The sequence below is a fragment of the Mus musculus genome, chromosome 5 (assembly GCF_000001635.26).
Source record: "Mus musculus strain C57BL/6J chromosome 5, GRCm38.p6 C57BL/6J".
Taxonomy (NCBI): Eukaryota; Metazoa; Chordata; class Mammalia; order Rodentia; family Muridae; genus Mus; species Mus musculus.
The window spans coordinates 146,173,368-146,230,217 of NC_000071.6; the positions used below are offsets into that span (position 1 = coordinate 146,173,368).

Genomic DNA, 56,850 nt, shown 5'->3' on the forward strand with positions numbered 1-56,850 from the left:
CAAGGACACTCAAGTCCTTGTATATTTTGGGTGGCCCTGCATGTCACACCTTTCCAAACTGTGTTGACATAGAGACCATGTTCACTTACACAGTTTGGGACTGTGACAGCAGCTCCATCTTGTCTGGCTCCTCCTCTTTGCCCAGGGGAGTCAGGGGAGCCTTGGTGAGCATCCCATGGACAGTGTAGGGGCTGCTCTGAACCAGGAAGCCACCAGCCAAATATGCTTGTGTCCTGACACCCCAGCTCCTCAAAGTTCAGCTGCAGTCCCTTGACATCCACCTGAGGGTATATAGGCAGCCAAGCCTTTAAGGGTTGTTAGTGTCATAGCCTGAGTCCTGGCAGCCAGACAACACAGGTTTTGGCCACCCATTTCCCATGGACCTGTTAGACAGAAGGTAGAAATAGAGAAAGCCTGGGTACTGTGATGAGTGCCTTTTGCCCAGGACTCAGGAAGCTGACACAGTTGGATACTTGTGAGTTTTACACAATGAATTCTGGGAAAGTCAGGCTACATAAGGGAAAGACTCTCTCAAGATCAAGCTAAAACAAACAAGCAAACAAAAAGTAACAGAGAAAGGAGATATAATTCAAGTCAGCACACTGGAAAGAGGAACAAATAATGGGGTGCAAAGCCACCTCACCCCAACTTAGGGTCCTTGAATGAGTGTTCCTTTGCAATAGAAAACAAGAAGTGTGCAAAACTAAGCAGTCCTGATTGATGGGATGTTGGGCTCACACTGAGCGACCCAGCCTCTGCACCTGTGCATTGTGTGAGGTGATCTGAGCAGTGACCAGAACTCTGTGAGGCTTTTGTGGGAGCCAAGTTTCTCCTACTGCCAGTGCCAGGCTTCATCCTCAGCCCTCTGTCTACAGAAAATTCCAGAAGTGATTCCAATTGTTTCAGGTGTGTTTGCTTCTCTTTCCTGGTATCTGACAGAAGGGGTGCAGTGTCTTCACATTTTTCAGGACAGTTATATTTCCCCAGTCTTTCTTTGTACAGCTAATTTAATGAAGATGCCCATGTCCACAGCTAACAACATAAATGGAATAGAAGTGGTATCCCGAGCTTTTGTCCCCACCGGCAAGAACACGCTCAGGACAACTGGAATCTTCTGCGGCAAAAGCTTTATTGCTTACTTCTTCAGGAGCAAGAGGAGAAGAAGAATGAATGGCAAAATCCCGTCCCTTTTATGGAGAATTGTCCTCCGCCTCGGACGTGTCGCTCCCTGATTGGCTGCAGCCCATCGACCGAGTTGTCGTCAAGGGGAAGGAAGGCAAAGCACATGGAATGGAAAACTACCCTGGCACATGCGCAGATTATTTGTTTACTACTTAGAACACAGGATGTCGGCGCCATCTTGTAATGGCGAATGTGAGTGCGGCTCCTCACATCTCCCCCTTTTCTTTTATTTAAGAGCAATAGGCCACCCATTCTAATGAGAGTGGAGATAGAGGTCAAATCCCCAGTGTGCAGGTAAAGGAGCCGTACACAAAACCACCTCCCAGGCTCATCACCTGGAGGGGTCCTGGTCTGGTCCCATGTCGTTTTTCCTGGGGGAAGGACACTTGGACACTCAACCTTCTTGAAAGATGACATGTCTCCCTAGAATAGGCTCATATATGCCACAGAGCCCTTCTACTGCAATGCTTAGCCGTGCAACTTTCTCGGGCTGCTGAAGCACACTCACTCTATCCCGTGCAATGAGACCAATCTCGTGGGAAGCAAGAGCTGAGCGGCCAGCGACCTATTGCTTGAGCATAGATAACCATATATCAGGGGAAGCACCATGTTCTAGTGCTGCAAGCGCCTGGGCAATAACCACCTTGTCTCTCCTAGTTTGGGCCTTAATCTTACAGACCACCCAGAGAAGAAACACTAATCCACAACAAAGTGTAGCTCCAAATAATCCCACCCCCACCCATTCTTTAAAGAAGGAAAATGTTGAGGAGATCCAATTGGGTAATCCTTTGGTGAGGGACAGGTCCAAGTGCGTGGAATTGACCTGAATGATGGCAAGTCTCAATTTTCGAAGGGTCTGTTCAAATTTAGCCATCCAATTTTGTATCTCCCAACGCTGCTCTCCCTTTGTTGTTGTCGCCCTGGACATCACCAAAATGAGGGACATCAGTATTTCCTTGGTCAATCTGGATTTTTCGGGTGAGTCTTTCTGTTATCCAAAATGGGTTGTCTTCATTCTGTGGAAAAACACAAACAGCTCCCCTGGATCTTATTAAAATAGGATCCGGTCCTTTCCATTTGTTACTTAAAACATCTTTCCATTTAACCATCTCTTTGGGCCTATCTGGCTCTGAACAATGACGTTCAGCCGCAGTATGGCCATGAGCATCAAGATTTTAAAAATTGAGTGTAAAGAGTGCCATAGACACAGACACTCTTGGTACTCAGGGTAGACTCTCCTCGACTCCCCCTTTCTGTTTTATTACATAGGATTTGAGGGTGCAATGCGCACGCTCAACAGTACCCTGTCCTTGAGGGTTGTATGGAAGTCCAGTCAGGTGGGTCATGTCCATCTGACGGCAGAACTGCTGGAATTTTTGAGATGTATAAGCTGGTCCATTATCAGTCTTAAGGAGTTTGGGTTTCCCCCAAGCACTCCATGCCTCAAGGCAATGTTGAATCACATGTGAGGCCTTTTCTCCAGTTAAAGGAGAGGCAAACATGATGCCAGAGCATGTGTCAATGGACACATGAAGATATTGAAGTTTTCCAAAGGAAGAAACATGTAACATCCATTTGCCAGACCTGTAGAGGTCGAATACCGCGTGGGTTAATTCCCACATGAGGAACTGGCAAGAACTCACAGCAGCTTTGACATTGAGTAACAATGTCACGGGCTTCTTTTCTGGTCAAGGAGAAACAACGGTTTAATGTTTCAACCGTCACATGAAAATTGTTATGAAAATTTCTTGCAGCCTCTACCGGGGATGATAGGGCAGCAGCCACCACTTTAGTGGCCTTATCTGCCAATTCATTTCCCAGAGCCATGGGGCCAGGTAGGCCTGAATGGGCTCTAACATGAGTAATATAAACAGGAAATCTTCTAGATAACAAAACTAATTGTATCTGCTGAAAAATATTGGCAACTTTACTGGAAGGCTTAATCACTCCAGCCACTTCTAAAAGATTTACTGCATTAACCACATAACAGGAATCTGATACAATATTAAGGGGTTCTAAAAAGGTTTTTAAAACTTCTAAAACCACTAAACATTCTACCACTTGATGTGAATTTTCATTATATTGTTTGGATACTACTTTACCATTAGCCACATACATAGGCACCTATGCCAGTTTTTGATCCATCAGTATATACCACAACCCCATTTTTAAGTGGGTTTCTTACTGTTATTTGTGGAAACACAACAGATTGATTTGGGGCAAACTGTAAAATTGGATGTTTTGGATAATGGTTATCTATTTGTCCTGAAAAGGAGGTAACTAAAACTGCCCAATCATTAGATGTGGCTGCCAAGGTTTGAACCTGTGCAGTGGTATAAGGTACGATTATACCAAATTTGTCCAAAATGGGTGATTGCTGCTTTTAGGCCTTTAAGGGCAAGCTGTGCAATTGCATCAGGATACCAATCTATTATTTTAGCTGGGGATACATTTGGATGGATCCACAACAATGGCCCATTCTGCCACAAAACTGCATTCTGTAAGGCATTTTCCACCTTTTGTAAGACCTGGTTAGCAGCTAGAGTAAGAGCCCTAGGGGAGGAGATATGAGAATCTCCTTCTAAAATATCAAACAAAGGCCTTAACTCAGCGGAAGGAATCTTCAAAAAAGGTCTGAGCCAATTAATATCTCCCAACAGCTTCTGAAAATCATTTAAGGTATGGAGGTGATCTCTTCTTATCTCTAACTTTTTGGGGCACAATCTTATTTGGAGACACCACAGAGCCCAAAAATTGTCCTCTATCAGAAATTTGGAACTTTTCTGTGGCTATCTGTAAACCCCACTGACTTAAAGTTTTAAGTAGAAAAAGATATGCCTTTTGTAGCATGGTAAGGTTTTTATGGCACAGGAGGATGTCATCCATGTAATGGAGCAAAATTAAAGAGGGGAATTGTTCCCTCACTGGCAAAAGAGCTTCTTGCACATAAAGTTGGCACATTGTAGGACTATTGGACATTCCCTGTGGTAAGACCTTCCATTGATACCTCTCATCAGGTTCCATGTGATTAATAGAGGGGATGGTAAAGGCAAATCTGGGCCTATCCCTTGGACACAAAGGTATAGAAAAGAAACAATCTTTAATATCTATAATAATTAAATTCCAGCCACGTGGTAAGGTGGAAAGTACAGGGAGACCCCTCTGTACCGGGCCAAATAAGTTCATTTGCTCATTAATGGCTCTGAGGTCATGGAGCAGTCTCCACTTTCCTGACTTTTTCTTAATTACAAAAATTGGAGTATTCCAAGGTGAGGTAGATGCTTCAATATGGCCTAGTTTTAATTGTTCCTTTACCAGTTGAGTCACAGCTTCCAGTTTTTCAGAGGATAGGGGCCACTGAGGAACCCATACCGGATCCCCTATTTTCCATGATATGGGTCGTGCTGCCCCAATGGCCCCTAGAAAAAAACCCAGACCCTGTCTGTCTTGGTTTCCATTAGGTGAGATGGGCTCTATCCTTCCTTGCTCTTGACGTCCTAACCCTTCTTCTTTATAACCCATCTTTGCCATGATATTTTTTGCTTTAGCTGAATACCCTCTCGATGGGGCATTCTCATTGGACAAAATAAGGCCCAAATGCTGCATAATATCCCTTCCCCAGAGGTTAACTGGGAGTGGGAGCACATAAGGTATGAATTTCCCTTGCTGTCCCTCGGAGGATTCCCATGTCAAGGCAACGGAGCTTATAGTGGGACATGATTGATATCCTAGGCCCTGTAATGAATGAGATGACTCTGTGGTGGGCCATGCTTTGGGCCATCAATGTGTAGAGATTATACTTTTATCTGCTCCGGTATCAAGGATGCCTTCAAACTCTTTTCCGTTGATCTTAAGGCAGAGCTTAGGTCTATCATTCAAAGATACAACCAAATAGGCAGAATCATTTCCGGAGGAGCCCATTTTCTTTATCTCAGGTCCTGCAAATTTCTCCCTGGTATTATCAGGGAGGAGCAGCAGCTGAGCTATCCTATCTCCTTTGCTAATAGAAAAAACGCCCTTAGGGCTTGAGCACAGGACCTGTATTTCAGGGGAATGTTGACAATCCATAACTCCAGGGTGGACTACTAAGCCCTGCAAGGTGAGTAAACACCGGCCGAGAATAAGGCCCATGGTTCCAGGGGGCAAGGATGGTATAGGCTCCACTGGCACCGGCTGAATACTCATTTGAGGCATTAGTAGGAAGTCGGAGGCGGCACGCAGGTCCACCCTTGTGGGTCTTCCTGGGTCGCCTCTCTGACTGCTTCCTGGGTCCTGACAAACCGATTCCCATATCTTTGAGGGCCCTGGGACCGAGGGCCCGATGGCCTGTTTTTTTGACACATCAGCTGGTTGGTTATCAGGCGGGAAAAGGAGTCTGCCCTTTATATCCCTCACAGAGTGACACTGGTCGGCTCTATGATAGCCCTTGCCATACTTAGAGCAAAGAGTGAGGGTCCCCCACCCCCTTTTGTCTGGAGCTCTGCAATCTTTCTTAAGATGCCCAAGCTTCCCGCAGTTAAAACATGTCCTCCGATCATTTCTGCCCATGGAGTGTTTTTGGGATTGGAGGATGGCGGCCGCTAAGCCTGCATTGGTGAGAGGTCCCCCGAGCTCCCGACAAACCCTGAGCCAGTCTTGTAAGCCTTTGTTATTGCTTGGGGGTATGGCCGCTCGGCACTCCTGTGTGGCTTGCTCATAAATGAGCTGTTCTACCAGAGGTGCGGCTTGCTCCGAATCTCCAAAAATATGCCCTGCTGCCTCTGTCATTCTGGCCACAAAATCTGAGAAGGACTCCTGTGCACCTTGAGTAATCTTGGTCAAATGCCCACTTGCCTCTCCCTTCTTAGGTAGTGCTTTCCACGCCTTAACAGCAGCAGCTGAGATCTGAGCATATGCTCCCCAATGATAATTTGTCTGGTTAGCAGCGTGTTGTCCCTGACCTGTAAGTAATTCAAAAGTCCACATTCTTTGATCCCCTTCCATGGTGGCATTGGCCCTTGCCTGCATCTGGCAGGAGTCCTGCCACAAGGCTTTCCACTCAAGATACATTCCCAAACTGGGGGCTGCAGCTTTTACTACAGTCTGCCAATCACCAGGAGTCATAGCGTGATTCGCAAGCCTTTCGACTTGTGCTATAGTGAAATTAGCACTGACTCCATAGTTACAGACCTCGGCAAGCTCTTTAATCTGTATATAATCTACCGGAGCATGAACACGCCCTCCCTCGGATCCTTCAAAAACCGGAAATGCCTGTTGTATTTTCCTTTGTTCCTCCTTTAGAATGAACGAGTCTGTGCTTTGCCTCTCTGCCCATTGCCTCTCTGCACAGGGCTGACGCACTACGCAGGGCGGGGCTCCGCATAGGGCGGAGGTGCACTATGACCTTGAAGCCGACTGCCCAGAGCAGCAAGCTGGCCTTCGCCAGCCGCTTTTGGCTTTTTTCTTGACAGATTAGCTCGCATTTTATCTGGCTGGTACTTTTCTCTCTCATAACAAGCTGCTTCCTCCTCCAAGTCTGTTTCCTCAGAGGGGCTAAGTTCATCTGATTCAGAGCTACTAAGAGCTAGCTCCTTAAACTCATCTTTTTTCTCCTCTTTCCTTCCAATCTCTCCCCAGGTATTCTTCCCTGACTTTAACTTTTCCTCGGGTTCAAGACCCATGGAAAGGCCTGTATACTTATTTGGTGCACCATGTTTCCTCTTTGCTCCTACTCTCTCTCCCCGCTTTACTTATGATAGACTGTCATGAATTTTGTCCAGAATTCTCCGCCCTGCCTTAACCACTTGTTGACATGTGAAAAGGAACAAAAGGGCTTCTACCACTAGAGAAAGTTCAAGGCCAGACATACCTCGTAAAGCTTGTAATGTGTCCCGCAGTTCTGGTTCCGCCTCGCGAACGAGAGATCTCTCTTGTACCAGTGTGATGGTAGTTCCCGGATTTCGGCACCACTTATCCCGAGCTTTTGTCCCCACCGGCAAGAACACGCTCAGGACAACTGGAATCTTCTGCAGCAAAAGCTTTATTGCTTACTTTTTCAGGAGCAAGAGAAGAAGAACGAATGGCAAAACCCAGTCCCTTTTATGGAGGACTGTCCTCCGCCTCGGACATGTCGCTCCCTGATTGGCTGCAGCCCATCGGCCGAGTTGTCGTCACGGGGAAGGCAGAGCACATGGAGTGGAAAACTACCCTGGCACATGCGCAGATTATTTGTTTACTACTTAGAACACAGGACAGGATGTCTGCGCCATCTTGTAATGGCGAATGTGAGGGCGGCTCCTCACAAAGTGGGAGACAGGGCTAGTGTAAAATTAATTAATTTTAATGTAAATCTAGGTAAAAAATTAATCTGGCAGCTGTATTTCTTTACCTTCTGTAGTCCCTACAACCACACAGAAAAGACAGATTTATTAAAATAACCTTGAAACGAATATTGAGCAAATCTTACTTCATTTTAACCTGCATGATCATGAGGATTCCTCCCAGAAAAATCTCCTCATTACTTGCAATTTTTGTCTTTTCTTGATCCACCTCTCTCTCCTCAAGCTTCGTGAACCTTTCCTCATGGCTCCATTCCTTCCCTTCCTGTCTCTTTCCCCATTACTCCTAGAATAGGAAGTCCCACCTTATCCTCTCTAAAGCTCTGCATTGGCTCATTGGCTTTTATTGGCAAGGCAGAGAAGGAATGAGGAGCAGTGTTTACACAAACTGGAGACAGGACTTTCTAAGAATAAATAGAACAGAGCTATGTCTGGATAGAACCCAGATAGTGGGATAGAGGAAACAGTGCTTGAAATAACATACAAGGGTAAACTTTACACAGTATACAGAAACATTATGGCTACGGGTAAGAGACCGTTCATGGTCTTGCAGGGCAACCCTACACAAATATCTTTGCTCTAGACTCTGGGTTTTAGCTATAGTTGAAAGGGCTGGCACTGTTGTCTTCATTTTGTTGTTGGCTGGGATACACATCAAGCCATGAAGCACATGCTGGTTTCAAAACTTTAGCTTCCTCTACTCCAGCTTCTCAATACCAAGTCAAGTCTATGCTGCCTACTTTCTTGTCAACCTGATACAGACAGCATCTGGGAAGTTAGACTTGACAGTCATCGGGAAGAAGGAAGCTCAACTGAGGAAATGTTTCCACCAGGGTGGCTTTCAGGCAAGTCTGTGCTTCTTTCTTGATTAATGATTGACATGGGAGGGCCAGATGACTGTAGGAGGTGTCTTCCCTGGTCACATGGTTTGGGGGCTAGATGAAGTGTACAGCTAGATTCTTGCTGAGACAGGGACTAGACTGGAATATATAAAATTTTCCAGAGCCAAATACCTAAGTAGACAGTGATGTGGTGTGTGTGGGTCCTTCATCATCAGAGTCCATGTGAGAGGCCCTACTCCATGGAAGGGTCAAATATACCACTCAGTGTCCTCTAAACAGTAGATGGCATCTCACATGCCCAGGATGAAGATTGAGTGAGCAGTTTTTGGTGATGACTTCTGGGTTTGTCAAATGAAGGATTCCCTAGACATAGTGAACAGTGAGACTACATGAAACCCATTCCCCACAGAATAAATGTGTAAAATTTCCATGGGCTCAGACTTGTCATTATGATTACCCCTAAAATTGTGGGGGACCCTGGCAATTCTTTGTGATAACCACCTGTTTAAACAAGGTGCAGTGTGTATGCACAGCTTTGGACCCCGGGATGGAGAGAATGGTGAGCACCAATACAGTTAGGCTGACTTTATCCTTGTCTGCATGCTTCCCCTGTCAGTGTGACAGAAGAGAAGCCCAGAAAGTAGAGACTTCTACCCACAAGCCCCAATATGGGGCTCTGTGTCACTAACTGTTAGGGACACTGCTGAGCCCAAAAATGTCATGACACAGTCACACAGTTTAGGCACATAGTTTATATTGTTCACCACAACTGGTATTTGCTCACTCTGTCACACCAGCTGCTTGCTTTTCTGCTTCCATGGTGGACTATGAGGGTCCCATTTCCGAGATCAACCTGTTTGTCTCAAAGATGCAGTCCATGGGTAAAACATAAGTAGATTGTACCACTGGGAAAAGAACATATATTTTAAGAAGAGTAAACAACTCATTTTTGTTAATATCCAAACATAATTAAAAACCCAACAATGAAAACAACAATATAAAAAACAGAACCCAGCATAACAATAAGATATTTTCTATAAAGACATGAGATAAGCTTAGGTGGGGAACCTCAGCTGGGTAGAACTCTGCACATCATTCTCCTAACTATATGTCAACCTCAGGCAGAGGGAAAACGAAATCTGGTGTCCCTAACTACACAGTGTAAGACATAAATAAATGCCTGTCAGTTGAAACATCTGCAGCAACATCTGCAGCCTCATTTGCAGCCTCATCTGCAGCCACATCTGCAGCCACATCTACAGGTGAGTGTGTATCAGCTGATATGGGCAGAGCTTGATCTAAAGTCAGATGCAGCTCTATTGTGGCTTTTGGTTCAAAGGGATCCAGAACTGCTCTTTTCACAAGCTCAGGATCCTCTCAGGGTTGCTCATCTCCCTGTGGCTCTGCCATAGAAGCTGACCTCAGAGCCAGCGTCTCCTGCCTCCTAGAGGCATCCTGCTCTGAGGGATCTGGAGCTGTGGCAAAATCTAAAAGTAGAAGAAGACATGCTTTTAGTGGAGACAGCCTAGGATGGGGTGATCTTCCCCAAGATGCCCTTGATGGCCACACAAGGCCTTTTCATGCCAGAGGATCCCGAGTCCTCTCCTCACAGTGGGACATCTTACCTGACTGCTGTCCAGCCCTGGCTTCAGGCCAAAGCTCTGGAGAATACCCTGCTGGAATCCATCACCGAAACCCCCTCCTACCTTGCCAGGCAGCCCACCCCAGACCTCCTCACCTTCCTCAGTGTTTAGCGCGATGGCCTCCTGCTCCTCCAGCACGGAGAGCAGCTCCCTGGCTTGGGTATCTTCATCTGCAGAAGGCACATTGCGCCTCACGTAGTCAATGAACTGCCTTACAACATCCAGGTCTGGGGACTCACAAAAATCCTTGGGGAATTTCTTAAACCAGTGGAACAGAAAGCTGAATACGTCACTGGGGGAAGAGAAGGTTAAAGGGAAGTTGAGTCCGAAGCCTGGCCTTGCTTGTCCAGAGGAGCCATGGGCCCCATTAGAAGAGACAATGACTGCCAGCCTGTGTACTGATGAGCATTGTGGTCAGGAGTGTGCGGCTTTGTGCTGAGGACTCCAGACACTTTCTGTCCCTTGGAGGACAAACAGGGCTAACTGAGCTGGGCTGTAGTGGGGATGGATTCTCCCAGGATCCTTCAGCTCCCATCCCTCCTTCTGCTCCTCAGAACCAAGGAGCGCATTGGAGCCCTCCATGTTTCTCCACCTGCATGTGAAGTCTTAGCTACCATCACTCGAGGGGGAATCCCCAAAGCAGGGCACCTGGCAAGTGTTTAGTCCTCAGCAATATCCCTACCCTGCTGTACAGATAGACCATTACCTCCCACTTCCCCTTCCAACTCCATAGATGGGCTCTTAACTCTGTCTCCCCCAACCCATCCTATTGCACCCATGGGCTCCTAACTCCCTTTCCCCTGAGGCCCACTCACCTCTTGGTTTGCTGGTCTTCTACACAGTCAGGCCGGAAGGATGCATACCTGTGGCATTCCAAGAGGGTGTCACCCTAAGGCCTTGTGTCCCCAACCTAATGATAGATCTACAGGGAGCTACTTGAGTCTGAACACTGGACAAAGGAAACACAGATCCTGGGGTCTCTCTGCACTGTTCTGACTTCCGTGCTGAGGTCACAGGTCTCCAGGGATTAACACACAAAGTGGGGAAGCTTTGCTGTTCCCTGCCAGAGCTCTTGGTGGGTTCCTGGCTTCTTGCCCCCCACCACCACGGACCCTTGCCCAGTTCCATAATCCCGTGAAAGTCAGATAGGGCCTAGAGCCTTTTATACAAATGGGAAAAGAGCTCTTTCTAAGATACAAGAAAGGGTGGTGTTTGACACTCCCTGGGAACAGTGAAAGACACAAACTAGAGCCCCCCAAACCTGGATGTGACCATGTCACTTTGCAGGTTCAGACCCAGGACCAACACTGCCAGGGTCCAATCACCCTTGTTCTATGGAACAACAGAGTCCTGGAGAAGAGCAGAACTCTCCTAACACCTATGTTGGATGCAGCCACTCACGTTGTCATCAGCAGGTCCAGCACCTTCCAAGTGCTAGCGTACGATGGGTACATGGCAAGAAAAATGCGGATACAGACATGGTCATTATGCTGAACAGCAGCTGGTATGTAGTGGATCATTTGTACCACGTATTCTGGGCTGTTATAGTTGAATCGGGGGCGCCTGGGCATACAGTCTGGCTCCTGTTCATTTTGAGAACAGACCTAGGAAGGCAGGAGGAGCTAAATGTGGAAACTCTGAGAGACATCAGCAACCCATTACCATAGAGTGATCAGCAATCATCAAGAATGCTCCTCAGTGTCTCACAGGATCACACACCCAGGCAGGGACCTCGGGGGAGCACGGAGACTAACAACAACTTTCTTGCTAAGGCTGGCCTGTGTTACCTTGGGCTCACTGTGGGAAGCATGCCTGAAGTGTGACAGAGGGCGAATCAAACGTCTCCAAAAGCGAACAAGGAAACCGCTCTTGGCTTTTTTGTGGCTGGAGCCTCTGGAACCCTGGAAACAGGAGAACATCTTGCTCCCTCTAGGTCCTCCAGACAAGTAAGTCGGGTAAGGCTACTGCTGGCCTCTGGTTACCTGGTAACCAGCATTCTGAGTTCCATCTGGAATGTTAAGCAAGTAAGGTCACTTTCTGAGGTCCTCCAGCCTGAGCCCCTCCTCATATGCTCTATCTAGTGAAAGAGCCCTTTCCCCTTTTGTATAAAAGGCTCTAGGCCCTATCTGACTTTCACGGGATTATGGAACTGGGCAAGGGTCCGTGGTGGGGGGGCCCAAGAAGCCAGTACTGCCCATTGTTGTCCTTCTGTCTTCCATGTGTACAATGGGACACAGTGGCATCCATAAGCTCAGGCCTCTACACTGTCCTGGGAAGCCTGGCTTCAGGGAGACCCTCAGTTGTAAGAAAGCAGGCAGAAGTTTCCAAGCCATCCCCTCTGTACCAGAAGGATCCCAGGAAGAAACGATTTCCTCTTAGGGTCTTCTCACTGTCCTGACCTGCTCCCTGCAGATCATTCTAGCATGGGTTTCCTAGTATGTCATCCTTTGTATATGATCACACGTGCCCTAGACCTGGCAAACCTCCTAATAGAGTTACCTGAGGATAAGGCAAACATAGGAACTTGTGCCATTCACACACATGTACACAAAAGCATATGCATACATACACACCCAAACACACATACACACAAGCCCAGGCCCAGTGGCACAGAGAGCATGCTTTTACACATGGCCAGGAGCATATCAGTGTAGAAAGGCCCCTCCTAGGTGAGCATTAGGGTTATTATGGAGGTTAGTGTGGGGATAACGAACTTTAGCAAAGTGTATGTGAGCATCTTTAATTGTGCCTTTCTCTTAGGGGAGTGGGCGGGGCTCCTCTGCTTTTCCATGTGTTCTAGTGTTTTCCCATTTGGGCTTCCACAGGCCTCAGTGTGATTCTTCTGTGTTCCCCAGACAATGACTGACTGGGTTCTGGTTTGCAGGCTGTTCCGTGCTGCTCACTATAACATTGCCTACCCTGAGGAAAAACTATGCACAAACATTAAGACTTTGGAAGAGTTTCCATATCCTACTTCTTTAATGAGTACTATAAAATAAATTCATAGGTCAATTTTTACTGTTGAAGAAAAAATGGGAAACGTAATCTGTCTATGCCAAAACAGATGAAGGGGGATGAAAAAAAGAGAGGTGTTTTTAGTTCCTAGATTTTAAGAAATATCAAAAAAAATCATATTGGTATACACAGCTTGAATCTCTCTTGGGAAGGACACAGGATCAATAGGGGTCAATGGGGGTAGAAGGATGTATGGGAGGCCTGCCAAGTGCAAATAAGTATTTATGACAATGGCCTCCTGTCCCACACTACCATGCACATGAACTTTTACATAGTTGAAAGTGTTTTGATTCTTTGAAAAAGTCTTATCATTTTACATGGATGAGTGCATGTGTTTCTATGACTGCATGTGTGCTGTGTGCACGGAAGCCAGAAGAGTGCACCGGATCTCCTGTCCCCTGGTTCTGCATGGTTGTGAGCCACCTTGTGGGTGCAGGGAAATGAACCCAGGTCCTCTGCAAGAGCAGCCAGTGCCCTTAACAGCTGAGCCATCACTCAGGACCAGTTCGGGTTTTTTGCTGGTCAGAGTAGCCCATTGTAGAAACCATATTGGTGTCCAGTGCTTCCCAGTAGAAAGTTTCCAGCTGGGTTGTAGGACACAACCTGGTAGTGAGTATCATTAATTTCTGATCCCTTAATTAAATTATTGTATCAAAACCATCAAGTATTAGCAACCTCAGATAATAGCCACACCTCTTCTAGATACAACTGTGCAATATCAGTGACAGCTCATTGGAGATTGGTGGAACTCTATCCCAGGACAGAGAGGGGCTACCCACCATATAAGGTATCAAGGGCCCAAAGTCTTCCTAATTCGGGCCTGTCAAGGGATGCTCTGCTGTCTGGCCACTGGGACAGCTGTGGTCTGGCTTCCCCACAGCAGGGTGGTGGAGACCCCACAGAAGGCCTCTAAGAGCCTGGCCTTAGAAGGCATTGATGTAGCGGGACACTAACAAAAGACCAACAGCCTCAACATGAGGGAAGCACCATGCACCTGGTCATAGGCAGTAGAAAGTTCTAGAAGAAATGATCTTGTCAAGCCTACTCTGGTTATACTAATAGAACCTGAAGTGCTTTGTCTGGAGAACATTTTTTTTAACTGAGGTTTGCTAAATTGTGCTCCTGAGAAACTGCACAAATTCTCTCCCAGGGATAACGTGAGGAGGAATATGTACCTTTAACAACAGGTTAATTGACATAAGCAGGTTGGGTGCCCCTGAACCTCTTCCCGAGAAGATGACGCTGCATCATGTGGCCACTAGAGGGTGGTGGTTGTCCATTGAGCACAAGAAGAACCTCCTGGACCTGTGTGCTGGCATCTCAGTGACATTTCAGATAGAGATGGGAGTGGGGGTGGCTACTGCAGTGATTTCAACAGAGCAGGATTAGGGGCAGGGGCTTCATTCCTATCGCGGGTCCCCTTGATAGGCTGTGAAAAAAAAAAAAAACATCAGATAGTTTAGTTTTCCAGTTATGTGATTCTCTTCAGTGCATGGGGCCACCATCTGTGAAAGGTGCCCCATCCCACCTCCTGCAGAAGCATGGGCCAATTCGGCCAAACCAACTGACAGAGTCCTTTTCTGGGACAGAGGCTGTAGAGTGTAATTAATGGGAGTTCTTCAGATGCTCATTTCCAGACAGCTTTAGCTTTACCTAGAAATGCTAGGGAAAAGTCTGTCCCGTGTTCAAGGACATCCAAGTCCCTTGTATTTCGGTGTGGCACTGGATGTCAGCCCCTTTCCAAACTGTGTTGACATAGAGACCATGTTCATTTACACAGTGTGGGACTGTGACAGCAGCTCCAGCTTGTCTGGGTCCTCCTCTTTACCCAGGGGAGCAAGGGGAGCCTGGGTTAGCATCCCAGGGACACTGTAGGGGCTGCTCTAAAGGAGGATGCCACTAGTCAAATATGCTTGTGTCCTGACACCCCAGCTGCTCAAAGTTCAGCTGCAGTCCCCCTGACATCCACCTGAGGGCATACAGGCAGCCAAGCCTTTATAAGGGTTGTTAGTGTCAGAGCCTGGGTCCTGGCAGCTGGACAACCTACACTGTGGCCACCCATTTCCCATGGACCTGTTAGACAGAAGTAAGAAGCAGACAAAGCCTGGGTATGGTGGTCAGTGCCTTTTTTCCAATACTCGGGAAGCTGAGACAGTTGGATACCTTTGAGTTCTACATAATGAGTTGCGAGAGAGTCAAGCTACATAAGAGAAAGACTCTTTAAGATCAAACAAATAAAAGAAACAAAAAGTAGCAGAAAAAGAAGATATAATTTAAGTCAGCACTTTGGGAAGAGGAACAAATAATTAGGTCCAAGGTCAACCCACTCCAACTTAGGGTCCTCGAATGAGGGTTCCTTTGCAATAGAAAGCAAGAAGTGTGCAAAACTAAGCAGTCCTGATTGAGGCGAGGTTGGGCCCACACTGAGCCACCACAGCCTTTTCACCATTGTCTCCTGTGAGGTGATCTGACCAGTGACCAGAACTCTGTGAGGCTTTTGTGGGAGCCAAGTTTCTCCTCCTGCCAGTGCCAGGCTTCATCCTTGGCCCTCTGCCTGCAGAAAATTCCCAAAGGGATTCCAATTGTTTCCGGTGTTTCTGCTTCCGTTTCCCGGTATCTGACAGAAGGGGTGCAGTGTCTCTTTGGAGCGTCTTCACGTGTTCCAGGTCAGTTATATCTCCCCAGTCTTCCTTTGTACAGCCGTGTTGAGTGAAGATGCCCATGTCCAAAAATACCAACATAAATGGAATAGAAGTTGGAGCCAGGGTTAGTGTAAAATTAATTGTTTTTTAATGTAAATCTAAGTAAAACATGAATCCGGCAGCTGTATTTCTTTACCTTCTGTAGTCCTCAACAACCACACAGAGAAGTACAATTTATTAAAATACCCTTCAGCCGGGCGGTGGTGGCACATGCCTTTAATCCCAGCACTTGGGAGGCAGAGGCAGGTGGATTTCTGAGTTCGAGGCCAGTCTGGTCTACAAAGTGAGTTCCAGAACAGGTAGGGCTATACAGAGAAATCCTGTCACGAAAAACCAAAAAACAAAAAAACAAAAACAAAAAAACCCTTGAGGCGAATACTGAGCAATCTTACTCCATACTAAACCTGCAAGTTCATCAGGATTCCTCCCAGACAATATCTCCACATTACTTGCAATTTTTGCCCTTTCTTGATCCACCTCTCTCTCCTTAAGGTTCCAAGACCTGTCCTCATGGCTCCACTCCTTCCCTTCCTGTCTCTTTCCCCACCCCTCCTAGAATAGGAAGTCCCACCTTATCCTCTCTAAAGCTCTGGATTGGCTCATTGGCTTTTATTGGCAAGGCAGAGAATGAATAAGGAGCAGTGTTTACAGAAACTTGAGACAGGAGCTTCTAAGAATAAACAGAGCAGAGCTATGTCAGGATCAAACCCAGATAGTGGGATAGAGGAAACAGTGATTGAAATAACACAAGGCTAAACTTTACACAGGGTGCAAAAACATTACACCTACAGGTAAGAGCACATACAAGGTCTTGCCAGGCAACCCTACACAAGAATCTTTGCTCTAGACTCTTTTGGTTATATCTATAGTTGAAAGGGCTGGCACTATTGTCCTCATTTTGTTGTTGGCTTGGATACAGAACAAGCCATGAAGCACATGCTGACTTCAAAACTTTAGCTTCCTCTACCCTAACTTCTCAAGTACCATGTCACATCTATTCTGGCTAGTTTCTTGTCAACCTGATACAGACAGCATCTGCGAAGTTAGACTTGACAGTCATCAGGAAGAGGGAAGCTCAGCTGAGGAAATGTTTCCTCCACGGTGTCTTTCAGGCAAGTCTGTGCTTCGTTCTTGATTAATGATTGACATGAGAGAGCCCAGCTCACTGTAGGAGGTGTCTTCCCTGGTCACCTGGTTTGGGGTTGCATAAGGAATCAAGCTGAGAAGTCACATGGAGCAAGCAAGTAAGCAGACTCACTCATGGCCTCTCCCTCAGTTCCAGCACTGAGTTCCTGCCCTGGCATCCCTCAGTGATGGACTGTGTTTGGGAAATGGAAGTCAAATAAATCCTTTCCTCCCCAAATTGGCGTTGGCCAGTGTTTTATCACAGCTATAGAAACCTAAAGAACATAACAATGGACAAATATTTCTCTGCCCCTAGAAACCTAAGGAAGATAACTAATGGGCAAATGTTTCTCTACCCAGTAAGGCTCCCTGTGATTGGTCTTCTCTTGTCCTTGTACAATAGTCTCTGGACACATCACAGATTCATCATCTTGTTTGATCTTGTCCATCTGTCACCACTGGGAAGAGATCTGTTCCATCAGGTCTGATCCCACACTGGGGAAGAAAGGGCCAGGTGTCAAGGAGCCAGTGCCAGTAAAATTCTCCAGCCAGTTTTAAGCAGCCAAGAGCTATGGCAGGAATAGCTCTTAGGTCAGGCCTACCTGGAGTCTGTTCCTGGATTAGAGCCTGTCTGTGCTGTGGGTCGTGTGCTAGCATCTCAAATGCTGCTCAGCCTCCTTCTCTAGATGATGCCTTTCCTCATAATGGTAACAGACTTCATTTTAAAAGTTCTCAAACAAATGACAGCAGCTATATTTATTTCATTTCTTTTGATTCCTGTGGGTGGTGTTTTGAATGTGTGCCTGTGTTCTGTGTGCATTCAGTTCCTGTAGAGGCCAGTAAACGTATGGCATGCCCTGAACTGGATTATGTCACGTTGTAAGCCTTCATGTGTGTACTGGAAACTGATCTTGGGACCTTGGAAGAGCAGCCAGTGTTCCAAACCCCTGAGGCAACTCTCCAGCACCAAAGTGCAAAGACTCAGAGAAAACTGCAGGTGCCCTCCTTAGGTGTCCAGTAATTACTTAAAGGTCCTATGAAAGTGGACACTGTGAGGCCAGGATATGTTACCTCTCTTAGAGATTCATGGTACCTTTGGATACCTTACACACTTAGTGCTGCTGATAGGCAGACATTTAAACTGTAAATGTTCATACTGTATACATACTAGCATAGTACTACCTTGTCAAGGAGAGTAGGTATAGAGAGGACAACCTGATTGGCAGTTTTCTCTCTGAATGGCATTGAAGAAGAATAGCAGAAATGTTCAGAAATCTCCTGTATCCTCAGATTTTTCAAACCTTACTTCAATGAGGTTCTTAAATGCTTTAATATCCCTTCTCGGCCATCACCCACCAAAGGTCGTGAAAAGGAAAAGTCAGTAGGGCAAAGGGGAATATGGACCTGTTTAGTAAAGTTCTTTGTGGGCGATTCCAATCTTCCATATCTGGATATCAACAGTTGAGCTCACAAGAATCAGCAATGGTAGTTCGTGGAAGGGACTCACGGTTTCTTCTGGATCGATCAGCCAATCTGCCTAAGTTCTTGGAAGTGGCAAGAAGCCTCTGGAATATCAGGAGAAGTTCTTTGGTGCGTTTCTCTCTATGAAGTCATGACAAGAGATGATCAGGGAAGAAGGCAAGGTGAACCAAAGCCATAGCGTCCTCTACTGTCTGTTGGGGTTTATTTATCCCTTTCCAAACATCACGTGTTCTGTCAAGTATTTGCTCTAGTAAAACATCACATGCCCTTAGCCAGGCAGCCTCAGCTCAGTTGCCTGGCTACCTTCTGTGAAGCCCATTGGTCTTGCTGCCCAAGACACCTTTGGGCTGCCCTTCTGTGGGCTGCTTTTCTTTTCTGCCTACATTTTGGAAGATCTCCCCTACAGTTCTGAGTCTGCTCCAGCTCTCTCTCCCAAGTATCTTGATTCTTCCTCCCTCTCCACGCCTGTGGGAACCTGTTAGCCCCGCCTCTTTCTTTCCACCCAATCATTGGCCTCTTGCATCTTTATTGATAGATCAAAAACCAACTGGGGGCAAGGACCTTCGGGGTTAGTAAACACAGATACCTGATTAAATCAAAGCACCAGATCCACTCCTCTACATTTTGTGGTGCAGTCACACATGTTTTCTTTAAATAGATCAGCAGTGGTGTACACATCTAACATGTGCTGAATAAATCACTCACTTAAAATTGGTTATTTTTATGCAGGGTGTGGTGGCAAATACCTTTACTCCCAGCACTCGGGAGGCAGAAGCAGGAGGATGCCTGTGAGTTCAAGGTCAGCCTGGTCTTCATAGTGAGTTCTGAGACAATGGCTATGTAGTGAGATCCTGGCTCAAAAAAAAACTTAAAAAAAAAAAGTTAATTTTCTGTTGCAACTCTTTTTACTATAATATGTGATACTTTTAGTAATAATAGCATGGTATTCATAATAGATGTTCATACCTGTGTATATGGCAGTCTGTCCACACTGGTCACCCATGATCCTCTCTTCTCTCTCTTCCCCTCCACAGAGTTCATGTGCTTCCCAGCTGGTTTCCCTCCCACTCTCAAGCTTTTCTTGTGTGACCCGCTGAGTTTCACTAGGCTTCCTCCTAGGAAACTGGGTAAGAGCTTATGAAGCACCTGCTAAGGAGCAGGACACACATCATCACTGCTGCAGACCAAGGACATAGATGCTTCCAGGGGCTATACTAGCCTGATGTCTCTTGCTCACCAGTCCAGGATAGAGTCTCAATGACAGAACCATATGACCCATAGCCCAGTATACAACCTGACAGCTTTCTTATATGCAGGGGATTAAAAGCTGTCCAGACACCATTATTTGCAAAGCCATAAGTCCAATCACTCTGATTTAAAGACATGGCCTCAATTTTATGTGTTAGGTTAGAAACTTAGGTCTAAACGCAATGCAATGAACAGACAGAAACTTCGGAAAGGATGAAGCTGTGGTGGGTCTGTTTTAATGAAGTAGATTAAGGCTGTGTCTGCGGTCATGGGCCAGTTGCTGCTGGTTGGAGTTGTGAGGAAATGGTGAGTTTGGACTCTTCTTCTCCTTCATGCTCCACTGTCCTTCATGCACTCACTACTGGGGTTTCCATGTACATTTTCCTTACAAAATTATGAGGCTGTTTAGGTGTTATTCACCATTATATCACTAGGCCTTTGTTGAATATTTTCTATCTAGTAGACATCCTGATAGGTTAGTTGAACTGGACCTGTGCATTGCCTGGCCATTATAAAACTTCCTAAATTGCTAATTGCAAGAGAAGTTGGCTCTCTCATGGCCACCCTCACTGCAAACTCAGCATGATCGTACAGGATCCTCTTGACAGGAAAGAACACAGATGGACAGATGGGTATGGAAACTGATGGATTCGCTAAGCAGCACCTGGCAGTTTCTCGAAAGGCCTTGTCATAGGCTGCAGACTAGGCAGATCGTTGGCCAAGGTATCACTCTGCAAAACTATAGCTAAGAACAGTGGGTAAAGTGAGGGTAGCGTGTAGTTATAAAAAATAATCGTCTCCCCACCCCCTGGGGATCCCCAAGCGGTGGTCTGTCGAGGTTTCTGCAGTCAGCTGTTACAGAACTGCTCCGCGCTTTCCAAGTCATCTGCCCCTGTGGCTAGCCTATCAAAACTGGCTGTTGCTAGCGCTAATCTCCTAGCCCTGTAAAATGAAAACTCCAGAGGCATGTAATTTACCAGCCAGATTTATATTAGTAAATCCTCAACCCCCTCTCCCCCAAAACGCCCCCACAAAGAACTCAATTGATATAAGCGGTATACCTAGATTGGACAACTGTATCCCATGTTATTTAATCGTCTAAGAAATCCCCAGTTACTTATGGATCCTAAGGCCACGTGGTTCTGGCTCATCATCCTCTCCTACAGGTTCCACCTTTTTTCTCCCATCTCCAGTCTCTCTCTGTGCTTTCCCCTTCTTTTCCTGTTCTGCCCGGAAGACCCTGCCTCCATATCTTTGCCCAGTGATTGGCTTCCTGTCGTCTTTATCAGCCAATCAAATAGCTAGGAGAAATTTCCCCCCACAAGTGAGTCCACTTTTGCTTAGTTTATGTTGTTGTTTTTCTTCTTTTTTAACTGATAACATGTAGCTCCATATTTTAGATTTACATCTATGACCTGTCCGTATGGACTTGTTTTGGTTTTGGTATGACGGTCAGTTAAAGATTCCTGTAGTAACGTGCATGTTCAATTTTTCCAACACTATTTTGGGGAAAGCTGTTCCCTCCAAAACTTATTAGACCTATTACTCCTGTGGAGGACATTTTCTCATCTGTTTTATTCAGTTATCGCTTGTTTTTCCCTCTGTGGGGGACCATTCCCTCTTGATGAGTAGCATCATGTGGATAATTCTATTTTCTTTCTTTCTTCCTTTCTTTCTTTTTCTTTCTTTTTTTTTTTTCACAATTGTTTGGTCGGTTCTTGAACCTTTGCTTTTCTATCCAAATTATGAATGGCTTGAAATTTAAAGGCTCGGGGAGATTTCTGACAAAAATTGAAATAAGCATAGGGGAGGTCTTTTTATTGTGCTGTGTCTTCTGATCAGTGGCTACCATATGCCTCTCTGATCTTTAGTATGCCCTTCCTTATGCCCTAGACAATTTCAGGTCAAGGACCCAGGCATACTGTTCCACTCATGCTTTAAGCAATTAATTTCTAATTCTTGCTATGGCATCATTTTCTCACTACTTCCCCACTTATTGTCACCACTGTGTACAAAAGCAGCGGAATCCTGGGCTGTCAATGTGCCCTATGAGGTTTTCAAATTCACTTCTTTGTCTCACACATTCATTCCGTGCACACTTTGGTGTGCTCTGCATGGACATCATGATGAGGCCTCAAAACGAGTACCTTTCTACTCACTGCTTAGCCATCTGTATGGCTTCAGTCGAATGTTCTTTACGGCTCTAGCTGGCACTTCCAGGATGGGACTGAATGCCAGTAGCCAGAGAAGACTTCTTCTGAACTTGACCCCATTCAGGCTTTCCCCATCACGTGTGAAGCTAGCGGCAGAGGCAGAGGCATTTGTACAGATTTTTTTTTCATAGGGTAGAAGATGTTTGTGTTGTTCCTTTTCTTCCAAGATTTTATCATAAAGGAGCTTTAGAAGAATTCATTGTGGCCCAAACACAGTTTTGGAAGATAGAAGAAAATTCACAGCAAGGAAATAGAATTGTCTTATTTTTTTCTCTTGTGTCCCCATATATAAAATTAAATGGATTTCTTCATGAGGCTGGGAAGATGTCTCAGCAGTTAATCAAACCTACACTGAGGGGTTCACAAGCATCTCTAACTCCAATCCCATGTCATCTAATGCTTTCTTCTGGCCTTGGAAGTCACTGTGCACACATGGTACACAGATGTACATGGAGGCAGAACACTCATACACATAAAAATAAAAATAATTTTTTAAAAGCAAAATGGATAAAAGAAATTTCATGTTATTATATTAATTCTTTAAAAATAGCAGACATATCCTTAATCTTTATTACATTTTTAATTGTGTGTCTGTGGTGGGGTGTGTGCATGGGTGTGGAGGAGCCCTTGTGGGCCATAGTTGTCAGAACTCCCAGAGATGGAGTTCTGCTGGTTCTGAAGTGACATCCTGTGTACTGGGAACCATACTTGGGTCCTCTGCAAGGGGAGCAAGCCAATCTTAAGTGCTGAGCCATTTCTCCATCACCAACTCTTTTTTGCTTGTTTGCTTGTTTGTTTGTTTGTTTGTTTGTTTGTTTTGAGGCAGGGTCTCTCTGAGTAGCCCTGGTTGATCCAGAACTCAACTATGAAAAGCAGCTATTAACCTCGGCCTCCTGAGTGCTTGGGACTATCATTCCCAATTCTCATGCTTTTCTAATAGCCACAATTAAGAAAACAACAGGGCAGCTGGGCGTGGTGGTGCATGCCTTTAATCCCAGCACTCGGGAGGCAGAGGCAGGCGGATTTCTGAGTTCGAGGCCAGCCTGGTCTACAGAGTGAGTTCCAGGACAGCCAGGGATATACAGAGAAACCCTGTCTCGAAAAAACAAAAACAAACAAACAACAACAAAAAAAACCAAAAACAACAAAAAAGAGAAAACAACAGTGCTCAGTGGTTAAGAGCACTAACCAGTTAGTTCTTCTAGAGGTCCTGAGTTCAAGTCCCAGCACCCACATGGTGGCTCACAACCATCTGTAATGGGATTCACGCCCTCTTCTGATGTGTTCAGCCTGTCTTCTTATAGGTCCCAGGATTACTAGCCCAGGGATGGCACCACCCACAATGGGCTGGACTCTTCACACCTGATCACTAATTGAGAAAATATCTTACAGCTGGATTTCACTGAGGCAATTTCTCAACTGAGGCTCCTACCTCTCTGACGATGCTAGCTTGTGTCAAGTTGATTTAAAAAAAAAAATCAGCCAGTACAATGTGCATGAGTGTTTTGCCTGCATGTACATATTTATGCCATATGTATGTGTGAAGGTCAGAAGTGGGTGTCAGATATCATGGAATTATTGATGGCTGTGAATGGCCATGTGGGTGCTAGGAACGAAACACAGGTTGTCTGCAAGAGCAGCAAGTGCTCTTAGCCTCTGAGCTCTCTCTCTAGCCCTTAGTCCCAAGGACACTTAAATCCACTTTTACTCCACACAGCCTTGAAGGATGCTGTAGGACTCTTTTCTATTCCCCATGAAATAAGTTTTTCCCTGTGCATGAGGGGTTTTCATTTAAGAGGAGACTTTAAAGTAAAGATATGAAGCCATGCTATGTGGACAGGTGACACCTATGTTTATATGGGTTGTAAGGTAATCCCAATGAAAGTATGTTGAACACAAGCAAGGCCTGCCACTTAAGACCAGTAACTACTTGTTAAACAAGTGATAGTTGCTTGGTATACTTCCTGGGGCTATGAACATATACATAACTTCTGCGGGATAAACTGTCTTTCTGTTTGAACCCTAGTCTCTTGGGCCAACAGGATTTATGAAAAAAAGTCATTACCATATCTGAGGAGGATGAACGGAAGAGACTTTGAACACTCCTGTCTCCAACCTTCATCAGTGAAAACTCAAGCAGGTGATTATGGAGAGGGTGTTCACGTAAGGAACAAACTGAGACAGGTAGAAAACAAACCCAGAGTCCCTTTCCAAGGGTCGATCCTCTGAGTTACAATTCCTATAAGATGGTCTTTTGTCTTCATCCCCAGAGGACCCATCATAGAACCAACTGCAACTCATCATCTCGTGACTGGGTGACATGTATGACTGGATGACGTGTATGTCTTCCTGGGACCTGGATTTCCACACTTAGCCACAGCTATTGCATTTTGTGCTCAGATGTTCCCCATCATCGGGCAGTATGGAGAGACATTGGTGAAAAAAAGAGAAAGGGGGAGCCCATCAACATGAAAGAGTAAGTAAGTGGTGATGCAGTGATGGGACTGTAAGGACCTCAGTGTCCCCACAACCCTAGGAATCAGACATCTGCATACTGACACCAGGTAAAGGTTGAGGTGTGAGTGTGGTAGGAGCCTGGAGTCCACTGATGACCTTGAGGTTCTGACTCTGGCTCCTTTCCTCTGTAGCTCGGAAGTATGAGCTGCCTCAGATGCAAATGTTGATTCCCATGTCTCTCTCCACTCAGCATCTCCGGAGCTTATAAGCATGGATGTGGTAACTGGCACATTATTTGGAGTGAACGTCGATTCCCTCACCAACTCATCGGATCCCTGTGCAGAAAGCCAAGGAGATCTTAACAAATTTGAATTTTCTTGACCCACTTCTCTCGGTATGTAAGTAGCCACTTTCTATCTTGTTCTTCGTCCCTCAGATGCTCCCATCAAAATAACATCATTACTGAGAGACAATTCATATATAAAAACATAGCATACCTGCTTGAAATGTATAACTCAATTTTCGCTCATACAAGGCAATGTGCACCCATCACTGTTGTCAAGCCAGGGAATAATTTAATCAAGAAAATCTACACCTTTTCATTCTTGCCTTCCGCTCCCCCTTGCCATAAGAAACATCAGTTCACCATCTGTTCCTGTGGATATGCCTATTCTAGGAACACCATAAAAATTCAATAGAAATACGTCATAGAATTTAGCGAGTAGCTGCTTTCACTTAACATCATATATTCAACACCACCTGCTGAAGCTCCCATGTTCTGTAGACAACTCATATTCCATACCATCTGATGATCCAGTTGTTTCAAGATTGACGGTGTTGTGAGTAAGGCTGTCATGGACATGGGCACATCTGAGATCATGATTGAGCTTTTTTTTCATGTTTTTGGGAAGGCACTTGGGGTGGGTGGGGTTACTGAACTGTGTAAGGATTCTGCATTCAATTTATTGAGCAACTGAGAAGGGTTTTTTTTTTGGTTTTTTGTTTGTTTGTTTGTTTTCTTTGAGAGCTTCAGTGCTTTATTTTGACAGGAGTTCATGAGGGCTCCCATTCAAAACTTTGTGTTTTGATTCACGATGCTCATTCCTGCTTCCCTAGTAGACATTCAGTAGGATAGCACCATGAGTCTTGGATTGTGCTTCCTACGTTGTGATAATATTCTCCCACTTGGGAGACATTATTGTCTTTCCTAGATAAACATCTGTTCATGTGAAGCTGATTTCTTTAATGTGCTTGACACTGAGTTGTAAGATTGACATGTGTTTCATGAATCGTCACTTTCCAGACATATATTCTCCATTTTTAGATGTCTTTTCATGTCCTTGATGGCATCCTTTGAGGTACATATTTTTACACTTTTGAAATGTACAATTTTGCATGCTGTGATAAATCTCTAAGAACCCACTGTTAGGGCTGAGATTGCGAACATTTACTCTCTCCTCAGTTTCATGTTAACTGAGTACTATATGCCTTAGATCTTTTTTTTTTTTTTTTTAAGACAGGATCTATATAGCTCTGGTTCTCCTAGAACTTGCTGTAGATAGCAGGCTGGCCTTGAGTGCAGAATGCACCTGACCCTACTCCCAGAGTGCTGGGATTAAAGGTGTGTGCTCACCATGCCCAGTTTAGACTTAGAATCTTTGACCCACTTTTAGTTAATGTGTATGCACTGTTATAAAATCATTTCCTAACAGGCAGTAGTGGTGGCACATGCCATTAATTCCAGCACCTGGGAGGTAGAGGTAGGTAATCTCTGTGAGTTGAGGCCAGCCCAGCCTATAGAGTAAGTTTCAAGACAGCCAGAGCTACACAGAGAAACCTTGTCTCAAATAAAATAAAATAAAATAAAATAAAATAAAATAAAATAAAATAAAATAAAATAAAATAAAATAAAATGTGTTCCTATCTTGAGGGAGAAAGAGTGTAAAAGCTGGAAGCTGGGGAGTAACACCATCCTCTGGACATGGACAGCTGTCATGCTCTCAAACTCACAGGAGCTACACAAGATCAAGTCAACCAAAGTTCCCTCAAAGATATGGGAGTTGTCCTCCAGGTCCCACCCCTTCCTGAGGAACTGTTGGCAGTTGGTAGCTGCTAGGGAAGGAAGAGCCATTCTGCTGCTGTGCTGTGGCCACTGAGGAGTTTCCTGTTTCAGTGGATGGCTCTACACTGATACACACGAGGGCAGCACTGAGGGCTTAGGGTCTTATTAAACAGCACCAAGTTGTGCATGGATGTCTTGAGAGAGATTCTGGAGAAGGCGGTGAATATGTTATATCATTGCATGTAAGAAATGGTTAAATAATAGTAGTATTTCTTCCTATGTTGCTTAACACTTTGCAGTCTGGGCCCTTTATTTCTTTTTGTCCATTAGGCCATGAATTCATATGAAATGGGCTCCAGCAGCTCGGGCTCCTTTCCATTGGTCCTCACAAAGTGTGCTTCTCTGGGTGTGCAGGCTGGCGCTTCAGCTGCACCCAGGTGCCCTTCTCCTTGGCTTCCTTTTTCTTCTGGTCGTTCTCCTTCACCCGCTTCAGGAAGCTGTCTCTGCTCTGCGAGTGTTTGATGTGCTCAATCCGCACATTGATCCTCTTGCCAGAATTTTGCCCTTAACTTGCTTGTTTACAATGATGCCCACGGCATGCTGGGTGACACTGTAGACTCTTCCGGTTTTGCCGTTAAACACTTATGGGGCATTCTACTTTGAACAGTGCTCATTCTCTTGATGTCCACAATATCACCCTTCTTGTAGATTCACATGTATGAGGCCAAAGGAACAACTTCATGTTTCTTAAAAGGCCTAGAGAACATATACCGAGTGCCTCTCCTCTTTCCCTTTGTGTTGGTCTTTTTTTTTTTTTTTTTTTTTTTTTTTTGGTTTTTCGAAACAGGGTTTCTCTGTGTAGCCCTGGCTGTCCTAGAACTTACTCTGTAGACCAGGCTGGCCTCGAACTCAGAAATTCACCTGCCTCTGCCTCCCGAGTGCTGGGATTAAAGGCATGCGCCACCACGCCTGGCTTGTGTTGGTTATTTTTGGTGATTTACTGGAGGGTGGCTGCCACAGCAGAAAGCCTATATTATTTTTAAAATTTTTATTTTTAATTATGTGTGCATGCATATATGCACATGTGAGTGCAGTGCCTCTAGAGTCCAGTAGAGGGAGATGGGTCCCTTAGAGATGGAGTTGTAGTTATAAGCCAATCACTGCTGAGTACTGGGCACTGAACTTGTGTCTCCTGTAAGCAGCAAATGCTCTTAACCACTAAAGTCATCTCTCCAGCCCGTATTTCGATTGTTTGATATTCCGATGTATTATAAAGGTAACTATTTATTCAGATCACTTTGGCATCTTCCTTTGAGTGGAATAGAAATAAGTGGATCCTAGAATTTAGCTCAAGTTCAGTTGATTTCTAATAAGTGATAGCATTTAGTGAGGATTATTATTACACTTTGTCTTCTTTTCTGTGTAGCTATGCTTCCATTCCTTACTACAATATACAAGATACTAAGTATCTCTATTTTTCCAAACCTGGTGTCTTAGTTAAGGTTTCCATTGCTTTTAAGAGTCACAATGACCAAGGCAACTCTTATGAAGGACAACATTTAATTGGGTCTGGCTTACAGGTTCTGAGGTTTAGTCCATTATCATCATGTCAGGAAGGATGGCAGCATCCAGGCAGATGTGGGGTTGGAGGAGCCTCAAGTTCTATATCTTGACCCAAGAGCAGCCAAGAGATGACTGTCTTCCAGGCAGCTAGGAGGAGGGTCTCTTCCTCAATAGGTAGAGCCTGAGCATAGGAGGAGACCTCTAAAGCCCACCCCCACAATGACACACTTCCTCCAACAAGGCCACACCTCCTAACAGTACCACTTCTCTATTCAAACCACCAGAGCTGGTAATGGGATTTTCCCACAAATCTGTAAAAATACATGAAGCAAAGTCGCCTTGATACAAATCAAAAGGGTAAGATGTGGTGTTACTGTCAGAAAGCTCATGGTTAAGTATCATGTATTGATCAGTCATTGATCATGTATCAGGCTGTGAAAGTATCAATTGTGCCCTTTCCTATGGGTTTTGTTACTGGTGAACACAGAAGGCTGGGATTGAGGTAGATGGGTTTTTACATTTTCAGGGAGGACATAAGGTAGAAGCCTCATGGGTCAGTATAAGAAAGTTACTATGCCCTGGCATGAGAATTGGTAAACACATTGCCAGCATCCTTCCTTGAAAATTTGTCAACGAAAAAATTACTGATTATTAAATATGATGCTAGGATACTGCTTTCCAAGCTGGTATTGGTTTTTTTTGTTTGTTTGTTTGTTTTGGGTTTTTTTTTTTTTTTTTTTGAGACAGGGTTTCTCTGTATAGCCCTGGCTGTCCTGGAACTTACTTTGTAGACCAGGCTGGCCTCGAACTCAGAAATCCAGCTGCCTCTGCCTCCCAAGTGCTGGGGGATTAAAGGTGTGCGCCACTACTGCCTAGCTCAAGCTGGTATTGTTAAAGAATCACTTTAATTATGGGCATCTTATAGATACATTCTCCATTGTGTCCTGGCTTGGGGTGTTTTCCTTACAATGATGTTGTAGCTGCTGCCCTGGTGGGTCTGTGGGCTCTCTGTGCAGTGAGTTTGAAAGCTGCTAGCTTAGCTTGGCTATATATAGCTGGAGACCACAAGAGGCTTATTTGTAGATCTTGAAGATGAGCACCTGTGACATCACTTAAAATTTTGCAGTAGGATTAATCAAGGAGGCTGTCGGCTAATCACTGTGGGAAGACAACAGAGAGAATTGAAGCTTGGGATCTTTCCTGAGTAAGTGCCATGAGAGGAATCAACAGCTCTCTGGCCAGGAGTCTGCTCATGAGCCAGAGATAATTAGATGAGAGGAACAAAGACCAGAAGCTGTATTTCTCTCAGGGCAATGTCCTGCTCCCCAAGGCTTGCTGGTAGATGCTCTCATTCATTGGTGACTCTAGCCACACTTGTGGACTTCGGGAGGCCAGTACTATTCTCAGAGAAAGAAGGTGAAGTTCTGCACTTGTTTCAAGTCTGACTCCCAATGAAATGTCCATCGTTGATATTTCTCTTTCTGCTTCCAGAACTGAGTGAATTTTCTTCAGCGGATGATGGAACACACAGAACTCTAAAGCCAGAGTCCCAGAAAGGTAACCCGTGATGATTCATGGTGTGTGGATCTAGAAGCCCAGAGGGAAGAGAGTGTCAGGACATGTGGGTGGGGTCCATGCATGGAAGCATTTCTGCCAAAAAGACGTGTGTGGAAGCACAGCGGTGTGACTAGAACCTATAGGGCAGCCACAGAGAAGCATTTCGTGCCTAGAAGTCCTCAGTGCTGGGTCATCTATGACAAAGCAAATTCTGATTATCAATTTATCCCATCCCACTGATTCTTGATCTCTGCCTAGGAATCTGTATCCGGACCCTCTCAGGAAGCACTGTCCAGTGGTGGGGATGGCCACTGGGAGTGCATGGTGGAATTGTGTTCTACAGCTTCTTCTGCAGTTGATTCTGCTCTGTATAAACAGCATCTGGGAAAGCGCAGACCTTGCTCTTCATTCCTCATGCCCCTGATTGTATAACATCATCCATGCTAGCTTTGTGACAAAAACTACTACTACCACGTTAGCTATAGAATGACTTTTATTTTATTTTTTAAAAGATCTATTTATTCTATATATGTGAGTACACTGTTGCACTCTTCAGCCACACCAGAAGAGGTCATTGGATCCCATTACAGATGGTTATAAGCCACCATGTAGTTGCTGGGAATTGAACTCAGGACCTCTGGAAGAGCAGTCAGTACTCTTAACTGCTCTCTCTCCAGCCCATAGAATGACGTTTAAATTCTTGTATTTATTTCGTATTTCTAGTCATTACCTAGCATAAGAAGTTTTGAATCTTATTCATTTGTTCCCAGCAGCGTGGTCTTTTGTATTCTATTATTTTCTTCTTCTGATTAGTTACTTTGCGTTCCGAGCTGTCATCCATGTCCACTTGGGGCCCTGGTATGTGGCTTCATGAGGCCTTGCACCATCTGTTCGATTTTGATTGCTAAAGACGACTTTGTGTTTTCTGGTTGCAGCAGAGTTTAGGGGAAGTCCAGAGACCCTGTATATGTCTGCCTGCTCCTCCACTACAATGAAGCATTTGCAGGACAAACATTCAACCACTTCCTACCTGTTTGGTTTCACCAGAATCATATTTTTTTTTCCTTGAAGGAAAAATTCTGTCATATTTTACTAACAGCTAGGGTATTTGTCCTGGTTTCTGTGGCAAAAATACCTGACAAAAATAACTCAAGGAGTGGTTTATTCTGACTCATATTTTAGTGGAATAATCCATCATGCCAGGCCAAGTGCTCAAGACATCCCTTCATGACTTGGTGGTGTTTAATAGGACTCTAAGCCCTCAGTGCTGCCCTCGTGTGTATCAGTGTAGAGCCATCCACTGAAACACAGGAAACTCCTCAGTGGCCACAGCACAGCAGCAGAATGGCTCTTCCTTCCCTTGCAGCTACCAACTGCCAACAGTTCTCAGGAAGGGGTGGGACCTGGAGGACAACTCCCATATCTTTGGGGGAACTTTGGTTGACTTGATCTTGCGTAGCTCCTGTGAGTTTGAGAGCATGACAGCTGTCCATGTCCAGAGGATGGTGTTACTCCCCAGCTTCCAGCTTTTACAATCTTTCTACTTCAAGACAAGAACACATTTTATTTTATTTTTGGATATTTTGCTTAATTTGAAGTAGGAAGACCACTTCTGATCCAGATCTTTGAGGTAGGAAAACACGGCTTTAATCCAGGTCTTTGGAGCAGGGAAAAGACGCATCTTTAATCTGGATGTTGAAGCAGGAAGGTGCCTATGTAATCTGGGCCACTCCTCCTGCTGGAAGCCAAGAGAAGGATGTAGAAGGAGGAAGTTTTTGACCTTTGTCCTTTCCTTGCTAGCAAGTCTATTCCTTTACTGTCATTGGAGTCCACTCTGGGACCAGCTGAGACACCCAGCCTTGTAGACTAGACTCTTGGACTTTCTGTTCACAGCCAGCCATTGTTGGATTAGCTAGACCAAAGCCTGTAAGTCATTCTAATAAATCTAATAAAATCACACACACACACACACACACGTAAATAAAATGGAAAGAGAGATTCATTCTACAAGTCCTGTTACCCTAGAGAACCCTAACACAAATGAGACATGATGCAGGGGGTACGGTCTCTCTGAAGGTTCAGGCAACCTCACTGAGGACAGAGGATGCTGGTCCTCTCTCTCCTGGCTCTGGATGTTGTGTCCCTGTAGTTGGTGACTCATCCAAGGGTGCCACCTGCTCTCTGGACATTTAAGGCATTTATCTGTAAGCAGGTTCTTACTTAATATGAAGCCCAAACCAGTTGGGGGTGCAGTGGGGGGATGAGGGGGTACACACCAGTTGGGGGTGCGGTGGGGGGAATGCAAGGGTACACACCTTTAATCCCAGCATTTCAGAGGCAGAGGTGGATCTTTGAGGTCCAGGCCAGCCTGGTCTACATTGTGAGTTTCAGGACAAACCAGGCTATGGGAGACCCTACCCTCTAAGAAACAAAAAAAATAAAAGCACTAATACTTTGAGTATGATGTTCTTATTGTTGTGGTCCTAATCAAAATAGAGAAAAGTATTTTTAATTATACTTTCCCCCAATGGAGTCTAGAGATCAGGGACTTAGACATGAATGAGCTTCTAGGGATACACTTCCTAACTGAGGACAGGGGCCTTTTTGGTCATGTGCTCCTGATGACTGTAACTCTAGTTTTAGGGAATCCCGTGCCCTTCTCTGGCCTCTAAGGACTCCAGGAATGTACAAATACGTAGGCAAAACACTCATGCTATGCAAAAATAAAAATAAGTGTATCTTTAAAAATAAACGAGAGCTCTGCATGTTTGGATTATAGATTCGTGTTAACTATTTGTCTTAGTATTCTGCAGAAAGTATGCAGCTGGCTTGATCTAGTGCCTTGAGAGGCACGCCTCATTAGGTTTTTCAGGTTAGAGTCCATGGTTCCTGGGGCACTGTGTGCCTTTCAGTTCCCGAGAAAGCAAGGCACTCTCAGGCAGTGAAGCGATAAGGACACTTGAGTGTCTACACTCCCTACAAGTCAGTGAGGCATGCAGAAGCTTGGCGAAACAGCTAGGCTTAGACATTAACCTTGTGTACCCTGTGTAGCATAAACATCAGTGTATTCTGGCAACTCCCATTGTATTCTGTGTCTGGTAAGGGTAGAATAGGTCTAATTACTTGTAATAAACTTCTCTCAGCCTCAGTCTTGCTGAGACCCCCTCTCTGACCAGGCCTGGTTAACATTCCCTCTGACCATAATCAGGTAACCCTGGCTAGTGAGGAAGTCCTGGTGCATACAGTGTTCTAATGCCATGACCAAGGCAACGCTTATAGTAATAAAAGAAGGCATTTAGCTGGGGACTGGCTTATGATTTCAAAGGCTTAGTCTATTATCATCAAGGTGGGGAACATGGCAGCATGTAGGCATGCATGTGGGCTGTGCAGAAGTAGCTGAGAGTTACAACCAGATCCACAGGCAGCAGGAAGAGGAGGGGTGGGGCAGTGTGAGCTTTCAAAACCTTAAAGCCCACCTCCAGTGACAGATCTCCAACAAGGCCATATCACATCTACTCCAACCTAATCCTCCCAAAAGTCCACCCAACTGGGAACCAAGTATTCCAATGTGTGTGTCTATGGGGGTTATTCTCATTCAAACCACCACAATATTAACAGGAGAGTAACAAAACGGTCATCAAGGAAGGGTCACAACAATATTAGCTAACACAAGCAAAATCCAAAGACACAAGAAAATCCTAAAAGGATATAAATCTATGGAAGAGCAGTCGGGAAGCTTCAAATCTCAAAATATAGGAGTCTGCTGTAGCCTCCCCCAGCCTTAAGCAGGCTGGTTCAGACCTTGCTGCCACTGAGAATGAGACCACCTGGGGTGGTGCCTTCCAAACTAGATGGTTCTATTCTGTCACCTGCCCCTGCCTTTCTCCAAGACGCTATTACCTGCCGAGAGGCTGAACCTGCCTTCCTGAGAAATTCCTGAGACAGCAGGCAACCCAGCTATTGACACCTTCGGCCAACCTAGTGCTGCCAGCCTAATTGCTTACAGGCTGGCGGCAGGCATCAAGAGTGGATCCGGGGAGATGGGCTTTCCTCCTTTATAAGGACAGAATTTCAGTAAACATTGGGCCTTGATCAGAAATCTGTCTTGGTTTCATTTCTTCTCTTACTGCTCCCTCCCTTACAGCTCCGGCCTCCCACTCAGGAACGTGTGGCCGCAGGTGGTTACAGCCTAGTTTAGAGCCCCAGCCAATCACTTGCTTCTTTGTACATTAGATCCACAAAGGACACAATCATTACTAAATAGAAATTGTACATAGATACATAGCCTTTGGATACACCAGCTTTGTTTCCTGGGAAATGAATGGAAGTACTGTAGAAAACCCTCACGTTCTTCACTGCACTACGAACGTATCCAACTCCTTCAGCTTCACGATGACTTCCAGACAATACCTATCTTACTGTGTTTCAAGCAACTATTTGAACCACTTTCTAATGCTATTAAAAACTATCCCATCATATCCTGAAGAAGATTTAAGTCAAGCTGGGTGTTATGAGGGCATGTCAGCAATCCTGGTACCTATGAGGCTGATACAGATGGACTATGAAGATAAAACCAAATTAACTTACAAAGGGAGACCTTCTTTCAAAATCAACAAAAACCAAGTCTAACAAAATATCAGTTTTGTTTTGCTTTGTTTTGTTTTTCTTTTTGAAGTGTCTGCCTAGTGGCTGATATTTTTCTTTTTTGGGGGAGAGGGGGTGGTTCAAGACATGGTTTCTTTGTATATAGTCCTGGCTGTCCTGGAACAAGTTCTGTAGACCAGGCTGGCCTGGATCACTGAGATCCGCCTGCCTCTGCCTCCCAAGTGCTGGGATTAAAGGTGTGCGCCACCACTGCCCAGCTTCTTTCTCTTTACCCCTAGGCTCACTTCTTTATTTGTTCTCACTATTCCCTCAACTGAGAGAGAGGCGGTAAAACTTCCACATCCCACAGAAGCAGCAAATGCCGGATTTCCATTCTGCTCAGAGAGAGGACACACCGAATGTATGTGTGAGCTCAAGGAGACTTTGTCCAAGGTATCTGACCTGGTTTCCCTGTATCTGTGTGTGCCTTCATCCACTCAGGTGGTGCCTGGTTCTGGAATCTGACACCAATGTCTTTCTGGGGAACGAGAAAGAACGTCTTCTTTAGCCTGTAACTAAGGAGCTGAACTGACAAAATGAAGGCATGTGGTTTGATAGCTTTTGAGTATTTGTGCACAGGATGTAGAGGCCAGTAGTCAACTGAGTGCCTTCTTCAATTACTCTCTGCTTTATTTTTGAGACAGGATCTCTCAATGAACCAATCTGGTCAGAATGGGTGGCAGTAAGCCCCAGGATCTGTCTGTCTCTGTCCCCCTAGCTCTAGGAGTGTAGGCGTGCACTACTTACTGCACCCAGCTTTTACATGGGTGCTTGGGACTGCACTCACTCCTCATGGTCTCCTGGTACGCAGCTGACTGACTGAGCCATCTCCACAGCCCTGACTCCTTAACAGCTCCTTCACTGGTTTGCTGCCACGTCTCTCCATTCTGCTGTGGCCTGTATGAGGTACTAGAGCAATCTTCCTTAAACATTAAAAATTATCCTTGCCGGGCAGTGGTGGTGCACGCCTTTAACCCCAGCACTCGGGAGGCAGAGGCAGATGGATTTCTGAGTTCGAGGCCAGCCTGGTCTACAGAGTGAGTTCCAGGACAGCCTGGGCTACACAGAGAAACCGAAACTCAAAAAAAAACAAAAAAACAAAAAACCTCATTAAGGGATAATCGTCGTCATCTAACAGCTACAGAATGACATGGTCATCTGATAGAGAAAGGTCTTCAAACCAGGTCCAAATCAACCTTCCTGAAATCATGAGAAACCTACAAAAGTTATTTACCCTAAACTCCTAACTTTTACAGAAAAAAAGTTTTTTTGTCTTTTTTGGTTTTTCGAGACAGGGTTTCTCTGTATAGCCCTGGCTGTCCTGGAACTCAGAAATCTGCCTGCCTCTGCCTCCCGAGTGCTGGGATCAAAGGCGTGCACCACCATGCCCAGCTCAGAAATCTTTCCCTTTGGTGAATGCACCCTGTGCTATTATTTCTAGGCATGTGACTACCCTTAAGAACTGACTGAAAGAAAAGCTAAATATGGAGGCATTTCTAAACTTCTCAGGATTTGACATGGGATGTTTTCCCGTGAGCTGCCTAAGTGGTACTATCACACACACGAATGAGACCTGGTCACATATTCATAAGCAAACATCAAAGTGAAAATTGGTTTGTTCCTTCTAAGAGTAGATGTCTTTTTCATGAAGACAGGGACTTGATCTGCTGTCACCTAGTGAACCCTGCCACCACACTAGCCACCTAGTGTGGAGTAAGTATTTGGAGATGAGTAAGCCACAGTGGACAGAGAGAAATAAGTTTGCACACAGTCTTTAGTGTTTACTGGTAGAAATAGACTTTAATGCATACTTTGTGTTTATATAAACTCTATGTTCTTTTAAAGGCTTTTATTTGGAGCTTTTGGGCATCCAAATTTACATATTTTCTATGCATTTCACTACTTTATAGACTTTAAAGTATTTTAGATTTTAAAACTAACTTTGAAAAATCAAGCATGCTGTAAACCCTACCTAACCCCAAGAAGTATTTGTACTTCTAAAAAAAAAAAATCACAAAAAAGACGAACTTAAAACTACCTGTCATAAAATTTCCACATTCCATGAATAAAGAAATACTAGGTTCATTATTGTATGTCGCTCGCTCTCTATTAAGTCAGATTGTCAGACACGCTTCAGTAAACAATCTCTATCTTAAAACTGTATCTTAATTCACTTCCTCGTGGAGATGATCTTGTCACTGTTTACACTGTACCATATGCAGTCTAAGCCCCGAAGCTTAAGTCTCAAGCTTAGAGTTTTTAGCCTGGATATGTTCCCACAGTTACATACCTGCATACACACATAGAGTGTGCCACAAGTTAAATTATCATTTCAAGTAACTTAAGTCTATCTAGCAGACATTCACCCTAACAGTCTACAAAGACCAGACAGTAGTGTCTAAACAAAGCACTGAGCTCAAACTGGAAAATCCCAGCCATCCCTACTGCAGTATTAGGAGAAAGACTCAAGATCCCTAACATACAAAAGTGCTTAGCATGACAAAATTACCAAAATAAAAACATTTTAAAGGTTATTTGGTTCTAGCAATATTAACTATTCTTTACTTTTGGATAATTTAACATCTGCATTTTAAATTTTTTTATATAAACAAACTCTGTAACAAGTTTTAAAAAAAAGCACACAAAAAATAGTGCAAACTATAATCTGATAGGTTTTTTTGTTTTTTGTTTTTTTTTTGCCTTGGTTACCTGATCACAAGTAACTCAAGAAAAGCGTTTGACTATGAAGCTCCAGCAACACAGCGCTGAGCAGACCCCACCTCTCACCCACTGCTTGTGGCTCCGAATTCTAAGACAGGCCGCCGACAGACGGGGCAGGTGCAGTTCTCCGACAGCCAGCGATCAATACAGTGAATGTGAAACTCGTGCAGACAAGGCAGCTGCCGGAGCTTGTTCCCAGCCACGTAGTCACTGATGCACACGCTACACACCTTACCTAACTCACTGTCAACCCCGTCTTGTTCATAACTCCTGGTAGAAAGATTGTCAATCTGCTCTTTGGTTAAACCACGAATTGGATCATCATCGCCTTCATTCAGTAAGAAGAAGTGAGCAAGGCGCAGAATGGGTAATGTTCCAGCCTCAACTACGCTGTCCGCCCTTCCTAACTGCCTTCTACTTCTACTGCCACTGGGGCGAGCCTGGGGCGGGGCGGGCTCCCTCACAGCTAGCATTTCAGCACCGTCCTGGGCCTGACTGGCCTGTGAGGACGCTCTTCCATGCTGACCACTGTCATCGGCTGCATCTCCATTACTCAGTTCTAGGTACACCTCTGGTAAACGTTGGCCATTGCTTTGATTCTCTGACGCAGGCTCCACCTCCATTAGAGAACTCAGCTCTCCAAACCCAGTCATGATCTGCCTTAAAATTGACCGAAGAGCCACGGAGGATGGCTCGACCACGTCATTCTCAGAAATCCTGCGAAGAGGAACTGTGATGGTGCTCACGTAGGTTCGGACACCTGAGCGCTCTAAGTGAGAGATAGTTCTGTGGAAGCCCCCACTGGTGCTCTCAACCGTACTTTCTGCCAGCCCCGCCCTAGATCGGGTTCTATTTGCAATGCTATCCCTATCTCTAGTTTCTCCAGGCCGAATCCTCCTGACTTGCAGGTCCAGTGTGATTGCTGGATGACGCTGGGTGGCAGCTGAGGACCTGCTAGACTCTCCCTCTTCTACTGTTATTCTTGACACAAGTCTTGAGTTGGACAGCGGGGTGTAATCAGTGCCTCTGTGTTCTCTACCTTGTTCTAAAAAGACCCGCGTTACACCTCTGTGCCTAACAGACCTGTTTCTACCCGTTTGCTGTACTGGTCTACCCTGCCTTTGGGAATTATGATGAACAGTACCATTCTGTCTCTGAATGGGGGACCGGCTTCGACTACTGAAAGCAGGACGTAATCTTATTGGCTCTAATCTTTGGTTTGTGTTCCTCACTGTAACATTACTTCTAGCCCCGTTTTCCCAAATATGTGCTGCTCCAAACCGCTGCCGTCCACCTTGCCTGAGAGTACTACCATCTGACTGGTTGGTGTGGGAATTAATAACATTAGTGCGAGGGGCACTAACTCTGGGAACACCAAGGGCTACTCCAATTCCATTCCTTAACCTTCCCAGAGTTGCAAATGACCCTTGCACAGAACCCTGCCTCCTCGCACCACGCCTGCCCCTAGGACCACTGGAGCTCATGGAGGTCTGGCTTCTGGTTCGCCTAGCCACAGGACTCGATGGTCTTTGCTGCCTATGCTCTCTGTTAACACCTGACAGAGGGATGTCCGTCGAGTCCTCTCCATGCATTTCAGAACCTCTGTTGTCAGGGTTTATGTGGATTTCCAGGCTAAACCCGAACTCGCCACTGTTCGGGTTTGTTCGACTCACGGCCCTCCAGCTTTGGTTCCCATTCTGTCCGCTTCGAGTCACATTCCCAGTGCGCCGAAAGGTATTCAGCCATCGCAGCAGAGAGTCCTCATCTGAATGTGCTCTAAGGCTTTCTGAGTCTGGAACGTGAATCAAAACAATTTAAGGTCAAGTTCTATAGCAAGACTTCAGATCTTTATTAAAACATTCAAGGAAGACAGTTGTGCTGAGTTAAACTCAGGCTCTGCATTATTTTAATGAATAAAAAAAAATCAAACTTTCTAAAAGTTTATTAAAAGCACACAACAAAAATTAAATTGCTGGGCCTATGACAGGACACACACTGCCAAGCCTAACCATCATGAGTTGGATTCCCAGGACCCAGTTCTTCTGTGGTGGAAGAACTGCCTTGTACACAAATTGTCTTCACACACACACACACACACACACACACACACACACACAATCTACTTTCTAGACAGGAACTTTATCAGGACTCCCTCCACAAGGTGCAGCCCAGACTTGTGGGGCCCCATAAAGCAATTCTCCCTGTGGCCATCTGTCTCACTCTGCAGCCCCAACTTGGTAAGGCAACCTTTGTCAACCTGGCTCCACCCCTCCCCTACTTTCAGAACCCCCACCAGCTATCTCCATCCCTGTGGCTGGTCCACAGGGGATGTAGTGAGGAACCTCTTCCCTTCTGCTCTACCCCCTCAGAACTCCCTTGGGCACTCAGACCAACTTGTGATTCTGGCCTTGGGTACTGAAAACACACAACAAGACACATCTAACAACCTAATTCCAGATGCTCAGGGGTCATTGCAAAAATAAGCGATATATATATAGACAATGTCTGCTAAAAAAAACAAAAACAAAACAAAACAACCACAACAAAACCCAAAACCACACAAAACTCCTGGGAAGCCCATCAGTGCAATGGTTCCAAGGAGAACCATTTTCAGGCACAAATGTCTAAAGAATTAAACACAATCAAAGAGTTCAAAGATTTTAAAGAGATAATGTCTTGAAAAAAAACAAAACAAAACAAAAAGAATTTCAAGAGGACAATGATAAATACTTGAATGAACTGGTAGCAGCAGGAATAAACAGAAGCCCCAGAAGACACAATCACACAGCTAAATGAAACAAAGGAGAATAGAATCTAAAAAAGAGACAGAAGAGTAAACAAAATCTAATCTGAAATGAAGCTGGCAATGAAGAGGTAGTTAAATAAAAGCTCGGTGGGAAGCCTCACAATCAGAGTAGATCATTTGGACAAGACTACGGTAATATCAGGACTTGAAGGCAGGGTAGAGGAATTGGACCACCCACTCAAAGAAAACTAGAAACGAAAAATAAAAAAAAAAAGCATGAGCAGACTTGTAGGATCTTTGGAAACCATCATAGAAATTGAAACTATAAATTACAGACAGTGAGGGTGGGGGTGGGGGAGAAGAAATGAATTCCAAGTCAAAAGCATAGAAAACCTTTCCAATAAAATCACAGGAGAAAAATTCCCAATTTTTTTTCTTTCGAGACAGGGTTTCTCTGTGTAGCCTTGGCTATCCTGGAATTCACTCTGTAGACCAGGCTGGCCTCAAACTCAGAGATCCACCTGCCTCTGCCTCCCAAGTGCTGGGATTAAAGGCGTGTACCACCAAGCCCAGCAGTATTCCCCAAATCTTGAGAGACACCCTTAAACAACAAGGGCAAAAAAAGGAGTGACACAACACATTCCAGTTAAAGCAGGAAAAGAGAAGGCTGAGGAAAGGGTGTTGAAGCTGTGAAGAGAGAAGGCCCAAGTCACAGGCAGGCCTATCACAGTAGTCAAGTCCCTGGATTAAGTCTCAGAAAGACATTACCCAAGTTCTGAAAAGTCATACAGCCAGAATATTATACCCAGCAAAACTGTTCAATAAACGAAAAATAAAAATGTCCCATGATAAAAACAGATTAAAATAATTTGTGACCACCAAGCCAGCTCTAGAGAGGATAGTAGAAAGAATATTTCAGACTGAAGAGAAGGATAAACACATTCCACAGGCGATAAATGATACCAGGATATCAAAAGGTATTTACCACTAAAAATTCACCGTAAGGACAAAAATTAATATTTATCTTTCAACAAATGGATCTCAGTTCACTCTATGAAGATTAGAAAACAGGATCCACCTTTTTGCTGCCTCTGAGAAACATGCCTAACCATGAGAATAGACATCTCCATAGGGTAAAAAGATGGAAAAGTACTCTGGGCACATACAAGATAGAAACAAGCAGATATGTAACTATTTTAGCATTTGACAAAATTGCTGGGTAGTGGAGGTGCACACTTTTAATCCCAACACTTGGGAAGCAGAGGCAGGTGGATTTCTGAAGTCGAGGCCAGCCCAGTAGAGTGAGTTCCAGGACAGCTGGGGCTACACAGAGAAACCCTGTCTCAAAAAAAAAAAAAAAAAAAAAAAAAAGAAGGTCACACCACCCTCTTTAATCTACCAAGCAGGTATTACAATTCTAAACACATACATCAAACAGAGATGTGGCCAAGCATATAAAAGAAAGAGATGGCTCAGTGGTTAAAAGCACCGACTGCTCTTCCAGAGGTCCTGAGTTTAATTCCTAGCAACCACATGGTGGCTCACAGCCATCTGTAATGGGATCTGATGCCCTCTTCTGGTGTGTCTTAAGAGAGCATGGTGTACTCATATACATAAAATAAATAAGTAAATAAACCTTTTAAAAAATGTAAAGCTACAGATTAACCCAACACAGCAATAATGGGAGGCTTTAATAATGTGCTCCTATGTACAAGCAGGTCATCCAGACAAAATATAAACAGACACTGGTATTAAATAACATCATAAATCAAACGGACCTAACAGATATCTATGGGAAATTCCACCAAACCTTAAAAGAATACATATTCCTTAGTAGCTCACTGTACTCTGTACAAAATAGAGCACATAGTAGGACACACAGCAAGCCTTAGTGAATACAGAAGATTGAAACAACATCCCATGTTATGTATTACAAAATAAAGCTGGGAAAATACAAACCTCGTAGAGGCTAAACATAATATTAACAATTAATGGGCATGAAAAAAACATAAGATAAAATAAATAATTTACACTGATATGTAACTAGCAGTGAGCTAGAAGTAATTTAATCCCAGCACTTGGATTTCTGAGTTCCAGGCCAGCCTGGTCTACAGAGTGAGTTCCAGGACAGCCGGGGCTATACAGAGAAACCCTGTCTCAAAAAACAAAAAACAAACAAACAAAAAATCTCTCAACTAAAAATTAAAAAAAAAATTTATAAACAAAACAACCAACCAACCTCCCCCGCCCCATCCCAGGACTAGAGGGACTCGGTACAGAATTCTAGCAGACCTTGGAAGGAGAACACCAATGCTAAATTCAAAGTGCTCCATGGACAGAAAGGGAATTGAGACACCCAAACTCTCTTATGAAGACAGACAGGAAGAACTAAAACACAAACTGAAAATGGTTATGTTCTACCCTAGGGCAATCAAAGGGATGGCAAGTCTAATGACTTGTCTTCACATCTAAAGTAACAGGCAGCAAGTGTCCATAACTGAGGGATAATCCAAGTCTCCCATTATTTCTCTTACTCTGTCCTGCTTTTATTTTATAACCCAGGGGTCTCACTCAGGCTTTACTTGAGTACGGCTGGGTTGTAAACACGGAATGTAAGCCTTTGTCATAAACTTAAAGGGAACAATCCATTGAACCAGAGAAACGGGTCCTCCTCTCTTTAGTTGTGTGTGTTTACCTTGAAGGACCCAAGAGCAAGAGACTGGAAAGAGCTGATGGGTGGGTGAAGGGAGAGAGCCAACAAGAGGGTGTACGATAGCACACAGGTAAAATGTATGCAGAGACGGTGAATACTAGGGGCAGAAAGGCTTCAGGAAGGTGATCTCTTAAGAAATCTCACTTTCTGAATTTAATGTTAAAATCACATTAGTTGTCTCCCCGAGAAGCTGGGAACCACTCACAGTTTCTATGCAGGTAGAGCAAAAGACCCTTCAGTCAGCAGACTGGTAACAACCTAATTAAAGATGAATGTCTCTGGGAGAGGAGGTAGAACAGAAAGAGGCGTCCCAAAGTTGGGCTTCTACTATTCTGTACACATAAACTTGATGAAGAGAAACTATGTATAAGAAACACTTCTCAACTTTTTCTCTGCTCTCTAACCCCTAAGCAGACTGTTCTTAGCACACTTGTTATCTAATGAAGAACACATGGAAACAGTGAACAGGCCTCCTGCAGCAGTGCAGGCCACACTACCTCCATCACTTGCCGCGCTGTCAGAGCCAGGCTGAGATGCCAGCTGTTCCTTTGCTCTCTCTAAGCGCTGCTGCAGCTCCTCTGATGTTATTTCTCCTGAAACAACAAAAGAGCACTCATTTAAAAAATAAATAAATAAATTACCAAGCTTTATGAGAACCTGTGAAATAAAAACTTTAGCAACTGGGGTCAGTGAGATGGCTCAGCAGGTAAAGGCACTTACTACTAAGCCTGACAACCTGAATTCCAAGAACCACATAGTAGGAGAGAAAAGATACCTATGGTTGTTCTGTAGCATCTAAGTACTCATTGTCAGTCACACACACACACTCACACACAAACACACACACACTCACACACACACTCACACACACCCTCACACTCTCTCTCTCTCACACACACACACACTCTCTCACACACACATACACACACACTAAATAAAATGTAATTTAAAAAATCTTAACTTACAGAGGATGATCTTTATTATTTTCATGGTTTATAAATCTAAGTTAACAGCAACCCCATGGTGGCTCACAACCATCCGTAATGAGATCTGACTCCCTCTTCTGGAGTGTCTGAAGACAGCTACAGTGTACTCACATATAATAAATAAATAAATCTTTGGAAAAAATTGAAGTTAATAATATTTGATACAGGGCTGGAGAGATGGCTCAGCGGTTAGGAGCACCAACTGCTCTTCCAGAGGTCCTGAGTTCAATTCCCAGCAACCACATGGTGGCTCACAACCATCTGTAATGGGATCTGATGCCCTCTTCTGGTGTGTCTGAAGAGAGCAATGGTGTACTCACATACATAAAATAAATAAATTTAAAAAACTAAAAAAATTAAATAAAATATTTGATACAAATACACATCAATTTAGTCACATGTCATTTATTAATATTTCATTAAAATTGAGATCTAAACTTGAATAATTTTGGTTACCAGAACCTCTAAGTAAGAACCTGTAAGTTAGGGCTGGAGTGATGGCTCAGCAGTTTCCAGCACCCAGACTGAGGGGCTCAATGTCAGCTCCAGGAGACCTGAGGGCCTGGGACCCTACAGCCTCTGCTGGCCTCCTTGGACCTTAACCTCATGGACACAACCCCCCCCCCCCCACCAGAGACAAACAGCAAAAAATAAAACTAATTTGAAAACAACAACAAAAGGATGAGATGTACTCACATCGAGTTTAAGTTTAAAAGAAAATTAGGGAGTAATTTTAGGGAAATGTTCAAATCTTGGTGCTTGAATTCTACCACAATATTTTATTATGTGAGCCACCAACATACAAATATACAAACACACAGACAGGCATATTTCAGCTCGTTTCCTATAAAGTAAATCTGAAAGGAAATGTATAGACTACATTGGACTTTTGGTTGGTCACAATCTAGCTGAATGTTAACACTTCAAATAAGTTAAGAATTAAGTTTCAAATAACAGTTTCTTTGTACAAATATTATGTAAGAGAAATAGAGAGCTAGAGTCTAGTTTAGTGGCAGAACACTTCCCTAACATGCACAAAACCCTAGGTTTCAATCCAAGTGAGGGTTGGCAGTGGAGGGTGAGAATTATGCGTGTAACACTTAATGCTTATGTACACTGGCTTTATAAGTTTGGCCTGTGTGTGTGTGTCTATATATTCAGTATTCTCATGTATTTATCAAACACAGAGGGCAGTGATTTTGTTATACTGCATAATTCTCAGACTCACAAAACAGTACTCAAAGGGAGGCACTCTCTTTACTTTAAATCCCTCCTTTCAATGATAGAAAAATTTCCCCCTTTGCCCATTTCTTACCAGGGGTGCCTAAAAGATTATGGTCTCTCATTAGCCGATAATCTTCATCACTGAGCTCATTAATAAACTGATAATAGGCTTCTTCTCTGTGGAGACGTTCTTGCTGCCATCTTCTCTCATTTTCTTGAAATGAGCTCTCTTCTCCACTCCCACCTGATCTAGATCTAGACGGATCCATCCTGAGACTTCTAGTTTCCTGTTTAAAGAACATGCACAAAGTCAATGCATCAGTCATGAGCTAACATGCTTCCTACTTTTTTTGTTTTGATTTGGCTGTTGGTTTATTGAGGTAAGCTCTTACTATGTAATCCTGGCTGGCCCAGAACTCACGATGTAGGCCACTAACAATCTCTTCATCTGTGATTCACCACTGCCTTTAGAGACTTACTGAACTGATATTCTAAGATTCTAAGAAGCAGTGTTCCCTCTCCTCGTCTCCTCACCAAGGCAGAAAGTCTGCTTCGAGGATAGCACTCAAATGTAGCCCCCACAACCAGAAACTCCCGAGGCTAACCATTCCACACTGAAGGATGGCCTGATACAGACAGCCAGAGCTCTTGTGTGTTTTCTCAATCCTCAGAGCCATGCACAGTGTGTTGTTTCCTGTTGGTTTTCAGTCTCAGAGACATCAACTTTGAGTCTTCAGTAGACACAGTAGGCAAAAATTATTTTCATCTCAATAAATTGCAGTGAGACAGTGGTGGTCATTTTCTATTCACCATCTTTTCTGGAAGGAGTACAGGACATCATCATCTACAAAGACGGTAGACTGTACTCCTAACTATCCTGGGATGCACAATGGAGCCCTCTGTACATCACAAAGACAGTGGGCTGTACTCCTAACTGTCCCAGGATGCACGAGGGAGCCCTCTGTACATCAAGAACATGTATTATTCAAGCCTAAAATTTTAACATGATGAATGCTTTTAGACACAATTTCGAGAGACAAAGATAAATTTTAAGAAGATGATCAATTTAATACTCAGATATGAGATATATGTGTTGAATTGTGTCTGACTTGGTGATAACTTTTAAAGCAAAGGCCTAGACCTACTAGCTCCTAAAAGTTGTTTTGTTGTTGTTTATATGTTGAGTTCTTTATTGTAAGACTTGACACATGCATTTGACTAGTGGATGCATTTAAAATAAATAAATAAATAAAGCCAGGCGGAGGTGGCACACGTCTTTAATCCCAGTACTTGAGAGGCAGATTTCTGAGTTCGAGGCCAGCCTAGTCTACAGAGTGAGTTCCAGGACAGCCAGGGATACACAGAGAAACCCTGTCCTGAAAAGCCAAAAATAAATAAATAAATGAATAAAATAAAATAAATAAATAAACTAGGCAGGCGGGTGGTAGCGCACACCTTTAATTCCAGCATTCAGGAAGCAGACGCAGGAGAATCCTGAGTCCAAGACCAGTCTGGTCTACAGTGAAACCTTGTCTGCAAAACCAAAAACCAAATAAAAAATGCAAACAAACAAAAACAAACAACCCTCCTAATTTTAAAATGCAATGCTAGTTAGTTGTCTTAGGGTTTCTATTCCTCCGATGAAACACCACAACCAAAAACCAAGTTGGGGAGGAAAGGGTTTATTTACACTCCCATCACTGGAAGAAGTCAGGACAGGAACTCAAACAGGGCAAGAACTTGGAGGGAGGAGCTGATACAGAGGCCATGGAGGGGTGCTGATTACTGGCTTGCTCTGCCTGTTTTCTTATAGAACTCAAGGCTACCTGCCCAGGGAAGCACCACTTACAGATAGTGGCTGGGCCACTAACTGAGAAAATGCCTTACAGCTGGATCTCATGGAGGCATTTCCTCAACTGAGGCTCTTTTCTCTGTGATGACTCTGGCTTGTGTCAAGTTAACACACAAAACCAACCACTAAACTAGGTGTAGTAACACATGTCTTCATTCCTAGCACTCAGGAGAGAGGCAGACTAATCTCTGTGTGCTCCAGAGCAGCCTGGTCTACAGAGTGAATTCTAGAACATTCAAGAATGTGTGTGTGTGTGCGCGCACACACACACACACACACACACACATATGAGACCCCTTGGGGGGAGCAAGATTCACTCAGATGTTAATTTAATTAATAATATCAAAAAGTAAAGGATTTCCATTTGCACTGCAATCAGTAACTATTAGCAAAGTGCATTTTTGGTGGTCACAGCAGAAACTTGGTTTTTTTTTTTTGGGTGGGGGGGGTGTTTCGAGACAGGGTTTCTCTGTATATCCCTGGCTGTCCTGGAACACACTCTGTAGACCAGGCTGGCCTCGAACTCAGAAATCCGCCTGCTTCTGCCTCCCAAGTGCTGGGATTAAAGGCGTGCACCACCACGCCCAGCTTAGAAACTTGATTTTTGAAACAGATGTTTAATAAGTGGAAATCTAATGACAAAAAAAGTCAAGTTCTTTAAAATATTAAAAAACCAGAGATCTTCTCCTCCAAGGCAATATTCTTGGATTAACTAAGCATAAGTAAGGCAAAATGAATACCTTATTTTCCTTTGAACATTCTTCTAACAGATGAGACTGTATCCATGCTTCTGATGTTTGTGCCTCTTTTGAGAGCTGCTCATCTGAATAAAAACAAAAGTTGTATTATTCAGCAAACTGCCTCTTTGAAGTCCCGGAACACCCAGTAGTCTCCCGACTCCTCTGCAAAGCCAGAGCTAAATTCTCCAGAAGGTTCTGTTATACCATCATCTAGGTAATTAGAGACTCATACAATTAGATAACAAAAAAAAAAAAAAAACCTCCCAGAAGGTCTCTCCTCCTACACTGTCACCGCTCCGAGGATTGCGCCTCCTCCTTTCTCAAAGGCCTTCGTACCGTATCACGTTCCCATCTGGGTGTAGCTAGGGTTAGGTGAGGAAGTTAGTTTAGTTCTAAGCCTTCACTTCGTTGTCAACCGCCCCCACCATCCCGCTACTGGTTCTTTTCCTTATCCTGTTAATCGAGGCCCCCGACTAGGGTTAAGATGAAGTCCCTACTCCAGTAAACGAACTGGACTCAGGAACCCGACCAATCTCACCTCAATCTAGCCTCAAGTAACGCTTCCCCTGCGACCTGGATTTGGCTTTGGGGCCGGCCAATCAGCAACTAGCAAAGCTCAACCAGCAAGCAATAAGCCAATCGGATAAGAGGTAAGTGTCTCTCCCCTCGGAACCCCGCCCCCTAGCACGTCCTCCTCTCCGAGGCGTCTCCCGGAAGTAGTAGTGAGACTCACCAAATGACCCTTCCCCCGCCCCGTGTACCCAACGCCCCCTCCCCCCGACCCCACCTCCAGCGCGATGACCCGCGGTTGTTCTCACCGAGGCGGCGAGGGGGCGGAAGGTTCTTGGCCGAGCCTTCGAAGGCCGCTACGCCCTCTAATCTTCCCCTGAGGCGCGAAGCTCAGAGTCTGTGTTGCTGCTCGGAGTCGACCTGGCGGAGAGAAAGCTAAGAGAGGAGCGTCCGATCTCCGGCCTTCTCGCACCGCCTCGGAGAACTAAGACTGGCCACCGTCTGCAGCGACCCTGCCGGTGCGTCTGGAAACGGCGCTCCCCGGAAGCCGAGCCGCGGCGCCCGAGTTCCGCATCTGCTGTGCGCAGGTCCGGCTGTCGCGGGCTCGGGTCAAGGCACTCAGAGCCCGTGGCGGCTTCAGGACCGAAGGCGGAGGCGCCTTTCCACCCTTTGGAAATGCCAGCTCCTCTTCTCGTATTTCAGTGTCCTTTGACGAAGTCTGGAGAAAAACGCATCTGTCAAGCTGTTCGTTGCTCATTACTACCCGGGTTAACTACCCAGTTTGAAATTTTCCCTTAGTGTAGTTCACTGGGATGAGGAAACTAAATATCAAGTGCTTGTGATGAGAAAGCACTTCGAAGCTCCCAATATTAACCATTCACGTTCTTTCTCTCCCGCTATCCCTTGTCTAATTTCTTTTTTCATTATATGACACCAGATTTACCCAACCATTTCTTGTGGTCCTGGTAGGGCCCTTTCCTGACACCCCCATCAGCCAAATGGCTTAATCAGTTTAATACGCGCATACTGCTGTGATTCATAACTCTTTCCTCCCTTCTTTCATTATTGAGTGACTTTGTTTTGTTTTGAGACGGGGGCTCATATAGCCCAGGCAGGCCTTTAGCTGGTGAGCTTCTTGCCCTTCTTAGGGATGTGCTACCATGTTTGCTGGGTGCTTTGTTACCATGATGTAGCAAGCCTTAGCATCAATGAAACTACTAGAGTAAAAGGTGATACTGTCTATCAGGAGGATTCCCCTCCTCTCTCCCCATCTGTTTAATATTTAAAACATAGGAGAGTGTTACAGATTTCTCCTGTAGAAAAGTGACCCCAATTGGGGAGACCAATGGCTTTAAAGTGGGTTGGGTCTTATTTAGGGTGTCCTGCTTGGTGATTATTTTCTCTCCCTTTGAATATTGATCCAAACTGTCTATATGTCCTTTTATGTTGTTGTTCTGAGGATAAGACTTTCCTTTGAGTTTCCTTCTGGAAGTAAGGTTATTGTTGGAGTTCCTTTCCCCAACTTCATCAGGGAGCTATGTGATGGAGACAGTGGTGGGTGTATGTCTCTGTGTAGCCTGACTTTGTTTTTTTTCTAGTATCCAATTGCTTCATGATTCTCTAAAGCTTTCTTTGTATAGCTCTATTTGGGATTGTGGTGGTTTGAATAGGAATGGTCCCCGTAGATCCATGTGTTTGAATGCTTGGCCATAGTGAGTGGCACTATTAGGAGGTGTGGCTTTGTTAGAGGAAGTGTGTCACTGTGGAGGCAAGGCTTTGAGGTTTTAGATGCTCAAGCTACAGCCAGTGTGAAACATATTCAGTCTCCTCCTTGCTGTCTGTGTATGGATTAAGATGTAGAGCTCTCAGCTCCTTCTCTAGTACCATTATCTCCTGCACACTGCTATGCTTCCCACCATGATGCTAATGGACTAAACTTCTACAACTATAAGCCAGCCCCAATGAAATGCTTTCCTTTACAAGAGTTGCCTTGGTCATGGTGTCTCTTTACAACAATAGAAACTTTGACTAAGATGGGGAGATGTCTATTTTTTTTCTTACTCTGACTATGTCTTTCAGAGGCACACATCAAGCCAGCCCTCTCATCTCTCACCTTACCTTGAAGTCCCTTCCATTTCTTTTTAATACTGGAAGTGGGACTTGTGAACAGACGTTCCCCCCTCCCCTCCAGGGACATGTTAAACACTCTACAAGGCAGATTGGTTAAAAGTTCCATGATTGTGTTACAAGTCAAAGCCAAATAACCCTGGGATATCTCTCGCCATGTCCCCCCACAATAACCACTTATCACCCATGTCTGTGTGTAACCTAACGTCCTTGTGACTAGCAGGTTAGGCCTTATGGAAAGTCCCTTAGCTTCCACCAACTCAAAATAATCTAAGCAGATAGCATCTGTGGCCAGTAGCACATACTTTCCTGCTTTTACGAGATCTGCCTGCCTGTTAACACCAACCTCCACCCTCCCTCCCTCCCTCCCTCCGTCCCTCCCTCCTTCCCTTCCTTCCTTTTGTCCTTCGAGATAGGGTAGCCCTGTGTAGCCTGGGTGTCCTTAGCTTTATAGACCAGACTGGCCTTGAACTCAGAGATCTGTCTGCCTCTGCATCCTGAGTGCTGAGACTAAAGGCGTGTACCACCAGATTTGGCTTTATCCATCAAGGTATCTTGAAAGTATCTCAATTTTATTTTCTTTGTTCTGTTACTATAAAACCATCATGAGCTGGGCAGTGGTGGCGCACGCCTTTAATCCCAGCACTTGGGAGGCAGAGGCAGGCGGATTTCTAAGTTGGAGGCCAACCTGGTCTACAAAATGAGTTCCAGAACAGCCGGGGCTACACAGAGAAACCCTGTCTCAGGGGAAAAAGAAAGTCATGAATCTGTTACTGCTACGGAACATGGTATTTGGAATAACTGAAATCTGTCTTCCCAAGCCGTGGCCGCTCACATTTGGCTCCAGGACAAACTCATTCTTTCTGAGGCTAGAACTGCTTTTGCATTAAGGGGTTTTGGTGGCTGAATGTGGAGCCCCAAAGATGATCCAATTTCGTAATAGGAGTCACTGGATTGTTGCCAGGCTGGGCCTCTAGTGCCAACTGTTTGGTGTTGATTCCTCAGCGGAATGCTGGTGAGTTGTTTCTGGGACTTAGACCTACCTTGGTTTGCTTTATTTTGCACTGGTTGTGAGGATCCTCTTAGTTTGGTTACTTTATTATTCTCCCTGTTTGCTTAGGGAGCTCTTTGTTTGTTTAAAGTCATCTGTTTCTTTTGGTTTCTGCCTGTGCCCGGTTCGGTTTGTTTGCTTTCAGGACATTTGGTTTGTTCATTTGCTTTCGGCTTCTCCTCCCGTGTCTAATTCATGGAAGGAGGAAATGTTCAGAGAAAAGCTGCCATGTGGTACTCCAGCTGGTTTTATGTTTGATAATTGTGTTAGTTTAACTTATATGTATTTGGAAAATGGGGAAATCTAAAGATAACTTGGCTTTATGTATCTCTTCATTGAAACATTTAATCCAAAATTGGATGGGGGTTGGGGGGGGGGGGAATACACACACACAAAACTAAAAACCCCAGAGAATTTAAAGTGAATAGGCAGCCTGTTTTGACTTAAAACAAAACAAAACAAAACAAAAACTTACATAAAAAAGAATTGATAAAATTGGTAGTCAACACAAGTTGACAGGCTCACTATATTGAAGTTAAAAGGAGCTATTAAAGATCAATAGGAAATTGGTGAGAAAATGTTAGAGATTAAAGAAATTTTGAAAAATTGAACTCTTCTCAACTCTCTATCCCTCCACCTGCAACCCCTCCCCTGCCCCGAGTCAGGGTCTCTCTGTGTAGCCCTGACTGTCCTGGAACTCCCTTTGAGGATGAAGCTGGCCTGGAACTCAGAGATCCACCTGCCTCTGCCTCCTCCTGACTTCTGTGATCAAAGGTGTGTGCCATTGGCACTGCAGCCACCGCAGCCACCACCACCAGGCTCAACTCTCTATTTTCATTCATATTTTTCTTTCTTTCTTTCTCTTTTAAAGATTTATTTATTTATTTTATGCATATGAACACACTGTAGCTGTACTGATGGTTGTGAGCACCAGAAGAGGGCGTCAGATCTCATTACAGATGGTTGTGAGCCACCATGTGGTTGCTGGGAATTGAACTCAGAACCTTTGGAAGAGCAGTCAGTGCTCTTAATGTCTAAGCCATCTCTCCAGCCCATATTTTTTCTAACCTTGATTTTTTTTTCTTCTTTGTTTCCAAGCAGAACAAAAGATTTTTGTAATCGTTTTAAAAATAAAACTTAAAAACTTCATGTGGTGGCACATAGCATTAATCTTACCACTAGGGAGGCAAAGGGGGGGGGTGGGGAGGGATCTGAGTCTTCAAAGCCTGCCCGGTCTATGGAGTGAGTTTCAGGACAGCCAGGGCTACACAGAGAAACCCTGTCTGAAAACCCAAACCAACCAAACCCAAAAAAAAAAAAAAAAAAAAAAAAAGAAGAGAAAAGAAAGAAAGAGAAAGAAAGGAAGGAAGCTAGAAAGCAAGAAAGCTAAGAGATTCCATAGCATATTTAAAATAGGTATTTTAGAATTACTTTATAGAACGTGTTGCCTGTGTGTATACACGTGCTGCACATGTGCATGGTCCCTGCTGGAGTTAGAAGAGGGCATCGGACCCTCTGGAACTGGAGCTATAGGTGGTTGTGAGCCACCATGTGGTATTGACAAATGAATCCACATCCTTTTCTACAACAACCTGTATTCTTAACCCTTGCGTTACCTCTTCAGCTCTAAAAAGTTTGTATTTCTAAAGGCAAGACTCTGCTGCCTCTCTCTGTCTTTCTCTCTCTATTTCTCTCTCTCTGTCTCTCTCTGACTCTCTCTCTCTCTACACACACACACACACACACACACACACACACACACACACACACTAGAGTCTCTTTATATAGCCCTAGCTGTCCTGGAACTCACTATATATACATGCTGACTTAGAACTCACAGTTATCTGCCTGCCTCTGCCTTTCAAGTTCCAGGATTAAAGGTGTTTACCACCATGGCCTTGATTAACTCTTAAATAGAAAAAGATAATGCATTAGTTACATATATTATTGAAGAGACCAAATACCCCAAGCTATGTAAGAAAGGAATTACTTTGACTATGAGTTCAAAGTATAGTACATCATGGTTGGAAAATCACAGTAGCAGGAATTTGAGGCAACTAGTGCTCAGCGGATTTCTAATTTTATTTAATCTGGCCCATGGTATTGGGGTGGGTTTTGAAGACAGGTTTCTTTCTCTGTGTAGTCCTGGCTGCCCTGTAATTCAGAAGTTCTGCTGGCCTGCCTCTGCCTCCCAAGTGCAGAGTTAAAGATGTAGGCCAGACAGCCTGGCATGAGGTGTGTCTTATTTGTAGACTTTGATGGGTGACATCTTCTCTTCAGGCCTTCTTTCCTATTTTCCCAATGAAGAGGGTTAGTGTGATGTTTTGAATATGCTTGGCCTTGGGAGTGGCACTATTAGGAGGTATGGCCTTGTTGGAGGACATGTGTCACTGTGGGGTGGACTCTGAGACCCCCCTCCTAGCTACCCATGAGACAATCTTCTGTTTGCCTTTGGAAAAAGATGTAGAATGCTCAGCTCCTCCAGCGCCATACCTGCTTGGACACTGCCATGCTTCCTGCCATCACGATAATGAACTGAACCTCTGAACATGTAAGACAGCCCCAATTGCCTTTATAAAAGGTCATAGTGTCTCTCTGGGCAATGGAAACCCTAACTAAGACAGTGGGTTTCTCTTTAACAATTACAGATGCTTTGCTCACCGTCTTAAGGTCACACTTTTCCTAACTGAGCTCTCCAGTTTTCTTGTCTTTGTCTCCACTTGTCACGTTTTCCCTTGTCAACACAGGGATGAGAACAGTACATGTGACACAGAGAGAATGTTGTCCTGTCTGGATGTTTCCTCCACAAACGAATTAGTCTCTTGCCTGTGGCTTCAGCATCACTCGTGTTCTTGGGACACGGGCAGAATGCAGCTACATCCTTGGCTGGAACTTTAGATGGGTCATCCCTATCCCAGTTCCTGATAGCCCTGTTCCCCCCTGAAGCCTCACAAGCTAGGTCTCATGTTCTTCTTTCATCATTTCTGTCTACCAAATTTCTACCAGGATGACCCATTTCACTCCGGTTACCATATTCACAGTCTTTTCTAGCCCAAAGTCCCAAACTCTCTCACATTCCTCCTGTAAACCAGCTGTCAAGGCCTAGGACCTCGCATGCAGGTTTATAGTATCACCAACTCTACTTTACATACCAATCTTCTGGAGTAGTTTCTTAGCTCGTTGTTGTAATCAAATGTCTTGACTGATTTTCTTTTGGCTCACAGTTCCTGGGTAGAGTCCAGAATGGTGGGAAAGTTATGGTGGCGTGTTGAAAGATCCTGCTAATAAAGTTGTAGTTCCTCATAACTCTTGGAGCTTGGCGCAAACTGGAAGACTCCCTTTCTCCTTGGGACTTCCTCTTCTCTGCCTCACTTTGTCTGGACAGCATCTGTAGTCCCTAAGCGATGTGCCACAAAATCCATCCACGTGGCGGCCATCACCTCCTTCATGCCCCAGCCTATGGGCCGTGGTAAGATGCCCCTGCAGGAGCTCCTATCAAAATGGCAGCACCATGACACCTTCTCAGCCTGCAGCTGTCACTGGAGCTGTCCACGGTGGCCCATCTCCCTTCCCACCTCAACGGGAGCTGCCCCTTAGAAGCTGTCCACAGTGGCAACACCTTTCCTGCCTCAGCCTACTGCCAGTATGAGGAGCTGTCCAGGGTTCCGACATCTTCTTTCCTGCCTCAGCCTATACGATTTTGGTGAAATACCACTGCGGAAGCTGTCCCACAGGAACTGTCCTCAGTGGCAGCACCCCCTCTCCAGTCCCTCCCAGCAGCTCCACAGAGGTGGTGTCTCAGAGAAAGCCAGATATGGTCAGGAAGGACTTCCCACCCTAACCCAGAGACCTGATGCAAGGAAAGGGGAGGGGGCGTGAAAAAAAGCCACCAATCTCTGAGCAGAACAACCCCCCCCCCCAGCTTTCCACAAAATCCCTCCAATCCCTGAGCAAGAGAACACACCAGTCCTAGAAGAGGAAAACCCACCAATCCTCACTCTGGAAATCTCTGTCCTGAGAAGCTCCGCCTCCTCAGAAACCCTATGTAAGCACTGTCCCTTGGTCAGGTCCCCGGCTATCCTCTCCCAGCAACACAAGGCAACCGCAACCGTCCCTGGGCTCATCCCTCCACATCCTGGAACCTCCAAAAAAATCTCTTTCATGAGAGTTTTCTGCCTGGAGTGACTCTCTCATTGGAAGAAGCCAGGAAGAAAAGAAGCAATGAAGAGAAGTGAAGAGAAGGAGCAGGGTTGAGGCTCCTCAGCTCACCCAAGGATACCCTTCCCCAAGAGCTGCAGCACCTCTGCTGAGGAGCCTTCCTCTCAGAGCTGTGTGGTTCCTGCGCTCCCGTGTCTCAGGTGCCCTTCTGCTGGCATGCCTTTCCCCCTTGGAGCTGTGTGGGTCCTAGGATACCCTCCCATTCTAGCAGAAACATTTACAAGGGTAACATGGGAAGTCTTGGTGGGAGGAACAGGAAGAGGGGAAGTAATGTAATTATAATCTCCAAAAAGAAAAGAAGACATACCTACCCTGCCAGGTTGTTCACAAAAGTGCACACCATTTTTGTTCGTTTGCTCAGCACTTGGCCATACCTGCTGGACCTTCATGTAAGTCTGTTGGCTCACAGGCGATTACACTAGATTCCTCCCAGGGACCTAACAGTAGCTTATGCCATCACCTACTGCCAGGTCTGGGCTACGTATAAAAGGACTACTCGACACCCCTGTTGTCTGTCTGTCTGTCTCTCTCTCTCTCTCTCTCTCTCTCTCTCTCTCTCTCTCTCTCTCTCCCTGTCCCCAAGTGTTCTTGGCTGGTCTCTCTCCCTATTCCTGCCCTTCTTTGTCCCCCCTTCTCTACCCTCACGGCTCTGCTCCCATCTGTCTGCCTCTACCCCTTTCTAGGTGCTCACCCCCTTCAATTCCCCCAAATAAACCTTCTTTATATCAGATTTGTTTCATGGCATGATTTCTCAGGGGGCATCATGGCATGGGCCTGCCAGGTACACCCCATCCCTCCGCCGTATTATATTTTATAACAAAGTCCTCCAGTATGGAAACATTATTCTTCCTCTTCTTTATTAATTAGTGCAGCTTTGTTGCAGGAAGTGTGACACTAGGGAGTGGGCTTTGAGGCAGCAGAAGCTCAATCTGGCCAATGTGTCACAGTCACTTCCTGCTACCTGCAGATCCAGATATAGAACTCTCAGCTACCTCTCCAGCACTATGTCTGCCTTAACTAAGACAGTACCCCCACATGTCTTAGCTCAGAACCCCTTGACAACATCAAGACTATGCTTTGTATTTCTTACGTCTTTTTTTTAAATGTACGTCCTTATTTTATGCAGTCATTTTGTGAATTTATTATTATTATTATTATTTTGGGTTTTTGAGACAGGGTTTCTCTGTGTAGCCCTGGCTGTCCTGGAACTCACTCTGTAGACCAGGCTGGCCTTGAACTCAGAAATCTGCCTGCCTCTGCCTCCCAAGTGCTGGGATTAAAGGCATGCGCCGCCACCACCACCTGGCTAAATTTATTTTTTAAAATAGAAATTTTCTTGTTATATTTTTATAACACATGAGCCTGTCTTTAAAAAAAATTATTTATTTACTTTGTGTGCGTGTGTGCGCGCGCGCCTCTGAGTGTATGTACACGCCACTCCACATGTATAGTGCTCACAACTCCCAGAAGTGTGTCAGCTCCCCTGGAACTAGAGCTACAGAGGATTCTGAGCCATCACCATGCGGGTGCTAGGAATCAAATCTGGGTCATTAGAGGGCATGTAAGGCCTATAGCAGACACATTCTTGCTTTACTATCAACGACCTATTTGATATTTCTGCCAATTTATCTGCCTGTGTGTATAAGCGTATTTTGTTTGTTTGTTTGTGTTTTCCGTGACAGGGTTTCTCTGTGTAGCCCTGGCTGTCGTGGAACTCACTCTGTAGACCAGGCTCGCCTCAAACTCAGAATCCTGCCTGCCTCTGCCTCCCAAGTGCTGGGATTAAAGGTGCGCGCCACCACGCCCGGCTATAAGCATTCTTGTGTATGCACAGATGTGTGCAAGTATAAGCATGAGTGCATACGTCTGGAGTCTAGAGGTTGATGTCTATCATGGAACCTTGAGAGCAT

The 56,850-nt window shown here is 44.8% G+C and overlaps 2 protein-coding genes, 2 long non-coding RNA genes and 1 pseudogene across 10 annotated transcripts; 3 read left to right on the forward strand and 2 right to left on the reverse strand.

The window, feature by feature from the left end:
* Positions 1-9,073: 9,073 nt before the first annotated feature.
* Positions 9,074-16,829, reverse strand: 1700001J03Rik (RIKEN cDNA 1700001J03 gene). Of its 3 annotated transcripts, none has more exons than XM_030254791.1 (6): positions 14,175-16,829; positions 11,772-11,992; positions 11,386-11,588; positions 10,800-10,847; positions 10,080-10,276; positions 9,074-9,246 (listed from the first exon to the last, which is right to left on the reverse strand). In XM_030254791.1, the coding sequence occupies exons 2-6, from the start codon at positions 11,901-11,903 to the stop codon at positions 9,167-9,169; spliced, it is 660 nt and encodes a 219-aa protein (XP_030110651.1). In that variant the 5' UTR covers positions 11,904-11,992; positions 14,175-16,829; the 3' UTR covers positions 9,074-9,166. The 3 variants fall into 3 exon arrangements, with proteins under 3 accessions (XP_030110651.1, NP_001008547.1, XP_030110650.1); XM_030254790.1 differs by lacking the exon at positions 9,074-9,246 and adding an exon at positions 9,392-9,828 and having other exon boundaries at positions 14,175-15,461; NM_001008547.1 differs by lacking the exon at positions 14,175-16,829 and having other exon boundaries at positions 9,083-9,246; positions 11,772-11,937.
* Positions 16,830-19,040: 2,211 nt separating this feature from the next.
* On the forward strand, positions 19,041-30,829 carry LOC115490214. 2 transcript variants are annotated; one of them, XR_003956007.1, is made up of 4 exons: positions 19,041-23,909; positions 24,040-24,620; positions 29,343-29,408; positions 29,667-30,829. It is a non-coding gene; the product is annotated as an uncharacterized LOC115490214 (long non-coding RNA). The 2 variants fall into 2 exon arrangements; XR_003956006.1 differs by having other exon boundaries at positions 29,343-30,829.
* Positions 23,821-24,640, forward strand: Cyp3a60-ps (cytochrome P450, family 3, subfamily a, member 60, pseudogene; annotated as a pseudogene).
* Positions 30,830-35,825: 4,996 nt separating the features above from the next.
* On the reverse strand, positions 35,826-48,090 carry Rnf6 (ring finger protein (C3H2C3 type) 6). 4 transcript variants are annotated; one of them, NM_001256086.1, is made up of 6 exons: positions 47,573-47,604; positions 47,035-47,117; positions 45,898-45,975; positions 44,534-44,729; positions 42,730-42,825; positions 35,826-38,565 (listed from the first exon to the last, which is right to left on the reverse strand). In NM_001256086.1, exons 3-6 carry the CDS (start codon positions 45,910-45,912, stop codon positions 36,836-36,838), a joined length of 2,037 nt encoding a protein of 678 aa, NP_001243015.1. In that variant the 5' UTR covers positions 45,913-45,975; positions 47,035-47,117; positions 47,573-47,604; the 3' UTR covers positions 35,826-36,835. The 4 variants fall into 4 exon arrangements, with proteins under 4 accessions (NP_001243015.1, NP_083050.1, NP_001243014.1 ...); NM_028774.3 differs by lacking the exons at positions 45,898-45,975; positions 47,573-47,604 and adding an exon at positions 47,853-48,090; NM_001256085.1 differs by lacking the exon at positions 45,898-45,975.
* A 2,259-nt stretch (positions 48,091-50,349) lies between these two features.
* Positions 50,350-55,668, forward strand: Gm38745. The gene is made up of 2 exons (XR_868694.1): positions 50,350-50,686; positions 53,947-55,668. It is a non-coding gene; the product is annotated as a predicted gene, 38745 (long non-coding RNA).
* The last annotated feature ends 1,182 nt before the right edge of the window (positions 55,669-56,850 follow it).

Excerpts from the sequence above, each read along its gene's own strand:
- Rnf6 (NM_001256086.1), bottom strand. Across the intron at positions 42,826-44,533 it reads TAATCTTTTAGGCACCCCTG|GAGAAATAACATCAGAGGAG; the intron begins GTAAGAAATGGG and ends TTGTTGTTTCAG. Across the intron at positions 38,566-42,729 it reads CAGCGCGGCAAGTGATGGAG|ACTCAGAAAGCCTTAGAGCA; the intron begins GTAGTGTGGCCT and ends TTCACGTTCCAG.
- 1700001J03Rik (XM_030254790.1), bottom strand. The coding sequence starts at position 11,903 with ATGTTCTCCTGTTTCCAGGGTTCCAGAGGCTCCAGCCACAAAAAAGCC. Across the intron at positions 10,848-11,385 it reads CTGGACCTGCTGATGACAAC|GTATGCATCCTTCCGGCCTG; the intron begins GTGAGTGGCTGC and ends GGAATGCCACAG. Across the intron at positions 10,277-10,799 it reads GAAGACCAGCAAACCAAGAG|TGACGTATTCAGCTTTCTGT; the intron begins GTGAGTGGGCCT and ends CTCTTCCCCCAG.